Source organism: Benincasa hispida, chromosome 6 (assembly GCF_027475165.1).
Source record: "Benincasa hispida cultivar pf3 chromosome 6, pf3_genome.v1.1, whole genome shotgun sequence".
Lineage (NCBI taxonomy): Eukaryota > Viridiplantae > Streptophyta > Magnoliopsida > Cucurbitales > Cucurbitaceae > Benincasa > Benincasa hispida.
Window position 1 is genome coordinate 6366750 of NC_143483.1, and position 72089 is coordinate 6438838.

At 34.2% G+C, this 72089-nt stretch overlaps 5 protein-coding genes across 6 annotated transcripts; all 5 read right to left on the bottom strand.

The window, feature by feature from the left end:
- Positions 1–10509: 10509 nt before the first annotated feature.
- FBH1 (basic helix-loop-helix (bHLH) DNA-binding superfamily protein) lies at positions 10510–15592 on the bottom strand. The gene is made up of 5 exons (XM_039035338.2): positions 14780–15592; positions 14569–14697; positions 14143–14208; positions 11195–11263; positions 10510–10968 (listed from the first exon to the last, which is right to left on the bottom strand). The coding sequence occupies exons 1-5, from the start codon at positions 15188–15190 to the stop codon at positions 10921–10923; spliced, it is 723 nt and encodes a 240-aa protein (XP_038891266.1). The 5' UTR covers positions 15191–15592; the 3' UTR covers positions 10510–10920.
- Positions 15593–38716: 23124 nt separating this feature from the next.
- LOC120080417 (protein NRT1/ PTR FAMILY 5.10-like) lies at positions 38717–42447 on the bottom strand. The gene is made up of 3 exons (XM_039035075.2): positions 41962–42447; positions 40095–40645; positions 38717–39593 (listed from the first exon to the last, which is right to left on the bottom strand). The coding sequence occupies exons 1-3, from the start codon at positions 42445–42447 to the stop codon at positions 38768–38770; spliced, it is 1863 nt and encodes a 620-aa protein (XP_038891003.1). The 3' UTR covers positions 38717–38767.
- Positions 41843–44884, bottom strand: LOC120080418 (protein NRT1/ PTR FAMILY 5.10-like). Its single transcript, XM_039035076.2, has 4 exons — positions 44503–44884; positions 44204–44421; positions 43522–44069; positions 41843–43369 (listed from the first exon to the last, which is right to left on the bottom strand). The coding sequence occupies exons 1-4, from the start codon at positions 44633–44635 to the stop codon at positions 42559–42561; spliced, it is 1710 nt and encodes a 569-aa protein (XP_038891004.1). The 5' UTR covers positions 44636–44884; the 3' UTR covers positions 41843–42558.
- Positions 44885–45235: 351 nt separating this feature from the next.
- On the bottom strand, positions 45236–47671 carry LOC120080419 (protein NRT1/ PTR FAMILY 5.10-like). 2 transcript variants are annotated; one of them, XM_039035077.2, is made up of 4 exons: positions 47383–47671; positions 47085–47302; positions 46474–46988; positions 45236–46254 (listed from the first exon to the last, which is right to left on the bottom strand). In XM_039035077.2, exons 1-4 carry the CDS (start codon positions 47495–47497, stop codon positions 45450–45452), a joined length of 1653 nt encoding a protein of 550 aa, XP_038891005.1. In that variant the 5' UTR covers positions 47498–47671; the 3' UTR covers positions 45236–45449. The 2 variants fall into 2 exon arrangements, with proteins under 2 accessions (XP_038891005.1, XP_090170844.1); XM_090314718.1 differs by having other exon boundaries at positions 47403–47554.
- A 4484-nt stretch (positions 47672–52155) lies between these two features.
- On the bottom strand, positions 52156–54660 carry LOC150035381 (uncharacterized). Its single transcript, XM_090314296.1, has 2 exons — positions 53816–54660; positions 52156–52936 (listed from the first exon to the last, which is right to left on the bottom strand). Exons 1-2 carry the CDS (start codon positions 54658–54660, stop codon positions 52156–52158), a joined length of 1626 nt encoding a protein of 541 aa, XP_090170422.1.
- Positions 54661–72089: the final 17429 nt, after the last annotated feature.

Below are 72089 nucleotides of genomic sequence, written 5' to 3' on the forward strand. Positions count from 1 at the left end.
ATTTGGAATTATCTACTTTCCACTGCTCATGGAAATCCTCGGATTCAATTTCCTTCAGATAAGTCATACTCAATGGTGATAAATACACTCCATATTTGAGACATTATGCTCTTGTATTGTTTGACTCTTGATTGAAGCATTCATTCATATCATCTGTGTTTGTGAAGCATGCTAGTATCATATTAGAGTTGTTTTGTTATGTGTTGTCAGTTTCTACTCCATCTGGAGATGTTGTTCATATGACACAGAGGTTAAAGCATGTCAGCTTGTAATAGTAGAGCATATGTTAGATGTGACTTTGTTAGTCTTGGATAGGATAGATTTCCCTGTTATTTTAAGGAAGGGATTGGTTGGCTGCCAACCATGCCATCATAGATTGTTTCCATAAGGAAGTTGTCTTTAGCCTGCTTACAAGAGCTAACTTTAAGTTTAGAGGAGCTAAGACTGAGGCTTCGTCTAGAGTAGTCTCGACTTAGGAAGATGGTTGGCCAGTGTGGTTAGAACCTTTTTGCTAGTGTATTTGATACTAGAGACCCATAGATCACCTTGTCATCCGAGCCAATTACGAGGGAGCACCCAAATGCTTTTTTAGAGGATCTCCCAAGCTTACCACCATGCAGAGAGATAGATTTCACTATTGAGTTGGAATCAGGCACCACCTTGATCTCTAAAGCTCCCTATAGAATGGTTTCAGTAGAATTGAAAGAGCTTAAGACCCAATTGCAAGAGCTGCTTGACAAAGGTTTCACATGTTCGAGTGTGTCACCTAGGGATGCGCTAGTCTTGTTCGTGAAGAAAAAGGATGGTCATCTATGCATAGACTACAAAGAGTTGAATAAGGTAACTATCAAGAACAAGTATCTGTTCCCCAGAATTGATGACTTGTTTGATCAGTTACAGGGAGCTACAGTGTTCTCAAAGATTGACCTCCAGTCAGGTTATCGCCAATTACCAATTGAAAAGATACACCTATTGAGAAAGTGATCGCGTCCTAATTATAATTTTACATAACATACAGAAAATATAAAAGACAGAAACAAGATATACATGATCTATTAAGCATATTGTAGACATTAAATAGGAAAAAGAGAATCAAAAGTCACATACCCTTGAAGACTAATCTCTTCTCAATTCCTCTCTAGAACTCAAACACAACGAACACTTTGATCGTAAGAACGCAACAATCAATCGAACAACACCACGCGGAAACCTCATATTCTTGAGGTAGAGAATTGATGAGAGTTGTGGGCTTCAAGATTAATTTGGAAAAATAATTTGAAGAAAATAATTTGAGAGAACAAGGCAATATCACACACCTCCAAAATATACACACTTTAGGTGTATTTATAAGTGGGCAAGAGAAAGATGAAAGAACAAATTCATTCATCCTCCATATGCCAATTAATGAGAGAATATATTCTCTCATTTAATCAACAATATTTAATATGGATCAAATTCATATTAAATATTGAATCATATTCAAATAATTATTCTTCTCTCAAATAAAACTTTATATTATAATATATCATATACATTATATTATATCTCATAATTATATTGTATATATTCAATTCCCTTTATTAATTTGAACAATTCAAAATAATCTAAATTAATTCAATTCTCACTTATCCCAAATGAGCTAATGAGGGGACCTTGTGGACCTATAGTTTGAAGCTTCAATGGTATTTGATTAATTAATCAAACTCTTTGATTAAATTAATCAACTTCCATTAACTGTCGGTCACTTCAATAAAGACTGACAGCTACACTCTAAGCACTACAGGTATATTTCTGTGTCCATTAGATATAACCAATCAACAATGCATCGACCCTTTACAAATTGTTCGTAAGTATAGCTAGGTCAAAATTACCATTTTGTCCCTTGAGTTACATCTAACTCCTTAAGTACCAGCGATCCCTCTAATGAACAATAAGTTATAGTTTAACTATAACTAAACCTCTTTCAGACTAGGAAGGGTGTGGCGCCACATTTTTCAAGCCCCGAAATTAGCTCCTAAGAGAGCAATTTCTTTACTTACTCTAATAAAAAAAGAAAGAGTGAATTCTTTCATGTGTAGTTATGTTTCCAGCTCCCCTAATCAGACAAATCCCCAAAATGGTAGGCATGTTGAGTCGGCGATACTAGCTACTCTCACCCGTACAAATCAAATGAACGTCTTTATAGGCAGGATTTCACAACTCACTAAGGATTCAGATCAAGACATCTATGGTCATCCTGGCGAAATGTAAGTCTCATTTCGTGGTTCGATTTTATACAAACTTTTTGTATAGAATAACCCTGCTCACATATCTTCACATGAATGATTAGAATCATATCATTTGTAACAATTTACAATAATTATAATAACTACAAAGCAAGTTGTATTCGTAGTGTCAACAAGATAAGGTACCCAGCCTTATCCATGTACTACAGATTGTTTAAGTTATCACTTAAACATGATGCACCTGTATGTCTATACATACATGTCTAAGTTTTAGAAAATAACTTTGGATCTTAGTTTAATGGATTATTGCATAAGTTTCATAAAACTAATCGACCATTGATTCAACTAACACATATCTACGAGGCTTCAAGGTATACATCCCAACAATCTCCCACTTGCCTTAAAGTCGGGGAAATATAAGCCAGTGAGACATGTATCCTAGGGCATACTCTATATCCTACATGTTCTCCTACTTGCCCTAGTACACTAGAGACATGTCTCTTAGTCCTAGACAATCTAGGAGATTCTCTCACACTTTAGCCTAGAGAACTCTTTTATATAATATAAACAGTTATGTCAATAAAAACCATCTGGTCATCAACAAGATCTTTTTCTCAGTCCTACAACTTGGAGCCTACCTATGTCCTCAAACTCAGGCCTTGTACTGCATTATCTCATAAAGTGAAGAGACCAAGTTATTTCTAAAACGATTTTCAAATATCAAAAGGCATACTTAAGATATGCAAAATATTGCTTCACAAGTGAGACATTGTTTTATCAACCAATATACACCTACTAGGATAAAGCACAAATTTCTCTAAATCCAATATAAAATAGTATATTTCGTAAAAGATCAAATCTTGAACTATGTATACCAAGGTTTCATTATACATAAGTTTTAATTGTCATAACTCAATGGTCACGCCATCGACTTTACCGACTTAACTAACCAATTGTATATTAAATGTTAATGAAGTATCATGTAAAATGTTGATCCTCTCAACATTTGAGGTGTCTTAGGAAACTGTTTTCTTAGACAAATCAATTTCATTGTAAAATGGTATATTATCATTCCATCTGAAGTATTTGCATCGAACAGTAAACAACTTCTTTGTAAACGTAAGATGCAGGAGACCAATTTAACATCAGGTCCTAAACATCTGTATGTAGTCTTTAAATATACAAAAACACTTCAAATCAACTATTTGAAATTGATTGAACAGTCAAAACTTCATATTGATTTCTAATTCATCCATAATGAGCAAAAATCAATATAAAAAATAGATAAACATTCACATTCATTTTCTTGTCTATACAAGAACATGATCATCATTCAAAGTCACTGGTTATGATACTATATCAAACCCTTATTTTCAAAGAACCCAATTGTGAAATACACAATATTTGTAAACATTTATTCAGTTCAATCTGAGAAATTTTTTCTTGAAATAACGTAGATGCATTGAAATCCTTTTCATAAAAGAAGTTATTCATTCTTACACATCTCATATGCAACAATGAATAAAAAAAATGCATAAATACTCTGTTATAGGAACTAGTTAGAAAATTGACTCATAATTCGTTTTCACCAACAGTTCTACTGTTGGTTTTTACCTGACGCTAAGAGTCTTACTTTCAAGATCTCTATCTCCAAATAGGAATGACAACGAAGTCAGGATGGGACGGGGATGCACTCCCCATCCCTATCTCCATGGGGATTTTTAATCCCCATCCCCACCCCATTCCCCGTTTTGGGAGTCAGGGTCAAGGTCGGGGAATCCCTATTCGGGGATTCGGGTCCCGCGAGAAAAAATTCTCACTTTTTATTTTATTATTGTATATTTTATATTATTTTATATTATTTAAAATTAATTAAATTTAATATTTATATTAAAATTGTAAATTTTATATAGGAAATTAGTATTATTGTTACATATAGTTATTTAAATTAAATATTACATGTTTTTTATTATAAATTAATAAAAATTAAATGTATTATATTATATTTTTAAAATTTTTTAAAAAAAACTGAAACATAGTTGAGCTACTATTTCAGTAATATATAATTTTATTATTATTATTATTATGGGTCAACCGATCAAATCAAAGGTCCCCGACCCCAGGGAATTTTACCATCCCTATCTCCAAGTACTATACCTTCAAGCCTCCTTTTTGTAAATCCATTCATTTCCTTTGAGGTTGTCCTCATCAATGGTATTCTACACAAAATAATAATAATAAAGAAATAAATAAATAACTGAGATTAAGTACACTACTTTATCACAAATTTGTGACTTTAACAAAATTTCTCTTTGTTAACTTCTTTTAATTCTTGTTGTCCAACATGACAACTTTGACTTCCAATATGTTACAATTAAAGTAGAGTCATTGCATAGCGCTCCCACTACTAAAGGGTTTACAAGTTTTCATCTTATCATTTTATATGACAATAAGACTTCAAATAAGTCTTTGTAAAGGTTGAGTTATCTCATAACTCTCCCACTACAATGAAGACTTGTCTGTTTGACAACTAAAAATTGACATTCAAATGAAAATAAATGATTAACAACACTGGTTAGTTATTATGTGATTTTACTTAAAACTAATTCCTCTAACACAACCCAATCCTTTTATAGGTATGCAACCTTTAACTTTTAAAATGAATTAGTATTTGTCACATAAATACATCCTATTACTTTGGAATGTATAAAAGCCATTTATAAACTCCCCATGGACTACTTACAACTAGGCGTATTTTTTAACATTTATTTCATTAAGGGTTTGTTTTGACACAAGTGTCTCAAATTACCCAAAGAAAAACCAAAATTTCATAAACCAATTTTACAACACTTCCATAATCCAGCAATGTTTTATAAAAATTTTGGAGAAATAACATTCAAATGATGTAATCTCTATTGTATTTCCTTCGTGGAGTCATGCATCAATATAATTCTAAAAGATTAGGACTTTGTTTAACAAAATACTTAAAATGTACAAAGTTTAACAAGGTCATGTTTCTCCTATTGTAGCAAATTTTCATCCAAATTGTACCTAACATTCAAAATGGAGATGTCATCCCATCTCTATTATTTTGGCTTAGTACAACAAATAAAACTTGTACTAATCATTATGATCAGATCATAATGTTACAATACAATTGCCTAAATGACTTAATTTCTTTTGAACATTTCAAAGAAAACAAGACTTAAGTTGTATTAGAATAAGATACATTTATTCATAAATACTCATCAATCACAATAATTACTTATATAAAGTTATGCTTTTGATCACAACACCATCTAGGTCAAAGCAAATCTAGCATTGGCTAGGTAACCTTATGTAATAAGGTTTTAATGACATACTTGCATGAGAAGCAATGCTTTGACAAATAATTATAGTTTAACTCTAACTATTAGAGAATTATTTGTAACTGTCATTTAAAATCCAAACACATCCTATTCAAGAGAATAAAAGTTGTCTTTTATTCTAGATTCATTAATTCTTACACTCTCTTGGTTTAGTACGTAAATGTATTAACCTTTTAACACACATAAATGTATTTTTATTTAAAGTTGAACATATTTTCAAAACAATTTTTATTTAAAACATGTCTAATTACTAAAACTATTCATATACTTTGAAATATTTGGTAATCAATTTTGGAGAAATTTAATTTCTTATATGGTGATAAAAATACCATATTCAGCATAAATAAACAACATAGTAATTTAATGCACAAAAATGTATTTATTTAAAACTGAACATTTTTTTTTCTCAAAACAACTTTTGAAAACATGTCTTATTATTAACACAATTCATTTGCAATAAAAAATTTAGTAATAAAGCTTGGAGAAATGGAATTTCTTTTATGATGATAAAAGCATCATATTCAGCATAAATAAATAACATTTTAATGTCTCCTACTACTTTAATTGATATGCGTTCCTCACTGCCAACTAGTTGACTTATTCCACTAAATTGAGTATTTTCCAAGATTTACAATCTAATTTTAATGGAAAAAAAAAATTTGATAGTGAATCATTATTTAGCAATCAAAGTGTGAATCTGTACTCTCCACCAAGAATTCAGTAAATTAAATTTACTTATTCTTATTTTTCTTCTCTTTGAGGTATTTCTAAAATTCCTCATCATCTTGACATCCTAAACTAATTGGGAAACATCTTCCTAATTAGTTCTAGTCATAATAATTTTCTTGGATGTCAAAAAATGCTTTATTTTGTAGGTCATTTAGCTTCCCATGACTCTAACATACAATATGTTTTGTTATGACTTTATCTTATTTTTCAAATACATCATATGTAATCTATATAATAAAAGCAAACTATCACTGGAAAGATTATTCATGAGCACTTCATGAATTGACAACAACTTTTTTTAGAACGTCTCCCAAATTGAAAGAAAATTACACTGTCTCTATTTGTTGATGACACATTTCAAAGTAACAGATTTATCAAAACTTTGACTTATATCGATAATAAAAAAAAATTAAAACTCTTGAGAGAATATGACATAACTTTAAAATATATGAAACTTGTTAATTGACTATATACAAACTATTATCCATTCTAATTCAGCATAGAAATTAAAAGATGAGCCCATTAGGTTTAATATGAATCTCATTCATATTAATTCAAAACTTCTATTGTTAGGATATTCTAGTTAGCTAGAATAAAAGTCATCGTAGGGCAGTCAGTTACTTCTTCATTAGATTGAGACATTCTCAACCAAATATTGCACCAAAATAACTCTTACTCCTATAATATTATGTTGTCATATTTTGGTCAAGACATCTTTAATTTTCTTAACAATTTCTTATAAGTGTAACTATTCATTTTAGACTCTAGAGTTCTACCCCAATAAGCCAATTGTAGTAAAAAATTGATTGAGACAAAAACTAAAGCAATCCTATCTATTTCTGGAGTTTGAGTAAAATTTCATAAAAACACCATCCATAGGGAGACACAAGCAAAGGTGTCTCGAGACCCAGCATGAAAGTTGATGCAAATCAATGAAGGAGACGGTGGGATGCGTTGACACACTTCCCTCTCCCACTTACTATAAATACTCTCTCCATTCACCTTTGGTATTACCTATGCAAACACCATCCATAGGGAGACACAAGTAAATGTGTCTCTAGGCCGAATATAGGTCTCATAATGTGAACTATTTAGAGAGAAATGTAGAAAGGAAATTGAAGTATCATATACATCATTGTCCTCCCACTGAGTGTTTTACAAATGAGGGTTCATAACTTAGGTAAATAACGACTAATAATTTTACTAAATCTATGTTAACTTTGCCCAAAGTAACATCTATGTTGGACAGTTTAACAATGTTAATTTATGTTCATTAAATTCTGCAGTAAACATGAATCACTTATTGCATGCTTGTAACAAATCTATCTAATTCATCTTCCAGGTCATTTTTCAGGTAGGGATGTTAAGTTTCCATCAATTTAAATACCCCAGCCTAGACTGAACAGTGCAAAAATCTACTCAAGTTGAGTGAGAGTGAATATAATTTCACTACGTTGTTTATAGGAATGATCCAATCACTTGTAAACATTAAAAGGGGTCGTCGGATATAGAACAATGGTTTCCACAGATGACCTCCAATTAATCTTGTGCCCTATATTGAATCGAAAAGGCAAGACAGTAGGTTGTTGATGCCAAAAACTTGATGTAACGCATGTTCAAAAATCAAGTGTAATGTAGTGAAACAACTTAAGAGAATGAGAATCGTCCTTAAAGATCAAAATTTACAAACTTGTCTAACTATTTTAGGATTGTGTCAATTTTATTTAAGGGGTGAAAATTAGATGAGTGATTTGATTTTAAAATTAAAAGAAAACTTAGTAAGCAAAGATTTGAACTTTTGGAGAAAAAGCATCATAGGGTGTTGATTTCATTATTACCTTCATTAAGCCATGCAAAGGTTCTATGGAATCTTGTGTTATTTAGATGTTTAAGTCTAGAAACTAAACTTCGGATTATTATCTTTCAACAATAATCTTTCTTCTACAAATTTGAGTGAATACTAATATCTTGAAACTAAATTAAGAAGCAAGACATTAAGCAAAATCATGAACAACTTTCATTATTCACATAATTATTTTCATGAGAGATTAACAATGATTCAATGGTATAGATTCAGTTAACATACAATCTATCTAATTGAACATTCAACCTAATATGTATGGATGGCCAACTAACATACACTTAAGCATAACAACATTGAAAATATTCAATTCTACAATATCCACAGAAGTACTATGCATAAATAAAAATTCATGAATAGGTTCATCAACAACCTAGAACAAACGAGTCTAGCCATTCATAGTTGTCAAGTACACACTCTCATATAATTTGACTAACATAAGCAATAAAGAAAGTGAAAATAACAATAAAAAACTACTGTCAGTGATTCCTCGTCATTGCACACCATCAATCAAGCCTTGATTTGCACTTCCGGATCACAAACGACCTCCAACGAATTTTCCTCCCACTTTCAATTCTTTTCTACAGCAAAATGCACTTTAGAGCTCCCAAATTTCATGTCTAAGTCGATTGGAGAACCCTCATACTTATAGAAAAAGTTTTCCTAAAATAGCAGGTTTTTCAAAATAGGAAAGTTGGTGGCACAATGCCAGTGCAGCACTGCATAGGGGTGCATTCTGTGAAGGGCACTGCAACGTTGTTTTTGGGCAAAATGTTTCTTTTCTTTCCTCTTTATGAGTTTGGTTCAGTTTTTGACTTCTTTGAACAAATTTATTCTCTTTTATCTCTTTTTAACTTAAAGTCTCGTTCTCTTGCTCAATTCCTAACCATTACTAGCAAACATCAAATCTAACAAAATATGATAAAAAGAACTTTAAATTAACGGCAAAAAAAGCACTTTTCAAGTACATTTTAGTTATCCCTAATTAGATAATGAGTAGTAACGCATAGAGCTAATGCATTAGGATAGGTGCAACATACGGCAGCAAAGAGTCAAGCCTTGCCTTGTCTAAATATAACTTTCCTAAAGCATCTACTATACTTTTCCATTTTTGCATTCATTAATTCATGTTTTCAACAAAAAATACATTTCATGGAGGATTTTAAAGTTAGGACGAAAGTAAACTCATGTTTTTCAACAAAAACACATTTCAAAATTTCTTTTCTCCTGCAACTCTTCAACCACTTTTGAAAGTCTTAAACGGGCACCATTGACCATTCCAAAAGCAATCCTTTCTCAATTTTGTTCTTTTTTTTTTTCCTAATTCTATAGGAGATTGTTTGTGAGATAAAAGCCTAGAGATTCAAGTTGATAAACCCTAGATAAAGAGTCTATAGCACATAAAAAACCAAGAAAATTCCACAATGGTTAATTGAAAGCACATAGTAAGAATCATGGTTTTTCAATTTTACAATGGAGGATGTTAAAATTTGATGAAAATGAACCCATTTTTTCCAAACAAGAAAAAAGAAAGAAAAGAAAAGGAAAAAAAAAAATCAGAATATTGTTTTCTCTTGCTACTCTTCAACCACTTTTCAAAGGTGTAAGCATGGGTCATTTTCTATCGGTTTTATTCACCTTTCAATGGTGCTCCCTTCTCGTTGAATGTAGTTGGTGTTTGACGTGGGTCGAGTGGTGTATTAGAAATCTAGTGTGATCCATCATCTCTTTCTCAAAACAGATGATGTTATAAGATAGTCCTCAAACTAACAATCAAACCTGCTTCGACCACCAACATGTTGCCTTTCAACGGTCAACGCGGCACTTTTGGAAATGCTAGGTACTCCGACCCCTGACTATACTGATTGTCATTCAGTTTATGAATCTAAGAAACTAGATGAAAAAAGGTACTAAAAAGAAAGAAAGAAGAAAGGGAAGGAAGGAAGAGAAGAGGAAAAGAAAAAAGAACGAAGAGAGATGAATAGAGAAGATGAAACATGAGAGATAATTAGCAAATTGCAAAACAATCCTTGAAATATGTTGATAGTTGCAATTATACCTACAAACTTTCAATTGTAAAAGTTACCCTCATATTTTTACAAGGGTTAAAATTGGACCACCAAACGTATGATAATAGTAGAAATTTGACCCCATAGCATAAATTTAAACCTTAAACTTGAATCTTTGTTTAGTTGATACGGTATGTACTTTCATTCAATAATTGCTTGTAATCATGGAATGAAAATGAAAACTTAATTAATTTGTTAAAAATAAATAAATAAATAAAAGGGAACAGGGGAAAATTAAAAAAAAAATGGTCCTGCAATTTCGATTCCAAAGCTTTCTCCTGATAATATTGGATGGATGTTGGAAATACAATTGCACAGGACAAGTATCTTAAACTAGAGACCTAATGTTCTAATGTACTATTCAACAAGTTTTTTTTCCCCCAAAAAAACCCAAAAAGGAAATTTAATTATAAAATTAAAAAAAAAAAAAAAAAAAAGGAGCAGTCCCCCAACATTTTGTTACACCTGCTTATTGCGTACGAATGCAATATATATGAATGCATGCATTACAAGGTTGATATTTTCTTTAGAACCAAAGAGAATACAATATATTATAGCCAAAACACTTACTTTTTTACTACCTTTCAAGTCCCCAGAAACCTACTAATTTACACTAATCGTGGAAGGGCGATTTCTGCAGGCTGGAGTAGTGTTCTTCCTTCAACCTGTTATTCCTTGACCATGCATTTGCACCTGCGCTGATGCTCCGTGAGTTCCTGTCAGGTTTCAGGACAATTCAGTTTGTCTAAATTTCGAGGTATTTGAGTTGCAACTTTACAGTTATAACTGAAGCAAAGTGATACAACTCTGTTACAGATTAGGTATTCTAATCGATGCCATTTGAACTTTGAAGTAATAGCTGAAGAAATGATTCTTGAGACTCCAAGTTTTCATATTAACCTTGTATACGAATCTAAGACAGCATCTAGTTCAGCTGAATACCTGAATTTGCTTTTGAAGGAATTTGACATACTCTACTGCTTCTTCTAACATATCTGCGGTGTTTGTTTGCTGCAAGAAGAATGAAAACGACAGGTCAATAAATATATTTAGGCTTCAGCTAACAAATATAGATGACAGTAACTAGTTTCACAAATTCCATAAATCTGAACTTGGTTTCGAGTTTAAAGTTAATAGACATGAATCTTTTGTCCATATCAAAACAATGTTTATATAATCTCACAAGGGTTAGAAAACAGTAAGAAAGATTTGGAATATATAAGGATAATATGTATAGTATGAAAACCACGTGGGTTCAAGCCTGAAATAAACGACCATTGCAGAAATATGAAAGATATGTCATCCTAATCATATAGTAATTTTGGAAAAATGCATCCTTGGTCCTGAAGTTTGAGCCTTACTCCCTCTAGTTCAAAAAATGATTTAAAATGATCTCTGCCCTCATTTCACCATCAGTGGACAAACGGAATTAAGATGTGTGGATCAAGACTTTGCTTTCCCAAATTGCCAACTCCCTTCTCTCCTTCTTTCATCCTCCATTCTCTTCCCTTCTGGTCATTAGGGCCGCTCTACTCCGACCACCGTTACCCACTATGCCTACCACCATCGTCATCCGTGGACGTGTGCCTTCATCATTGTCTCTTCCCCACCACATTTTTGGTTGTTCTCAGCCGATGTCCTTCACGCTTATATTCCAGCAGATTTAGAAAGAGTCTCTCCATCCAAAAGTCCAAATAGCACTAAACCCAAACCAAGTTATTGATTCCAACTCATTTCTCCGTTTACATGCTAAAAGAAAACCCATGTTCACAGCAATTATTATTATTATTATTATTATTTTGGGTAATAAAGTTTGGATAGAATCAGAGTGGGTAATGAAGAAATGATGGGCTTATTATATGCATTTACTTAAGACACCTTTCGAGTAGCACACATGGATTTCGCTCAGCAATAGACTTCGTGGTTTCTTTCTCAACTCCTCTTTCAGTTAACTCAACCCTTCGTTTTTGCTCTACAAGTTGGTGGCAGATACCAGTTTGTTCTTTTAGTTGAATTGAAGCTCCAGTCTGCTTCCAATTTCGTCTCTGCAGCTTGCTTACCTAATTTTCAGCTCAATTGGAGAAGGAAACATGTTGAAATGGACGCTTCCAAGCTCTGCACCATTAGATTAATCATTATATTTTACATTGGACCTCAAATTTCCATTGGAGGAGCAACGGGAGCATAATTACAAGTTGTTTGGAAATGTGAAGTTCATTGCTAAGGCCAGTCTTGTTACCTTTTTTGGCAACTTCTGTTTTGGGTACGTGGGAAGGGAAGCAAGGATATCAGTAATTGGGGACAAACAACGCAGACAACGATAAAGGTGCACAAATGAGGAAGGTAGTTGGAGATGGGCAACAATGAAAACGGAAGAGAGAAAGCAAAAGGGAGGAGAGAGAGGAGGATGGAAAAGAGATATGCCACATAAGTCTCTCACCAAGTCAGTAAAGCACAATCACCCACTTAGCAAGACACATAATTTTTTAGTTAGTCAACTAACAGTCATCCCAAGCACTGTTTGGAACTATTTTCTAAACTTAAGGACTAATATGTTCCTTTGAAACATCATGGAAGAGACAGAAGGTTTATTTTTCCATAAAAATATTCAGAAGCTCTCATCTCAAAATCAACCATCTAAGATAAGTCACCAAAATGCATTGAAGTTGTTCCAGGATTCTAACAAACAAATGCACACACTCAGTGTAAGTAATCCCAGCCTCGCCCTCACACGTCCAATCTTAAGTTGCTCTTCTCATTTACCTAATCTTCAATGGACTAATTGGCATAATGCATGTAGCTGAGGTCTAGATCGTTTGGTTGGTATTAAGAAGCTGGAGAATCTCAAAGGTACATCTTCATTCGCTGCCCCTTCTCTGCCTGGACTGAAGTCTTTAGTGCCTTTGGTTGGAATGTCATTCCACCTTTTAGAGCCTATGGATTGACTTGAATTGCTATTAACAGAACATATTTTTAAATCTACAAAGAATATTCTTTGGCTACACATCATCAGAGTAGTTATATGGAAGATATGAAACGAAAAGAACCTGGGATTTTCCAAGACAAGGAAAGTTGTCAACAAGAAACCTTTGGAACAGCTGTCTTTATGGTTCTTTACTGGCGTAAAAATATACTTCCTTTCAACAATGACAGCTTAAATTCTCTCCTTTTCAATTGGAGAAGTGTTTTGTAAACTCTTTGGATAGTATCTCTCTTTTGTGTCATTTCATTTATTTAGTAAAATTGTTTACTATCCAAAAATTAGATGAATATTTATTTTCTACATATTAATAAACCAACACTCCCATAACAACTGATACATGAAAAGATCAAAAATGAAATAAATTAGCATGCATGCCACATCCATTTAAAACTAACTCCAGTAAAATTTGGAAAATCTTATCAGTTCAATTATTTGTAAGATGGCTTTGTTGGTTAGAAGATGTAAAATGCATTTTTGTAATTGTAGTCTACCATCCTTCGTGACAAACTGTAGGTCTGTAGGTGGTTTTTGTAATTACTCACTTATAGGTTTTTGTTCTTTTTGTTCTGGTAACCTATTTCATCAATCAATAAAATGGTTTCTATGCCCTATCGGAAAAAAAGAAAGTATTATTTGAAATTAGATGATTAAAAATAATGTCAATGAAAGAGATCGAACTTCAGATTCAACCACACAATCTTCTCCCCATTACTCAAGTAATTGCGTACATGTTCGACTTCATTAATCATAAAGTAAAGTTCCAGCCAAAAGTAGAAGCCAAAAATGGAATTCAAGGAAGGAAGTGCAAGAAGAAGCACATGGCAGAACAAATCACAGTTATTCTCGATATATATGACAAAAGATAGATCTAAACTCATCCAAAATGATCAATCATGACATAGTTTACCTTATCCATGTTGGGGACAACCTCCTGAAGCTTCCTTATTCTGTCACTAATTCTAGTCCTACGGACCTACCATCAAGAAAACAAAAAAGAAAAAAAGATAAGTAATGGGCATACCTCTTGTTGTGTGTGTTTTGTTGACCAGACATAGTGATTAGAGATATAGCTTGGCAACAAATAACAGAAAGGGAAGGAGGAGAGGGGGTAAGGTTATTAGATAAAATAACAGCAGAAAAGTCACCAAATTGGATAGGGATAGAATGTCGGAATACATTTGAAATCGAAGTTTGAGAGCACAGATGATGAATGGTGAATAGAGGGAACGAATCCATCTCAAAAAGTCACCATAAATTATGGAGAAGTGAGATTGGTTATTGAAAATAAGTCAACAAAAAGAGTGAAGGAAGATATAAGCAAAAAAGAACTAACCCTCTCAGCAATGCTCCGAGGATGCGTGGCACAGCCACGCTTGGCTCTCACCCGGCAGGGCACAGAGTCCTCCAATAATTTCTCCATTTCCATGTCTATCAAACTCGAAACTCCACTTCCTTCCCTTTTCTGCCAAAAATTTCATTTAAATCAAAAGAAAACTAGTGTGAGTGGGAATCGCAAAACAGAGCTTTCCAAATAAAATGATTACCAGTTGAGGTGAAAATTTGGGGGAGAAGTTTTGGGCGTCGACTTCTCTAGCTCGTTTGGAGGTGGGAGAGACGTCGAGAGTGGGAGAGGAATTGAGAGCATAGGCAGTGTAAAATCCTTCCCCAATTCCAGAGGCGGCGAGAAACTCGGCGGGAGAGCTATTCTGCCTGTGGAAGGCGGGGGAGGGATTGGGGTCGAACAAGGGTTGATCTGCGGGGGAGTCGAGGTCAGAGGAGTTGGCGGCGAGAAGCTGAGTCAAGCAGTGACTGGGCTTGAGGGGGTCCTCCTCGTCGTCCTCTAAAAGAGCTTCCAACCAGGCGGCAGGGGCAGAGCGGAACCGTGCAAGGCCGGCGCCGCCGCCGCCGCCGGAGCTACGACTACCAGTAGCACCAGCACCAGTTGTCGATTGCATCTGCTTGGGAGTGAGTGGCGCAGGAGATTTCTGCTGTGTTTTTTATAATATTTTTGTTGGTTTATTTGTTGGAAGTGAAAGGAAAGGGAAAAGAAAAGGAAAAGGAAAAGGAAAACTCCGCCCGAATTCTATCTTTGGAAATGCGAAGGGTCAGTCAGTCACTCACAACAACAGCGTAGGGGACGAGGGACCAGATTGTTCCTCTGGGCTCTTTTGGACTTTGGAGAATGAAAGCCAAAGGAAACCCAATCAATCCCATTATCCTCTGCTCCTCAGGTGTACGGTAAACCTCTTTTTCCATCCACTCCACTCTCCAATCATCTCATCCCCTTACTTACCCACCCTCATCAACGCTGATCCCAGCATTCCGTTTGAGTGACGTCTTCACGGGAACTCCGCCTCAACAACAGCTCCATCAATTATTTTTTTTATATGTAAAATTATATGCAAAAAGGATACCTTATTCATTATTTTTCTGGATTTGCTCAAACTGCCTTGATTCAATAAACGCCTCCCCAACGCGATCCATAGCACGTCATTCTTCACTTTTCCTATAATAAAAGCCTTAAAATATATGGAAATCATAAACAAGAGCATCATCCATTCCATCTTCCATCGGAAGCTAAATAAGCATACTTAACTTTAGAGTTTTTATGATTGAGTCACCAAAAAAGAAGGTACACCTTGTTGTATAGGTAGTGACTTTCAATTCTTTGTAGCATTTCTTAACCATACTTTCATGTCCTCAAGATTCCTCTCATTCAAATGTGATCTCGGATCATTCATATTGCCTTCTAAACTCGGGGCGTTACATCTTCATAGCTATCATAGTCACACCATTGGCATCATAAACTATAGGCCCAATACTCACTATACCATCAAGGACAGTTACATCAAAATTCACCTTGAAAGATTCCTAGGAGGGGGTGACAATATGCTAATGACATAAACAACAATATTGATTCTAGTAGACTTGTGGATGATGGTCATACAATGTTCAATACATATCCAGCGCCTACTTTATGGGATCCAAAGATGATGAAAAGTGGTGGCCAAAACACGAGAAAAATTACGTCTATGTCAGACTATTAAAGCAATAAGAGAGAAGATCTTGATGTCAAGGTTGTAAAATCTCGCAAGACCTACAAAAGAGATAAACAACATCAGAATAGTATATATCGAAGAGCTGAAAGCTAGAGGCTAATGTGACCAAACATATTTACTTCCCTTATAATACCACAAAACATTTATAACCTAATCCAATATGAAACTCAAACTCTCAATAAATATATTTTTAGTTCATTTCAATTATATTATTCGAATAAAGAAATTATTTTAAATGGTAAAATTGTTAGAAATATTTTCAAATATAGCAAAAAAGAAATTTTTTCAATGGGTTGAGAGAACTTTTTGTCATTTGCTATATATGTATATAACTTGGCCCATTTTGTAACGATCCGAGTTTTCTAAATCTCTAACTAGAGTCATATAATAACCTGATTTTAGGAGGGGACATGAATGAACCGAGATCATATCCAATTGAAAGAGATCCTGAGGACATGAAAGCATGGTTAAGAAAGGTTTAAATGAATAGAAAGTTACTACCTTATACCAATATGGTGCACCTTCCTTGTCGGTAGCTCAATCATAGAAACTCCAAAGTTAATGTGTTTAGCTTGGAGCAATCTATGTTGGGCATCCTCTTGGGAATTTGTGTTGTTTTGTGGGATAATAGTCTTCACTCTTAGAAGTAAAGCCAGGTCAAAAGGGATGCAGGGGAATGTCGGGGTCATCAAGTGTCGAATCCTAGTTTGAATGTCTCTCGGCCCTAACTCATTAAGGGTAAAACAAGAATCAATTGATTTTAGATTAATTTGAATCGTTCAAATTAAATAAGAGAAATAATTATATAAGATATGATTAATATAATGTATCTAATATAATATGAATGAGATTCATATTAAAACTAATAGTTAAAATTAATATGAATAAGTTTCATATTAAAATCTATAGATTATGTGGGAGGATGTGTTTTGAATATGAATCAAATGAAATTAAATATATGATATTTAATCAATACCACTCTATCTCTCATGTAAACAAAAGAAGAAGGGAGATTGATGTATGATTGGAGTTCATTCCAAGTAAAAATTAACATAAAGAAAAATAATTTTTCTCTACAATTTCCATTTTCCTCCTAAGAGATTTCTCTCTCACGAAATTCACGAAGAAAAAATTCTTCAAGAGTTAGTATTTCTTATCCTTTCTTCTCCCAAAAAGCATGTTGTAAGGTCTATCATGAATTTATTTTTGCTTCTCTTTTATTATTATTATTATTATTATTATTATTATTCAAAATTGTTTGTCATTGACACAACGTTTACACGCTTCCACGAGAATTCAATTCCTTCAATTAGTATCAGAGTCAGGTTGTGTCTTTCATTTTCAATTATGAAACAAATATCAAAGAAAATGTGGGTGTAATTTCTGCATTATGAATGTTGGGATTGTGAAATAGATGTTTTCAAAATTGGCACCATAGTTTATTGTTTTGATGATATCAAAATGTAAAGGTCTGATGTTTTTAGGCATTTAATTTTTCTATCAAATCTGTAAGTCTATGTCCTTGAGTGTTCCAAGAGTTGTTGAGTAAGAAGATAAAAAACAGAGCAAATCAGATGAAGTTCGAAGCAAAGAACAACATTCTGTACTAGAGCGTAATGCACAGTGTAGCTACGCTGTGCTTTACGCTGTGATACAGAAGGCCTAACGTAGCTATGCTAGGCAACAATATTGAGACGTTGATGCCTAGCATAGCAACGTTATATGCAGTGTAGCATTACACTGGGAGCAAAAGCTAGTGTAGCTACAACTCCCTAAAGCGTTGCTACATTCCGAACTAGATGTGTGCGTTTGAGGTTGGCTTCCAGATCGTGCGTTTGAGCCTGGTGGTGAGTAGTTGTTGCAGCTTTCTCCTTTTTTATATTAATTAAATTAATATAATTTGATTAATTTTTTTCTTATAGGTGCCAATATTCGGTCTATTTTTGTTGTTTATTTAATTAATGCATGCGTTGTATAGTTAAATAATGTATGTTACACATGATAGGATCAGATCCTGCAGTAGAAGTGTGGTTAACGCCTTGTATCCCCCAAATCGATTTTTACATGAATAAAAGCAGTAAACTAAAATAGAATACTAGAACAAACATGTAAATAGCATGTTGTAGGGAAAGGATAAACTATTCTTACCTTTGTAGATTCCCAAGCTCCTAGAACGATCCTCTCAGCGTTCCAACGAACAACTCTTCCAACGATCTTCAACACAAACATTTCCTCGAACAATCCTGAACACAACCACGAGAGTAATCTTGTTATTCTTGAAGATTCCGATAGAAGGATAGATGGTATCCAACTATTGGAAGAGGGTGATGAGGAAAACTTTTTGGGAGAGCAAAGATGATTTCTTTTGTGGCTTAGGGAAAAAATTGCACAATGAATGCTTGCAATTCTGTTGTATTCTGTTTGTTCCAAAAAGGGCCATAAGGAAAACTTTACATAGAGAAGGGTCAACCCTTTTTCCTAGTCTTTTTCCATTTTCCTCTGTGCATAATTAATTAAATAACATTTATTTAATTAATTAGCATATTAATTAAATAACTATTTATACATTAAATCACATTAAACGCATATATATTTAATTATCATAAACATCATATGCATATGTGCAACATCTCTCTATTTATTCATTTTTTGTGAATCTAATTCACTTGAATTAATTATTTGAATCTTATTCAAATGTTTCTTTCCAATTTAATTTGAACTATAGATCATATTCATAATCAATTACACATTAATCATATTACTATAAAATTTTCTCAATTTGATTTGAACAATTCAAATTATCTCTCTTTAATATCCTTTAGTGAGCTACAATGGGACCTAGTGGATCTGTAGATCAGAAGCTCCAACGATATGAGATTAATTGGCTAAACTCATTAACCAAGTTAATCAATATTCGTTACCTGTGGGTACACTCTACTAAAGACCCACAACTACACTATTCTCACTACAAATATATTTTTTTCACGGATATAGACCAATAACAGCAAGTTAGTCCTTTACGAGTGTTCGTAACTCCAACTGGATCAAATTACCGTTTTAACCTTGGGTTACCTCTGACTCCTTAAGTTTCAGTTCTCCTATTACGAATAACCTGTTTATGGTCCAAGCAATAAATAGAAGCCATTATCAGGCCAATGAGGGGATAAGGCTATTTGTTCAAGTTCTAGAGACACCACTTAAGAGAACACTCATCTATTTATATTGACCCATTCTTGAATGAGGTCCCAACTTCTTAGGATTCGTCACTAACACATGTGCAGGACAACCCCAAATTCTAAAGTAACATAAATTTGGTTAACGCCCTTTCCATAACTCAAAAGGTGTTTCAGAAACACTCTTCAAGGGATCATTGTTCAAGATGTGAACTGCAGTCTCTACTGCATGCCCTCAAGACAAGTAAGAAAATTGAACATAACTCATCATAGAACGAACCATATATAATAAGGTTTTATTTTTCCTTTATGATATATCGTTTTGCTTAGGTGTATCAGATGCTTAAAGTTGGGATTGAATTTCATGTTCTATCAAATATTCCTTGAATTCTAAATCCATGTACTATCCACCCCAATCAGATCGAAGTGGTTTAATGGTTTTACCTAATAGGTTTTCGACTTTAGTTTGAACTTTTCAAATGCTTCATACTTATGTTCTATTAGGTATAAGTAACCATACCTCGAATAATCATCTATAAAAGAGATGAAATATTGTCGGGTTTTATGTCCTAAAACTCGTGGTTTATAAACAATAAACTTATTTTGTAAATCGATAAAGTTATTATTGAATATATGAATTGCTTATTTCGTTTTAGAAATAAATTCAATAAAATAAAAGATCCATGACTATTACATGAGTACTTGAACTTTATGTGGAGACATAAGAGTAGATCAGGTTCGAGTAAATAGTCAAAATAATCTATAGTATACGAATAGGTTGGGTGCCTTATTCTGGTAACACTAGTGGATGTGGCTTATTCTGTAGTTGTTACTAGTTGTTGTAAAGTGCTACAAACGAAGTGATCCTGATTCGTTGTGTTGGGATTGATGTCCTAATTCTCTTAGAGTCTCGTAATTAAGAGTTATTTTATTTGCATTTACTCATATCCAATGAACAAAGATCCGTGGTTATTGTATGTAAACTTAAGCATGTATATGAGATATACAAGTAGATCATGTCTTAATTAATAACCTAAAAAGTCTGTAGTATAAGGATAAAGGAGGGATACTTTATCCTTGTGACACTATGGATACGACCCACTTTGTAGAGGTTTACAAGTGTTGTGAACTACTATAGATGGTCTATTCCTGACTGTTCATGTGGAGACATGCAAATGGGGGTGTTCTATACAAAGAGCTTGTATAAGACCGGTGGAGGAACTCTTATACAAGAGTACCTCTGAGTGGAAGCAGATCGTTCCAAACTCATTATGACAGAATTATGCATTTACATTCTAACATAATAGATATGCAATATTCAACAAATTACCGACATGCTTTGAAAACTAAATAACAAAAGAACGAAATACATACCAGTTGAAGAATTCTTCTTCACCAAAATCTTGCTCTTAAACAAGAAATGCTCCTCTCGCCCTCACTGAGAATATCCACTTCAGTCATTCACCAAAACCCGATCGTCTACCCACGAACGGCCTCCAGACGAACACAGAAACAGGAAGAACACCACCGCTTAAAACCCTCAGTATTCTAGGTGTGAAAATCCATGAGGTGTGGGCTCTATTGGATTTGGTAGAGGGAAGGAGGAAGAGAAGATCGTATACCACGATCAAGCAAGTGGGAGAAGGTTGATGTCTATCGTATAGACGATGCTTGATCGTTTAGGAAGCGGTACACGATCGTTTAGTAAATAGGCCATGATCATACAGACGATCGTTTAATAAACGCTCGGGCACGCGATCGCTTAGGAAAGAGCTAGACGATCGTTTAGCAAATTCTATGCGATCATTTAGAAAGAAGCGCGCGTGTATAAAATCGTGTAGAAACGTTGAGCTATCGTGTAGTCTCTCGGTTTGCTATGCGAAAGGCTATATACACCTCGTGAGCGAATTATCGATCTATTGCAAAATGAAAACGATTTTTATTTTATTCTTCAGTTATGAAAATTGAATGAAATCTCCCATTATCACACGGTTATGGAGAAAATGCCGGCATATTTATCCTATAATTCTCAAATTAAAAAATAAAAAATATAATCATATTATATTCATTAACTTATGGTTTAATATCACATTATATGCAATACATATGAACCATAGTTTTTTCTCCTCCACTAGATATAAATCATATTTATATCATTTTCCTTCAAATAATGTATCTCATACATAAAGTCAATCATATCATATATAATTAACCAGTTCAATCATATCATATATAATCAAACTCTCTATTGTCAATTTGAACACTTAAAACTAACCCAAAAACTGATTCTCAACTTGAATCCATTGAGCTACCAAGAAGACCTTATGGACCTATGGCTCGAAGCTTCAATGGTACGTGAATCGCTGACTAAACTCTTTAGCCACAAGATCCACCATCCGTTAACTACTAGGCATTCCACTAAAAATCAACAGCTACATTCTTCTTACCACAAATATATTTCTATGTCTATCGGATATAACCATTCAACAGTACGATAACCCTTCACAGATGCTCGTAAGTACAGCTAGACCAATTTACCGTTTTGCCCCTACAGTTACAACTAACTTCTTAAGTACCACTGATCCCTCTAATGAATAATACAACATAGTCCTACTATGTGTTACACCTCTCGGGCCATGAGAAGGCGTGTGGCACCACATCGTTCAAGCCATGGGATCAGCCCTTAAGGGAGCAATCTATCTACTTACCCATGCTTCAGGGAAAGAGTGAATTCCATCTTGTGTAGCTGAGTTCCCAGCTCCCAAATCAGAAAAATTCCCAAAGTGGTAGGTTTGAGTCAATGATCTGGCCACTCGCACCCATGCAAATGAAAGGACCGCCCTCAAAGGCAGGAGTCCCCAACTCACTTAGGATTGAGGTCATGTTACCTATGGTCATCATAGTGAAGTGAAGTCTCTATCATGAATGAATGTATATAACGAGACTAAAACACTTCGTGGTCCGGTCTTATACAAACTTTTTTGTATAGGATACCTCCGCTCGCATGTCTCCATATGAATGATCAAGATCAGACCATCTGTAGCAAGACACAAAACTTGTAACTATTCTACAAAGTGGGCCGCATCTGTAGCATTACCAAGAGTTCCATCCTATATCCATATACTACAGACCATTTTGGTTATCACTTAAGACGTGATCCACTTGTATGTCTCTATATACATGCTTAAGTTCTTAAGTTATAATCGACAACCAAGGATTTAGTTTATTGGTTTGTGCTAAAGAAAATAAAACGTCCAATGTTCATAAACAATAAGTGAAGAAAATATCATATATTATACATCACAAGCGTTTGTTCAAAACTGTGTTTACAAACTACAGGACACAAGAGTTTAGGGCATGATCCCAACAATCAAACCATGAGATGATTCGTCTCTTTATATAATGTCGTTGATAATTGAGACTTACATCTCACTAAAATGACCATAGGTGACATGACCTTAATCCTGAGTGTTTTGGGAACTCCTGCTTTTGAGGGCGGTTCTTTGATTAGTATGGGTGAGAGTGGTCAGATTGCCAACTCAACGAGCCTATCTTTTTAGGGATTTTTCTAATTAGAGAGCTGGGAACTCAGTTACACAAGATGGAATTCACTCCGTCCCCGAAGCAGGGGTAAGTAGATAGATTACTCCCTTAAGGGCTAATTTTCGGTCTTGAACATAGTGGTCACATCCTCTCTTTGGAAGAGAGGACCTAGTCATTGTAGGACTATGACTTATTGTTCATTAGAGAAATCAGTGGTACTTGAGAAGTTAGATGTAACTACAGGGGCAAAACATTAAATTGGCCCAGCTGTAGTTATGAGCGATCTGTGAAAAGCTATCGCACTATTGATTGGTTGATATGGACACAAAAATATATCTGTAGTGAGAAGAGTGCAACTGTCGGTCTTTAGTGGAGTTCTCGACAGTTAACAGATGGTGGATCTCGTGACTAAAGAGTTTAATCAGTTGTTCACGTACCATTGGAGCTTCAAGCTACAGGTTCATAAGGTCCCCTTGGTAGCTCAATTGATTCAAGTTGAGAATCAGTTCTTAAGGTTAGTTTGAAGTGTTCAAATTGGCAAGAAGAAATTCAATTATATATGATATAATTGATGTGATGTATGAGATACATCAAGTGGAGGAATTAATGTAAATATGATTTACATTAAGAACTATAAAAATAGAAAAAGAACTATGGTTTGTATGTTTCATGAGATGAAATATTAAAACTATAGGTTATAAATATAATATGATAAGTTGGTTATCATATTTATTTATAATATATTAATTATGTGATCATTAATTCTTTTTCTATAATAACCAATTGAATGGGAGGTTATTGGTGGTTTTATGGTAACCATGTGATAAAAGGAAAAAAGTTTTCCAAATTTTAGAAGTTACTTCATTCGAAAAGAACTCACGGATAAGCTATCAAATGAAAGAGTTAAAATAAGCAATAGTTGTGTAGAGACTAAACGATTGCTTAGTTTTGACTATACGATAGTCATTCAGCTTATCGTAGCTATACGATCGAGTGGCTTTGTCTATACGACAAGCTGTCGTTTACTAAACAATCAGGCACATCGTCTATACGATAGACAACATCTTATCTCCCACTTGCTCGATCGTCTACTCAATCGTGGTTCTCCAGTCTCTTCCTCAAGCCAAGATCAAACAGAGTCCAAAACTTCTGGATTCTCACATCGAGAATACTAAGATAACCATTGTTATGATGTCCTCACTCAGTTCGTAGATCGAGTTAGACTTGATTGGGTTCGAGGAACTGGTAGTCATTCATTGCGTTCGAGTGTGCTGTTCTTAAACACTTGTAAATTGATCGAGGGATTCATGAAGAATGGTTCTTCAAAGGTATGCATCCTCTATCCCTTGTATCATCATTTAGCATCCTGTAATTTCTTGTTGTGTATGACCTGTTAGTTTTCGTTTAGACTGTAATTGATTGTGTTCACTCGAATGGAATTTGGAACGATCTCTTCCGCTGCTCATGAAAATCCTCATGCTTGATTTTCTTCACGTTGATATATTGACATGAGGAGTGGCGGCGTCCTATGCAATGAGTTTGCATAAGATCAGACCAAGAATTAAGTCACTTTTACTTTATAACGTTGTTTACTGTTTAAGACTGACTATTTCAAAGCGATGACCTAGGTAACTCGACCTTAATCTTGAGCTAACTATGAACTCCTGTTTATTCGGGATTATCCTTAGATTTTCATGGGTGAGGGTTAGCTCAACAACAGCGGCTCAATAAACCTCCCATTTCAGGAGTAAGATCAGGTAGATAGCTGGGGATATAGGGTGCAAGATAGAATTCGCTCCTACCCACTGTTAGGGATAATAGAGAGGTTATTCCCTTAAGTAATGACTCATTGAGTCTTGAACAAGGAGACCCCACCCTCACATTGGCTCGAAAGGGATTCGATTTAGTGACTAGATCACAAATTAATTGTTCATTAGAGGATCAGTGGGATTTAAGGAGCAAGATGTAATTTCGGGGGTAAAACAACTTTTGACCCAACCGTTATTATGAATAACTTGTGAAAGGTTAACTTACTATTCATGGTTATATCGAGTGGACATAATATATCTATAATGAGGGGAGTGCAACTATTGAGTTTTAGTAGAATGACCCGGTAATTAAAAAATGGTGGTTAATTAGGTTAAAGAGTTTAGCCGGTTAATTGCGGATCGTTGGAGCCCGTGATCTGTAGGTCCATGAGGTCCCCCTACTAGCTCATATCGGACAAAACCTTTGAACAGTGTGATGAACAAATTTAAAGTGTTCAAATTCGATATTTGGAACAAAGCGGTAAATATATATGATATATTTAACCTAATATTTAAATGTGAATTAAGCATAAAGAGAGAGAAAATAGGAGATATTTAAATAAGATTTAAATATCAAGATTATGAATAGGAATTCATATAAATAGGGATTAATGTTGGATTTAGTATTTAATTAATTATTTAATATTAATTTAATTTTAAAATTGATTATTAGAATGAATTTTGAAATTAAATGGAATTGGTCAAAATTGTATTAAAAGTCAAATTGTTAACTAGGTAAAAAATACAAAGAAAGGCAAATTGTTGATTTTTTATTTTTGAAAGTCAAAAAGTCAAATTTATTGATTTTGGACTTTGAGAGTCAAACTTTGACCAAGTTAGTGGAAAGATCCAACATTTGTGAGTGGGAAATTTCAACTATTAAATTGTTAAGTGTTGTCTTCATTTGAAGACACTTGTCTCACTAAATCCCACTTTGAGTTAATGGATTTTTTAGTGTCAAATTCTCATCAAACTCAAAGTTGCATATTTTTTATGTAATGGTCTTTGAAAGAGAGTGTTTATTGAATTTCAAAAACTCTTACCCATGGTGGAATTGGATGAGATATGTGATAATCTCTTAGGGAGTGTTTGACAATCAAGGAGAGTTGGGTTGAGTTGGTATTTTTAACCAACTCAATGTTTGACAATCAACTTTAAATGTTGGTGGGGTTGAGTTGGTTATTTTACCAACTCACCCAAACTCTCCTCAATTATCTCTCCCTCTAATGTTTTTAATAGTTCTACCCGGTCGCCGTTGGCCATTACTACTACCACATTCCAGTGATATACTCCGATGACCACCTTCGGGTGGCCAACTCTAAGCTCCAACAACCACCTTCAACGACACTCTGGCAACCAATTCCAACAACTACCTTGATACAAAAAAAACTCCGACTTCCACATTCGCATGACCAACTTTGATGAAGAACTTCGGGCTCCACCAACCACCTCCGAGGACAACTTTAGCGACTAACTCCAACAATTACCTTCGCACAAGCAACTTCGACAACATACTCTGTGTACTACCTTCATGTGCCTAATTTTGACGACCACCGATAAAAATAAAACGGTGGGTTTAATTACCCACCATTTTATCACTCCCACTCTCACCCGTTATCCCATGTGTTTTCATTACTCTCCCAATTCCTCAATTACTTTGTCGTTTCTCTCTCTCATGCTCTCTTCACATTTACTCTATTTCTCTGTCTGGCTAGTATGGTTTTTATTTTCCCTTTTATTTCTCAAATTCTCATTTCTCTTTTTTTATTTCCTTTCTTTGGTTGTTCTTTTAAATCTAATTATTCTTCTTCTATTTCATTTTTTCTTAGATCTAAAAAATATTACATACAACGTCCTATTATTGTTTCACTAAACAAAAATTTATGTTTTTAAACAACTCATCCCTTGATGTTTTCAAATATTATATAATTCTAATGAAATAGTGGCTCAATTTTTTTTTAAAGATGGTTTGTACACTGATGCAACATAATAGTAGAAAAAATAGACATCAATATTTCTAAAATCATTTCACCAGTTTTAGAAAAAAGTAAATTCATATTCCACAAATTGATCAAAAAAGACTATCTAATTGTTGGTTTTATGATTTAAATTGTAAGATTTTAGTTTTTTTTAAGATTAATATTTAATTGTCATCCCTTCTATCTAGAACAATGTCAATAGTTTCATTTAAGGGCACTAATCCTTTCAGTTTTTTTTTTTTTTTTTTAATTTTTATGATAATTAATGACTAATTTGGGTTTTTGAATGGAATAACCACTTCTATTTGAGTGTTTAAAAAATTGAATTCAAAATTTTGTGTTCTGTATATGAAAACTTTGTAGAGAATTTCTTATGTTTTGAGAATGAAAAAGAATTGGAAGTTTTTTTTGTTTGTATCTTATAAAAGTTAGAAAAATATATGTATAGTTGAAAATTAAAATCAACAATAGCAAAAAAAAAAAAACACAAAAACACAAAAAACAAAATCAATTTCATTTACAAAAACAACATCAAATACTCCAACTTAACTCTGCATCCAAACACAGACAATAATTATCAACTCAATTCATCTCTGCATACCAAACACAGACAATGTAACTCTCCAGATAATTTAACTCTCCAAATAATAATTACCAACTCAACTCAATTCTACGATATGCTTTTATCGCGTGTTAAACATCCCCTTAACAATTTTCTCTTTAAGACTGAACCTTTTTTCTCTCCAAATTAGTCACTCATCGGATCCCACCATCATGTTTTTTTTAAAGAAATCGGAAGCAAGATTTCCATGAGCAGCGGAAGAAAGATTATTCCAAATCACAATCACGAATGAACAATGCATTTACAGTCGACTTCAAACAAATGGTTATAAAATTAAAATGCAGAAATTACAGCATGAAAAATACAAATGTACAAAGAGCAAACTATACGAACATGCGTAGATGCGTCTCCACGTTCTGATGTGCACGGCCACTCGAACAACAACAACCTCGAACACTCGATCTACACGAACACTTCACGCTTGTCCTCAACGATCTCCTTGGTCACGAACTCCTCTGCAACACGAACGGCCTCCACAGCACCATGAACGGCCTCCAGAAAACCTTGATGGTGTCGAGTTGAGTCTGACACCACCAACAAGGTGACCTTGGTATTCTCAGTGTGAAAATCCAGAGTGTGGGCTATGTTCAGACTTGATATAAGGTAGACGAAGGAGGAAACACCGATAGCGTACACGATTGGGCAAGTGGGAGATGGCGGAGACCTATCGTATAAGTCGATGCCCAATCATTTAGATAAAGCTAAGCGATCGTTTAGCAAAAGCTATGCGATCGTTTAGTTCATCGTTTAGCTCGGTCTATCGCCTACAGACTCTACATGATCGTTTACTTTGGGCAAGCGATCGTCTAGCAAAACTATGCGATCATTTAGTCAATACTGTACGATCGTTTAGCTCGCCACTGCACGATCGTTTAGCTCGTCCAGCCGTCGTTTAGTAAATCTGTATTTACTTGAAGATTACGTGAGTTTCTTTTGCGCCGAGAGAAAAAACTCAAAAACTTTTTCAATCTTTTGTAAAAAACTTCTTTTCAATCGTTTGTAAATCATCTTCAAAATAGGAAAACCATTTTCCTTTTAAACTCACAGTTACCATTAATCCAATAACCACCAACTCATTTGGTTATTAAAGACAAAGAATTAATTATCTAATAACTAATATTATTATAAATATAAATGATAACCAACTTATCATACTATATTTATAACCTATAGTTTTAATATTTCATCTCATGAAACATATAAACCATAGTTATTCTTCAATTTCATGGTACTTAATGTAAATCTCATTTACATCAACTATCTACTAGATATATCTCATACATCATACCGCTTATATCATATATAATCAAAATATCTCTTGTCAATTTGAACATTTCAAATCAACACTGAGAATTGATCCTCAACTGAATCCATCGAGCTACCAAGGGGACCTCATAGACCTGTAGCTCGAAGCTCCAACGGTACGTGAATAACTGACTAAACTCTTTAGTCATGGGATCCACCATCCGTTAACTGCCAGACACTCTACTAAAGACTGACAGCTGAACTCTCCTTACCACAAATATATTATGTGTTCATCTTAACCAATCAGCAGTGCGACAACCCTTCATAGATCGTTCGTAAGTATAGCTGGGCCAATAACCGTTATGCCCCTGTAGTTACATCTGTCTCTTTAAGTACCACTGATCCCTCTAATGAGCATAAGTCATAGTTATACTATGATTGAGTCTTATCTTCCAAAGAGAAGCTGTGGCCAATATGTTCAAGCCTCGGAATCAGCCCTTAAGGGAGCAATCTCTCTACTTATTCCTACTTCGGGAAATGAGTGAATTCCATATTATGGATTGAGTTCTTAGCTCCCAGATCAGACAAGTCCACAAAAAGTTAGGCATGTTGAGTTGGCAATCTGGCCATTCTCACTTATACTAATTAAAGGACCGCCCTTAAAGGCAGGAGTTCCCAAAACACTCAGGATTGTGGTCGTGTCACCTATGATCGTTTAGGTGAGATGTAAGTCTCTAGTATCAACGACGTTATATACAGAGTCTAATCATCTCGTGGTCCAGGTCTTATACAAATTCTTTGTATAGGACACCCCCGTTTGCACGTCTCCACATGAATGGTTAAGATCTACCATCTGTAGTAGTTTACAACACTTGCAAACCTCTACAAAGCGGGTCGTATCCGTAGTGTTACAAGAATCAGGTATCCCAACTTAATCCTTATACTACAAACCTATTTAGGTTATCACTTAAGGCATGATCCACTTGTATATCACATATACATGCTTAAGTTCACATAAGATAACCAATGAGCTTTGTTTATTGGATATGAGTAAATGCCAGAATTAAATAACACTTATTTTATTCATTAAACAATGTGTATCTTTACAAAACAACAAGATTCCGGGAGAATTAGGACACCAATCCTAACAATCTCCCACTTGTCCTAATGACTCAGGAGACTAATGTACAATACAATATAAAATTGTACAATATACAATAAACTAGGGCATATCCCAGTATGAGTTCTAAGGCTAGAGTATAGTTAGGAAGACTCTTGTTGTGGTCTATGAATTGTTCGTGAGGAAATTTGGAGCTAATTTGGAGAATATTCAAAGTCTACAAAGGTTGTATTCTTTTCTCCATTTTATTTGTTTCATTTGCATGCTTATCTTTGTAATTAACCTAATTAGAGAACTTTAGATCCGTTTTTCTTCCGTTGCGCATGTGTTCGTTCTATCAATTATGTGTACCATTCTCTAGCCTTTACATTCATTAGACTGTAAATATCCAAATGTATGAGCTCTAAGGGCTCTTTGGCTCTATAACCTTTTCCACTAAAAGGTCTTTTAGTCAATTTTACCTTCGAGACAAGATTCACATAGAGGTAATAAATCATCTCCTAACTTGCTTAGAAGTTCATTCTTTACCAATCTCCTGATCCTATCGAGATTTATATGGGCTAATCTCAAATGCCAAAGGTATGCATCATTGTTACTTGGAGAAATTATTTGCCTTTTAGTTTAAGTATTAGCAATTTTAAACATCTTATGATTTAAAAGGGCTTTTGATTCAGTTGGTCTTAACACATATAAGTTGTCTTCTAGTTTAGCTGAGCAAATAATCACATCATTTTTCATAATGAACGTTTCATTTTAATTAAAAGAAACTGAGTATGATTGTTCAATTAAACAAGAAATAGAAACAAAATTCCTCTTCATCTTGGGAACAATGTATAAGTTTTTTAAAATAAAAAATCTATATCCAAAAGATAACTTAGTAGCTCCCACTACACGAGCTAAAATGGTGTCTCCCGTTCAAACCTTGAGCGTTATTTCACCCTCTTCTAGCTGTTGAAAGGAACTAATTCCCTACAAAGAAGAACAAACATGATTAGTGGCTCATGAATCAAGTATCTAAACATCATGGTCATTTGCCACTAAACAAGTTTCCAGGACTAGTAAATCATATTTACATTATAGTAAGAGCATTTGCCCTTGCCTTTGCCAGCAGCAGGAGCCTTCTCTTTTTCTCTTTTCTTTTTCTTAATCTTCTTAGAACTAGAGCTTGAAGGAACAAACTTATTCCAAAGGATGAACCCTTATGGAACTTTTTAGAATGAGTAACATTTGTCTCTTCTTCTACTGGTCCCTTATCTTTCATAAGAGACTGAAAAATTTGTAACTCATTCAGAAGGGTAATCAGATTGTACTGTATTTTGTTCATTATCGCATTGATGCGAAACTGAAGAAAACTCTTCGGAAAAGATTCCAAAATAAAGGACACCTAACTCTGCTCGTCTATAACCGCACTGTTCATTTCGGCAACATCAAAATGGACCATCAGATCGACAACATATTCTCCCACTAATTGACTATCTTTCATGCGGACATTATAAATGTAATTGAGGGCCTCATGTCAGATCTGAGCGAACAGTTGTCCAACTCTACTAAAAAGTATTTATTTTCAACACTTTTTGAACTCTTATCTTGTAGAGCTTTTCTTTTTTTATCATCATTTTGTGTGGCTCTTTTGAAATTAGAATGATTAAAATGACCACCACGAAAATAACAATTATTTCTTCCCCTACCATGGTCATGACCTTGACTCAACCACGACTTCGACCATGATTATTATTAAAATCCACAATATTCACTTTAGGGAATTATGTCGTTCTGGTTAGTCCAGATTCATGATTTTTCATCAATAATTCGTTATTTTGTTCGTCCACGAGAAGACATGAAATTAATTCAGAATACTGTTTAAAACCTCTCTCTCAATATTGCAGCTGCAAGAGCATATTCGAGACATGAATTGTAGAAAATTTCTTCTCCAACATATCAACATCAATAATTTTCTCTCCGTATAATAACAGTTTTGTACTGATTTTAAATAATGCGGAGTTGTAATCACTTACTGATTTGAAATCCTATAGCCTCAAGTGCATCTACTCATAATGTGCTTTAGGAAGAATAACTATTTTTTTTATGATCATACATTTCTTTCAAAATTTTCCACAAGATACAGGGATCTTTTATTGTAAGATACTCCATTTTCAATCCCTCGTGGAGATGATGACGGCGAAAAATCATGGTTTTTGCTTTATCTGGATGTCATATTTCCTTCTTTAATAGTCTCCCCAAGATTCATAGCATCCAGGTGGATTTCGGCATCAAGTATCCATGTCAAATAATTATTGCTGTTAATATCAAGGGCAACAAATTTTAATTTTGTGAGATTTGTCATGACAACACTATCATAAAATATTTTATTTATGTTAGAAATTTAATAGATATTGAATATGCAAAATAACATTAAATTTATTAATTATAACGAAGAGGAAAAACCCGACATACCTTTAGATCCTACCTTTAGCGGAGAAAACGACAAGAGCTCGTGTTGGTAACATGTTGTGAAATTGAGGAGCACAACGGGAATACGGATATGGAGAAAATATAATATAATAAAAATTAATATAATATAAAATATAAAAAAAACTAAAATTATAAAATTGGATAATAGAAAATTTAATGAAATTTGTAGTGGATTTCTTACCAACGAGTATGTGATTTTAAGATCTACCAAATGCCACTATTTATAGGTAAACTGGAAAGTAGGATATGGACTTATATGGACACCAAACATGAATAATTACAAGGCACATGGACAACATGATGGGTGACACATGACTTTTGGGACACTAAACAATGAACATCTATTTATTATTATAATATTTATAATAAAACCCAAATAATATGCATAATTTGACCTCAATACATCCAAAGTTAAATTTCAAATTTATTAAACAAAAATAAAAGTACTATAATCACTAATGAGCACAACTCAACTAGCACAATATTTGTATTATTAACCTGAAATTAGAGGTTCAATTTTTTCACCCCTACATTGTTAGAAAATAATAATAAAAGTACTATAATCGACTCGTAAATACTCAAATTCAACGATAATAATTATAAAAAAAATTAACAATAAAATATCTAAATAAATTTTTTTGAAAAATTACACAAAAACCCTCTGTAGACCATATATTTCCTAAATGTACTTAAAATTTGGATTACTTCATTAAAAGATCTTAGAATTTTGGACCAATTTAACATTTTCACCATTATTTTCAAAATTTCAAGATATTTAATTCTTTTCTTATTAACATCTTTCAAATTTTGACTATGTTTTTGTCATTTATTAGTTCAGTTGATATTCATTTAACATAAGATATTTCAAATTAATGTTTTATTCATTCTAGAAGATTTAATTTATTTTCTGTCATATTCCTAGTTGAAAATCGACCACCTCTCCATTGAAATCTCAAGTGTATGTGTAGATTATACTTGTAATATATAGGACAATATAAAATACATCACATATATCATGGTTTATTTTGTGGTGTATTTATAAATATATTGGAAAATGTGAATATACATCATATATATTGTTTAGTATATAAGACGAGATATTGTGTAAGTTTTCTTATTCATTCACTTATCAAATATATACCATGATTTATTTTTAGAAAATTCAAATATATATAAAAAATATTGTGATGTATATATCAATTATACCTTATTTTTTCCTTCGAACCTTCTTGTCGATTCTTGTTTTTGATTATGAGAGACAACTTTTGAATTTTTTAAGAAAATTTTCTTACTTGTAGACCGCTTTGGGATGTTCATAACCATGAGAAACTTCTCTTACATGAAAATTTTCATACTTGTAGGCCGCTTTGGGATGTTCATAACCACGAGAAATTTCTCTTACATGTGTCTTTTGATATTAATATTAAAAAAAAAGAAAAAAGAATGGATTGAAAAAGAAAATTGAGTAAGCTTTTATGTAAAATAATAGTACATTAGATTATCCATATAAAAAATAGGAAAGTTTATTATTTATGTTATATGTATAGAAAATCGTTAAATAATATTTTATATTTGATAAATACAACGTTGTATATGCTTGATTTTTCATATTAGTGAATTTAACTTTCCTGAACATGCTATCTCTCAAACATAAGTGATGTATCATCGAATTAGATTATCAATCTCAGTACATCGTCCATTTAATTTGTTTTTAGTACTTTATCTATCATTAATGTGATTGTGAAAACTATCCAAGGAACAATCGTGTTCAATGTGACGAATAAGAGAAAAAAGAAAATGTAATGAGCAAAGGTGGTGCATTACAGTTGCGATGAAAGGGCGCGTGGAAAAGTTGAGGATTGAATCGCTTTTTTGTTAAGATCGTGTACTTTTTTGTCTTTCTAAGAAAATAGCAATGTTTATAATGTTTGAGGTAAAATTAAGGGGAAAAGGAAGAGGCATAGCATAACTACACCCATCCACACATTCATGGCCACAACAAGCTTTTGCCTTTAATTTGGGTCTCCACTTTCATTCCCTTTTTCTGCTTCCCATCCCATCCAAAAATATTCTTTTTCATTATTTTCCTTTTCTCTCTCTCTTTCTTTTTCTACCTTCTTTTAAATATCAAATTTACACTCAAAATTGTCCCATCTAATTACATAGATTTGGCGTTTGTTAAAGCCCCAACAATCAGGTTGAGAGCCACTAATCATAAGAAAAATAACATTTTTTCTCTAAGAAGCACAGACACAGATACGAATATATGATACAGATACGATACGATACGATGATATGTTAATTTTGAAAAATCTAAGATATGAATATGTTGAAGATACGTTATATATATATATATAATGTCAAATTAATTGCTATAATACTTATTTTAAGTTAGATTAAAAAAGAGAGTGAAAACTTGAAAAAAAAATCCAGTAATGTCGAGTGATTATTGAGCGACTAGAGTAAACGATAGAAAATGAGTAGAAGATGAAGATTGAAAATGAAGTTGAGGATGAAGTGGGTGTGAATCATGATTTAAATAGTAAGAGAGAATGAAATAATGGAGATTTAATTATGTTTCAGGTTTTTTTAATTTTTTATGTTTTATCATTTTAAATTTATTTTGTTTTGGATTGCTCAAAGTGGACTTTTATGTTTGGAAGTGATTTAAAAATGGTTGAAATCACTTTTGTCATTTTCAAAATCAACGTGAAATATGTTTAATTATTCAAAACTAATTTTGATAATATGAAAATTGCATTCAAAAGTGTAAAATTGAAAACTAAATTAATTTTGAGTAATTAAAAATGTGTTTTCGAGTGATTTTAAAAAAGAAAAAAGTGATTTTTGATGATTCTAAAATCACTCCTAAACATGCACTAAAATAAAATGGGTTGTGGATTGGGCTTTTTAAATAGTTGGGCTTAAATTTGAAAAAAAAAATTGACCCACGTATCCTCTTCTGGAAGCATCTGAAAATTAAAAAAAAAAAAAATCAAATACTTCAAATCACGTATCAAACGCGTATCTACCACGTATCTGGACGTATCCGTATCGTATCCATATCTGATACCGATTATCTGCACAATTAGAAGTATCTGTGCTTCCTAACTTCTTCTAATCCTTTACAAAATGGTACTTCATGGTTCTAGTAGAGTGAAATTAGTATTTTGTTTGTAAGGTCAACTCCTACTTCTTCATCCCCTAATTTTTTAATGGATAGCCTTTCAAAAAATCCTTCGTGAGATAACAAGAAATTGATTACCAGGTTGTCTTTTTTAGTACAATTGGAGCTAGAGAGATTTGAATCATAGACTTGGTGGTTTCTAATACACTCAAGTCAATTGAGCCATACTCAGTTTGACATTATTTAATCTCTTAATCAACATTATGAAAGAAAACACATCCAATAAGGAGAAGTGCATGCTTAACAACCTTCCATTATACTTGATGCTTGTGATAACGATTTGTGTAGAAAGTTTGATCTAAAAAAGGAACAAGGTATAAGAATAAAAAATATACTAGTATTTACTTAAATTCAAGACTATGTCAGTTCTTCTACGATTGTAGATTCTACTTTAATGGATATATTACAAATAGCTCTCTCACACCAACACTACAAAAATTATTAAATCACATATCAAGAAACGGTACCATAGTAATATTCTCTAACCACGAACAGAACGTTCAAAACCACAAGGAAATCATGACGCTATAAAAAATAGTGTTGAGACTTAAGACTAGTTATGTGCGTTTGCTTCTTCAACTGAGGTGAATAAACAATAGTATTTGAATGCTACATCGTTGTCTTAACACCTCATACATATTTTGTATCAAGAGTCTTTTTTCACTTTCAAACGATACACTAATCAACATCTCAACGCTATCATTTTAGCTTCATGGGCTAGTTTGACTCCATAAACCATGTTTTACAAAGAATTTGTTATCTAATTAAAATATCAAATAAGGTACACATAGCTAACTATTTCTATTGATTGATACGTCTCTATTCAATTTCATATACGTTTTTCATCACTATAGTTGTTTGAAAATCTTATTTCTTAAAAAAATAGTTTTATTAAATATATTATCATTTGTCAACCTCTCTTGAACTAGAACTACAAAACTAAAAATATTAGACCAAATTGCAAAAACCAACCTTGAAATATGGTAGTAGTACAGTTACATTCTCAACGTTATGTAAATGTTGCAATCGAACCCTCAAACTTATATAGTAACAGAATTTGGACCTCCAATCATTTACAGATAAAAATTAAACTCTCAAATTTATACCATCCTAAAAATTGAACCTCCGCAACCTATAGAAATTTGATAAACATTTAACTTTAAACAATAAATTTCCAATTAATTACATAATTGTCAGTGTATTATTGTGATTCCTTTCTTTCGTCACTATCCAGTTCTTCTCGATAAAAATTTATTTTTATAAAAATAGATTAAAATATGTCTAAAAAAGTTATTCTAAATAGTTATTAAACACTCCTCGCTCATATTTTCTGATCTTGTTGAATTGGAGAAAGCTTGAAGTGTGATTAAATACAATGTGATTGGTTATATGATTTGTCGTCTCTCAGATCGATTATATGATTTGGCACAACTCTGGCGATTTGTAAATGCATTAGTACTTGGAAACCGAAGTTGAAATTGAATGCTGATAATGGGAAGAATCACAATCAATTTTAACAAGTTTATAACTAATTAAAAGTTTAATTTTTCAAATTAAATGTTCAAGGAATCTTATGTACACAAGTTTAGGGTCTAATTTTAATAAGTTCCCATTTTTATGGCCAAATTTCTACCACTATATAAGTTTAAGGGTCAATTTAAAAGGACTAGTACTTTTTAAGTAAATTTTGCAATTTACCTTAAATATTTGATCTTGCGTATCTTGCATATTATCCAGCTCACGTATGTCAGTTCAAAGATAGTTTAAAATAATTTTATTTTAATATAAATTTAAGAAAATAAAATTTTGGTAAACTTACTTTTCATCAATATTGTTGTTCAAATAATTAGTTTGAAAAATGATAATACTTTTTTTCCCTAGAAAATCCTATCTACCCAAATACTTGCTTAGATCTTTGAGAAATGAACCGTCTTCTACATTTCAATTTCTTGTTTTTCTATTTATTTTTAATAAATATTTTAAAAAATCAAACATAATTTTTAATTTCAAAAACGAAAAATAAAAAACGGAATGGTTGAAAAATGGTTAGCCAACGTTTATGTAATATTTAAACATTTGCCCATATAACAGTTCCTGCTTGAAGTATAATGTTTTAGCAAACTCAATTACACTTGTTTCAGGATGTGTATAAATAAGAAAGGATGTTTGTATAGTAACTTGTAATTTCTTTAATTTGTTTAAGCCAAAGTTAACCCCCAAAAGGAAAAAAAAAAAAGAAAAAAAAAAGAAAAAGAAAAAAACATGAAAAAGCTAAGACAAAAAGTGTAGGAGAAAGTTTCACAAAAATGATTAAAATTTATTTTTTGTCTCATTTTTCAGTAAAAAAATATAGAAACGAAGTAACCATTTTATTTATGGATTTTTATTTTTAAAAATTAAGTTGATTTCCTCTCCATTTCTTACCATGATTTATATTTTTCTTAAATACCATGATTGAATTTTTAACCAAATTCCGAAAACAAAAACAAATTTCAAAAGCTACTATTTTTAGTTTCTAAAATTTGAATTGTTTTCTAAACCATTGGTAAAAAATAGATAATAAAAGAAGAAATTTGGAGTGAAAATAATGTCTATAAAAGCTTAATTTTTAAAAACAAAAAGTCAAGACTCCATCCGATATTTGAGAGTTAAAAAAAAGTAGCCTTCAAAAAATTGTTTTTGTTTTTAGAATTTTTTGAATTCTATTTATCAACGAATAAATAAGCTCTTTTTACTTAGCCCTGCCAACCTCGAGTTCAACAACTATTGGGTAAAGCCTAAACCTTACACCCTAGGCGTAGGGGAGATCGGAGCAACAGGGAATGCCTAGACGTTTATAATCCAAACCGAGAGTCCGTATAAAGTATAGAAAATAACATGGGTGTTTTGTATTGTATCGAACCCCCCACCCTTGATCATACCTCGATTCCTCTCCCTATCAGCCGAGCTGCCCGGTGGTGTGGTACGAAGTGGGTTTAGTACGCCCGGCCAAGAATGAGGGAGATTCAAAATCAAATAAGAAAGGAAAATATACTCTTTAGCGTACTCTCTTTTGATGGGGAGCAGAGTAAGTTATGAATGGACACTACTTTTACTTCAAAAAACCAAATTAAAATTTGAGAGTTAAAAAAAAGTAGCTTTCAAAAAATTATTTTTGTTTTTAGAATTTTTACTAAGAATTCAATCATTATACTTGCAAATCATGGTAAGAAATATGAATGATATAGTCTTAATTTTAAAAAACAAAATAATTATAAAATTGGACTCAAATAATTACCAAACGGAATTGAAGGATTCAAATTTCTCACCTTTCCATTGAGAGGATTATACTGTTGATCTTTCTATGTTGTATTTATATAGATACGAGTTAGCAAAATACATGAATGCAAGTAATCCCACCTCACCAATGCCAGCAAGAAGCCAATAAAAGTAGTCAAGATGCGCGCTATTTATGTTGTTAGCAAACCAGCCAGACCTTCCATGTCCACCAGTTGCATCTTCAATGGCGGATACAAGAACACCGCTGAGCAAGTTCCCCACCCCGAAGATGCTCAGATACAGTGCAAGTCCCACACTCCTGAGCTCGGTCGAAACTTGGTCGTAGAAGAACTCCTGCAAACCTACCATTGTGAAAACGCTCGAAACTCCTAGGAGGAGGAGCTGAGGAGTTAGCCACCAGATGGCGATAGGAATTGTAGCATTAGGGTCATGAGTTAAGCCGTGTTCTTGAGCGACTGATAATCTTTTGAGTTCAACAAGAGCGGCGACCACCATTGAAAGAGTGGATATGAACATCCCAACTCCAATTCTTTGGAGCATTGAGATTCCAGAGGGTTTGAGGGTTAATATTCTAGCTGTCGGAACTAGGAGTCGGTCATAGATTGGAACGAAGAGCACAACCGCAATGCAGGCAAAGCATTGGATTGTAGCAGCGGGTATTTGGAAGTTTGGTGTGATTGATCTGTCCATGGTGGAACCTTGCTTGACAAAGAAGGTAGAGCATTGTGATAAAACGATGGCATATGCCAAGCTTGCTATCCAAATGGGAATCAGCCTTAGGATACCTTTTGCTTCCTCAACCTCCGCTATGTTACACGTTTTTCCATCTTTATCGGAGTCCATTGGAGCAACCAAGGCCTTGTTAAGGAACCTGTCAACTTAAAAACTCGTCGAGTTTCCATACACACGCTTACCTTCTAAATACACCACATTAAAACTATTGTAAAAAATGACATAAAATTTTTACTATGGACCTGATGTTTTGAGGATCTCACATTAGAAAAATCTAGAAATCTCACCATCTTTATAAGATATATTGATTTACATTGTAGAATTGACAAATATAGAATCGTTCCATATTCTACATAATTGACTAAGGACACCATGCATCAACCCTATGTTAGCATGTTATGTGTTAACTTTGTTTTTGGAAATGGTTTAAGATGTATTTGATAACCACACATCTTTTAGAATTTAAATAAAATTATAAAAATAGATTATAAAACAAGCACGTACTTCACACAAAAATATTTATGAAACAAAGCCCAAGTTTATCAAATAAAAGGTGAAAACAGTGCTTAATCAACATTAATATATATATGAAACAAATTTTAAAAAAAAACATAAAAAAGGGAAATCTCAATTAGCTTACCTCAATTGTCCAGCTCTTTGATAAAGCATTGCATCTTGACCTTCCTCCAAAATAACAACGTCCGAAGATGTCGTTCTCCAATTTCGGGCCGCATTGACGAAAACCCGACCAATTCTCATGAATGGTTTCTCCTTATTGTTGGCCACCGTTAAGAAACGGTAAGTTCGAGTCCCAAGCAAGAACACGACGAGAGCAGCTACCGAGGAGATGCAGGGGATGCCAAAGCCGAGACCCCAACCGAGGTTGTCTTGAATGTAGCTTAAAATAATGAGAGCAATGAAGGATCCAAGAGTAGTGGCAAAGTACCACCAGTTGAAGAAAGAGCATTTGGCTATGTATTCTTGAGGATGTTCCCCATCAAATTGATCACAACCAAATGCCTGAACACAAGGCTTGTGTCCACCTTGTGCAAATGCCACCAAGTACAAAGCGCTGAAGAACAACACGACCTCAAGAACAGGTCGAGATGAACCTCCCGTGGCGGCCGAAGCTGATCCCTGGAAACTGTTTGGTGAAGCAAGCATAGCTGAGAGTGTCAGCAGTGCGAGTCCCTGCATTTTAGTTCATTCATTATTTATATTTAAAAAAACTAAAAAATAAAAAATAAAAACTTAACGATTTTTTAAAAATTAATTTAATTTCTTAACTTTAACAACTTAGTCTAACTTAGTGCTTGTACTTTACTATTTGTAAAGACGAACTCTGTATTGGGAAAATTAAAAACTATAAAACTAAATCGTGATAAAAATTAACAATTAGTTTTGATAAGATTTTCTTTATAATAGGGACTAAAATTTTGTTTTGGATAGAAACTAATGGTGTTTTGTTTAAAAAATATCCTTAAATTAAAGAAAAATTCAAAATATCTTATAGGCTCATTGCAAAAAGGAGTTGCATTAGTACCCTTGAAAAAGTGTTAGATATGTTATGACCATTTATGAAGTTTTATTTTTCATTTTGTTAGGAGAAAATTGATATAAAAAGTAGACCAATGAAAGTAAAACGACAGTATCTATATGAAAAAATAATTTCTATATATTTCGTTTTAAAATTGATTCTTTTTGAAACTTTTCAAATTCAAAAAACTTCAAACAAACTTCAAACAAATTGGCTAAATAAATTGATTACTCGCAGTAAAAGCATTTTAAAACCCGCTTAGATTATATATTTTGTTTTAAAATGGATTCTTTTCAAATTTAAGAAAATTTGAAACAAATTGATACTCACAGGAGAAGCATTTACTTTTACTTTTGAGAGTACCCGAGTATTTTCTAAATAAAAAATTATAAATTTAAATCTAAAACAAAAGGTATTTTTATTTTCTTTAAAAAAAAAAGTTTAAGGTATTTTTGAAGTTTTTAAAAGTTCTTAAGTGTATATTTTGACTCAAAGTACTATTATCAACAAAAAGTCCAAAAACTGATTTTTTTTTTTTTTTTTAAATTTATTTAACTTAGGAACCCAAAAGTTTTTTTAAACCTAACTGAAACAATTTATAAATTAACATTTAATCTCTAACTTGCCCGATTATGTGTGATTATGTGTAAGTAAGGTTGTACCTAATTATTGTCTTCTCTGACCTATTATTTTCTTTTATTATGCTTCTCAAACATTTATTATATTGTTTTCATCTATTCCATAGTCTAGTTCCCATTTAGTTCATTTGTATGGGAATGTTGCCGTTCAATTTAGTTTGTTTGAAAACTTCCACAAACCTTACATATAATTAATTTTATAATTGATGGAAATAAGCATAGAAGAGAGATTTGTTATAAGTTATTAATTAGAGTGTTGTTATGAAGGAAGGAAGAATGGTAGTTTGAAATCATATGATGAAGTTTAAAAGAAAAATAAAAAGAAGGAAAACCAGGATGTAAAGAGCGGAGGCGAGGAGAATTGTAAGGTAGCGTCCGAGGAAGGAATCGGCGAAAGAGGCGGCAAGCAGTGGGAGCAAAGACGCGGTTCCCATCCAGAGATTTACATTCTGGGCGGCGGTGGCCATGGACTGCCCCATCTCCACTGTCAAGTAGGTTACTAGATTTGTGCTTATCCCGAAGAATGCCAACCGCTCCGCAATTTCAACCCCAATTATCATCCCCGCCGCCCTCCACCCCCCGGACTCTGATCGCTGGCTCGGACGCCCTCGGTGGTCGACAGAGCCCTGCACGGCCTCGTTTAATATCAGCGGCCTTCCGGAATCATCCATATCATCCATAATGGGAAATGAAATGCAGAGATCAGATAGCACTTGAATTTGAATAAATGTATATATTATGCGGCAGAGGCAGAGGCAGAGGCAGAGGCAGAGGGACACTTGGGTGAAACCCTCGTCTCCACCAAACTCTTCTTTCATTTCCCATGCTTTCTACTTGTCTCACTGCATGTCCTGTTGAGTCAGCTTAAAATTTAACCCCAAAAAGATTAATAATAATAATAATAATAATATATATGATTGTAAGTTGAGTCAGCTGTTGTTATAAACGTGGGATTTGGCAACAAAAAGGAAGGCAATGAAGCCAAGAACACTAAGGGCAGCCAATAGGAGGTAAAAGTAATCAAGATGTGCATTGTTAAGATTGTTGGAAAACCAGCTGCGATGCCCATTGGCTTTAGTTGCTGTATCAATGACTGATATCAAAAGGCTGCTTAAGATGTTTCCCATACCAAGTATACTGATAAAAATGGCAGGTCCAACACTTTTCAAATCCTTTGGAACTTGATCATAGCACAGCTCTTGAAGCCCAACTACTGTAAAAACATCAGCCAAACCGTTCAACACATATTGAGGAACCAACCACCAGAACCTCATTGGAATTGTCATGTCAGGTCTATCAATCAGACCATGCTCGAGTGCGGTTCCCAAACGTTTTTTCTCGACCAGAGAAGCCACCGCCATAGAGATAGTAGATATGACCATCCCAGTTCCTATTCTTTGCAATGTTGTTATGCCAGATGGATTTCCTGTAACTGTTTTGGCAATGGGAACAAACAAAAGATCATAGACCACGATAAAGATAACGATTGTGAAAGAAATAAGTGCTTCGAGTGAAGCGGCAGGAATGATGAAACTCGACATAATTGATCTGTCCAATGTAGCTGCTTGTTTGGTGAAGAAGGTGGCATCTTGTGAGAACGCAATGGTAAACACAACAACTGTAACCCATATTATAAGAATTCTGAGAATTGCCTTTGCTTCTTCAAGCTCACTGATGCTAGAAGCCATTGCATTTTGGTTTGAATCAATGGGAACAATAATGCAAGCTTTGTTGAGAAACCTGCCACACCAAACATGAAAACTATGCATCCACAGTTTTGTCTAAGAAAAACAATGATTGACAAAAATGAAGGTTTAACTGTCATGATTCAAGCCATCATAGAACTTTCAATCTCATTTTCACTGGTAAAAACGATGTAGTAACATTCTTACTTGAATTGTTGAGAATTAGACAAATCTTTGGCAGTTTGCTCGTTTTGAAAGGTGATTGTTGAGGCAGAAGCTCTCCAATTCCTAATAGAAGCCACAAACACTCGACCAATTCTCAAAAATGGGCTCTTATCCGACTGCTTCAGGCTATTAAATCGGTAAGTGTTGGTCCCAAGTAGAAAAAGAACGAAACCAGTGAGCATTGAAACACAAGGAATTCCGAATCCCACAGTCCAACTAAGATTCTCCTGCGCATATGATATAGTCGGAATGGCCACCACGATTCCAAAGCAAGCACCAAAATACCACCAGTTGAAGAAGGAGCTCTTGAATTTGGCCTCTTGGGGATTTTGGGGATCAAACTGATCGGCTCCAAAAGCCTGCACGCAGGGCCTGTGGCCACCCTGTGCTATCCCAATTAGACTCAGAGAGACGAAGAATAAAATGAGATGAAGCTTGGGAGCGGAACAGGTCGTGAATTTGTTAGGGATTGCGCAGATGGAGGAGTTTGCAGTAGGAAGCAGCGTAGACAGGACCAACAACCCCAGTCCCTGTTCGAAACTCCCGAGTTAAGGGAAGGAGGGGATCAGAACAGAATTGAACATATCGAATCAGAAGCCAAAGAAGACTATTTAATTAGCAAAATCAAAGAGAAAATGGATGATCAGGGAGAGAGAGTAGAGACCAAAAGGTACGAAATAGATGCAAAAACAATAGTACGGTATCGACCGAAGAAGGAATCAGCAAGAAATGCTCCAAAGAGAGTGAGGAGCATGGAGGTGCCAGACCAGAAATTGACAATCTCGGCCGCAGCAACGACGGAAATGCGAAGCGGGCCTGTCAAGTAGGTTATGAGGTTGGCGCCGATTCCATAAAAAGCAAATCTCTCAGCAACCTCCATCCCTAACATGATTAACGGGGAGAATCAAGAATGAATTGATGAAGGAGGTGGTAGAGAGGAAATATTAGACAGATTTGGCTCACCTATGATGAAAGATGCGGAGCTCCAAGTGGCGGAGGAGGATCTCAGGAGTGGTTGACATTTATAATCAACGGCGCCGTCAACCATGTCCGTAAGCAGCGGAGTTGTGTGGTCCGTCGAGTCGATGAGGTCCATAGTTGGAACAGCAGCAAACACCGTAACGCTGCCAATTCACAAGGACATGAAAGCTCTAAGAAAGCCGTCCGACTTCCAAGTTGATTTAAATGAGAGAGAAATGATGAGATTTCTGTAGGGATGATCCTTTTCCAAAGTTTCTTTATGATTGATGACCCAGATTCTACTTCTACTTCATGTTATATTATTGCTTTTTTCATCATATCTATGTAGCACTAATGTATCCCAATTATCCAAACACAATAAACTAGTTTAGAATTCATACAAGTCATCGATAATAAAAGCACTTTGAAAATGATAAACTCGAGAAATAGTGGATACTAACCATAACACTTATCCACAGTTTTGTCTATCTTGCTTCGACAAAATTATTGAGTTAGCTTCCTTGTGTATGTGTGAATGTGGCCTCTTTCACTTATTATCTGAATCTAACATGTTGTTGCTCACAGATATGGTGATTTTGAGAATTTTCTTGTTAGAAATTTCCCTTCTTCCCATGAAGAGGGCGTGATGAATGGATAATGGTTCTAAGAGATTCAGGCTACAAACCATTCAAAGATGATCTAAGCATCAACTGAAATAGAACCATCTGCAAGTAAATGGACAATAAATTTTCTTGATAGTAAATATTAAATAAGGTAGCTTACTGCAATCAGGAATGGGAGACCAAGGACAACCAAACCACATGAGTAAAAACATAGAAAGTCAGACCAAACCCTTAGAACAGTATCCATAGAAGCTAAAATCTATAGCCTCTAGTGTAAATACTATATTACAAGGTAGAATAGATGAAAATTGTTGGAGTCGTACTTCTTCACCTACTATGTACATGAGATTTGGAAACAAATAGGAAAGCAACAAACGCTACAACACTGAGCCCAGACAATAGCAAATAAAAGTAGTCAAGATGCGCCTTGTTCAGATTGTTGGAAAACCAACTATTCTGCTCACTACCTCCAGTTACTTCATCAATAACAGAAACTAAAAGACTGCTTAAAATGCTTCCCATGCCCAAGACGCTAGTATAAAAGGCAAGCCCCATGCTTTTCAAATCTGTTGGAACTTGATCGTAGAAAAACTCTTGGAGACCAACCAATGTAAAAACTTCAGCCAAACCAAACAAGGTATATTGAGGAACTAGCCACCAAAAGCTTATTGGAATTGTTATGTCAGGCTTATCAACCAGACCGTGTTTGTCTGCAATTCTTAATCTTTTCCTCTCAACCATGGTTGCAACCAACATTGAAATGGCAGACACAACCAGCCCAGTTCCTATACGCTGCAGTGTCGTGATGCCGGATTGTATTCCTGTAAAAGCTCTGGCTATAGGAACAAATAGAAGATCATAGATGGTAACAAAGATAACGATCGAAAGTGGAACAAATGCATCGAGTGCAGCAGCAGGAATGATAAAGCCTGATAAAATTGATCTATCCATTGTAGCCCCTTGCTTGGTGAAGAATGTAGAATCCTGTGAAAACACAATAGCAAATACAAGCACCGTAATCCATATTGGAAAAATTCTAAGAACTGCCTTTGCTTCTTCAACCTCGCTGACACTGCACATCATTCCACATTTGTTGGAATCCTTCGGCACAATGCAAGCTTTGTTAAGAAATCTGCCATATTTGAGAATGCAACAATTGTTAACATAATTGCACACCACCCACTTCATTTAATGGTGAACCCATGTTAGCATTTCAATAACTGTAATGACAATAGGAGAAAATAGAACCATGATCTAAAGTTCAAAGAATTAAATCAATATGATAGAGTAAATTGTAGTTACTCTAAACCCCATTTTGATATGGGGCAAGGATTTATCATAATATTGTTACCTGAACTGCCCAGCATTCTGTTGTGATAAATCTCGACCATTTCCTTCTTCATCAAAGATGACTGTTGAAGAAGCTCTCCAATTCCTAATTGCAGACACAAAAACCCGACCGATTCTCAGAAATGGGGTCTTATCATAGGTTTTGATGGTATAACGATATGTGTTGGTCCCAAGTAGAAACAAAAAGGATGCAATGATCATCATAATACAAGGAATTCCAAATCCCAAACTCCAACTAAGGTTCTCCTCTGTATATGTTACCAACAGAATGGCTACAAAGGTACCAGCGCACACACCAAAAAACCACCAATTGAAGAAGGAGCTTTTGGATTTGGCCTCTTGGGGATCTAGGGCATCGAATTGATCGGCTCCAAAAGCCTGTACACAAGGCTTGTGCCCACCTTGGCCTATCCCTATAAGATACAGGGAGACGAAGAACAAGAGAAGCTGAAACTGGGAATTTTGGGGAGAGGTGGTTGTAGGAAGCATGGCAGAGAAAGAGAGTAATGATAGTCCCTGTTAGGAATTTTCAAGAGGATTAGGAATAGGATCATCTTCAAATTGTGATGGAAAAAGGAATATGAAAAAAGGGAGAGAGAGAGAGAGAGAGACCAAGACGTAAATTGCAGAAGAAAAAAGAATGGTGCGATATCGTCCGAAGAAGGAATCGGCGAGAAAGGCTCCGAGGAGAGTGAGTAGCATGGAGATGCCTGACCAGATGTTAACAGTCTCGGCGGCGGTGGCCACAGACTGGCCGAGTGGGCCGGTCAGGTAAGTTATGAGATTGGAGCCGATTCCGTAGTAAGCAAATCTCTCCGCCACCTCCACTCCTAAATCAAATGGAGAAAATATATATGTGGGAAGTTGAGTTTCGGTGGGTAAACGTAATTGTATAAACTAATATACGAACCTATCATGAAAGAGGCGGACCTCCAACCACCGGAGCTGAATCGGAGGACTGGCTGACCTTTGAAATCCACGGCGCCCTCTACAGTCTGCCTGAGAAGTGGAGTTCCCGGCTCCATTTTTACTTTAACACTCCAAGAAGAAATGGAATTGGATCTCAAAGATGAGAGTCAGCCAGCTAAGGATATTTACATTCAACCATATGTAAGTTCTCCGATTTGACATCTCGTCGGCCTCATCAACGGTCCCATGCCCAAAGGCCAACCCACGTAGCCCAAACTCCATTTTCATTTATCTATCCATTTGCAATTTAAGGTGCATTAATAATTGAACCGCATTGTTTAAAAAAAAAAAAAAAAAAAATTAGGGATAATACTTATCTTTATGCATTCTATCAAATTTTTCAATCATAATTTGTCATGTGGTAATTTTTTTCCTTTTTTTTAAAATATTAATACTTTTTATGCGAGTGATGAGAAATGTATTAATAATTTTGGGTGCACACTTATGTGGCGTTTTATATGAACGTTGTTTCTTGATCTTGAATTTCATCTATTAATTACATTTGGAAATGTAATATGACAATTTTCTAAATCTTAAACCGTGTCTACTTGAAAGTTGTAGAATATTCCTCATTTAAGGATTGTATTGAATTAAATATTTGTTACAAACAAAGTTTTAGATGGTAAACCTCTATTTAGACCTTTCTAAACTCATTATAAAGGTCATAAATTAGTTTATACCTTTTAGACTACTCTTTTGTAGTTTGAAGTTAATGTGAAGAGTTCGAGCTAAGTCTTCAAGCCATTTGAAGGGATACTGGAACTGTTTTAGGAGCACACTAAGTAAGTGGAATTCTACTTGAGGAGTTTGTTTGTTGTGTACTAAACTATTAGTATGCTAATGTTCTTAATTATACTATATTTATTGTTTATGACTAAATATTTGATATTCATGAGTGGTGTTATGGACATACATGAGCATTTGTGATGTTGTTTCAATATGGTAATAACTTGCATGGTGATGAGTTATTAAGCGGTCTTGTTTATAAATATGTTACTTGTTGAGAATGTTTAGATATGCATATAATTTATACTGAGAATGTTCTAGATGTGCATAAAATATTGTTTAACGTTTTGTTGCAAGGACTCATGCATTCAGTGAGGCTGAGAGAATTGAGGAAAGGTCATCTATAACTTCCATTTGTATAGGATTAATAATTGTTTTTGACATGTTCGGTAACATAATAGTTTTTTTATGAACGTTTCTACTAGAAAATGAAAATTTTGGGCAAAATGAGAGAATTGAGGAAAGATCATCCACTTGTTCCGCACGAACAATTTTGATTGTTTTATGTAGGTTGCCCCTTGATTATTCTCTTTTGATAATGGGTTGATTTGCCCTTGTTTCTTATGCTTTAATTATTGGATTTGTGAAATATATTTATGATTATACTTCAGGTTTATTTGATTACCACCGTTCTTTATTTTAAATTTTTTATAACCAAATTTTGTATTATTTTCATGTAAGCTTGATAGCTTTATTGTTTATTATAAAATGATTTGTTTAGTTGCTATGAACTGTTCATGATAGTTTGGCCGTTAAATCCTAAAAGAGTTTGGTCAAGTTTTCAATACTTTTTATCTATGAAGCACACATATATGGCTACACGATATGGATACGGTCGAATACAGCGATTCGTCAATTTCTAAAAACTAAGATAGAGATACGTCTAAGGATGCGCCATTTATATATATATATATATATATATATATTTCTAAAAAAAACGAGGATACTGATACGTTAAAGATATACTTTTTTCCTTTAAAAAATCTAGGATATAGATAAATTTAGCATACAAGTTAGTAACAATAGCACAAAATAGAATACAAACACTGAAATACAATACAAAAAAAGCAATACCTAAGATGTTGAAGTACAATAGTTAATAAAATGTAATAGAAAAGTGATTCATATTGCAAAGAAGAAGAAGATTAGATGGAGAAGTATGAAGATAAACGAAGAACTTATTATTGAAGATATCCAAATGGTTTATATTTTAGTGAACTTTGTGGGGACTCATTGAAGATTAGATGATTCTAGTCTAGGGTTTGGTCCGTTATTTATTTTTTTTTTCTTTTAGTTTTGGACTCGAGTAGTGAGCTTTTTAAATAGGTTGCCTAATTTTAGATTGAGAAAGATTAGATGAATTATTTGTTTTTTTTCTTTAAAAAAAAAGTACGCATAAAAATAGATACGTCAAATCGCGTGTTAGATACGTATCTGGGAAGTATCTGGAAGTATCGATATTCGATATGTGTCTGATACTGATTCTTTGCCTCATATGAAGTATCTGTGCTTCATAGCTTTTTATGTGATTTTTATGTTCAGTTTTCAATGCTAAAAGTTCATTAGCTTTGTGGTTTTCAAGTGTGACTTAAATTTGTTTTCAAAAAAAAAAAGAAAAAAAAAAAGAGTGAACTAAGTTTAGAGGTATTGATTAAAGTTTAATTTGGAGTTTATAATGCAATTTTGAACCTATTTAGGTGATTGCCACTGCTACAAAAACTGCATTATTTGACGCTTACAACTTTTAATTGCTTGACATTTTTGTTAAAAAAAAGCCAAGTAATATATAGGTTTTTTTTTTTTTTTTTTTAAAAAAAAAGGTCAAGAATATCGAAAAAAAAATGAGGTTTTGGGTTTTTTCAGATATTTTTCACATGGACACGATACTTGATATTTAAGAAATCTCGAGCTTAAGCTCTTTTATCAGTTTTAAAATATCAAGTAATAAGAAAAGAGCTTTAAAACCCTAAATTAAAAGTTTTTTTTTTTTTTTTTAATTTGTCTCTTTACAAAGAGCTCTCTCTTTACCTTGGAGCTTAACATGGTTGAGATTCCCAGTGTATTTGATGGGGAACGGAAAATCATAGTCCAAATCCATATTCATTACAAGTTCAATGAATCAGAATCACATGTTCAAGTATTTGGGTAAGATGGAGTCGTGGAGTGTCTGATATCTACAATTTCATCTGCCTTTTTCACCAATGACACCTCCTGACTTGTGCGATTTTGATTGAATTTGTTTTAAAAATTGTCAGGCAACAAAATATTCCACCCCGAGAGATATATTTTAAGCATGCCTTTATATAGGCTTACAAACATAACCACAGGAATGCCAATGGTTTAAAGCTATAAATGTCATCAAATGCTCATAACTCACATAACTTCTATAACTCAAAAATCACTATTGGTTACAAAAAACTAAAAGTCACAAAACCCAAAAGTCACACTAAATGCTACAAATAAAGTTTAATAATGACAAACTTTTCAACACTCCCCTTAAACTTGATTTGTTATACCAAGTAAACTCCTCATTTTGATAAAAGTCTTCAACTTAAGGGCTTTGTGAAAATGTCCGCCGCTTGGTCTTGTGACTTGATATATTTGAGTTCCACTTCTTTCTTCGTAATGCAATCCCGAATGTAGTGAATCGGGTATCAATGTGCTTGCTCCTACCATGAAATACCAGATTTTTGGCTAAGGCAATGACCGATTTGTTGTCAACAAAAATCTCCATTGAACCTTCCATTTGAAACTTCAACTCCTTCACTGAGTTTGTTAGCCAAATTACATGACATACACATGAAGTTGTTGCGACGTACTCTGCCTCGCATGTTAATAATGTGAATATGGGTTGTTTTTTGACATCCATGTGAACGCCGTTTCACCAATAAAAAACACAAACCCGTAGTGCTCTTTCAATCATCCAAATCACTACTCCAATCACTATCACAATAACCAACAATATCAAAATTGCTAGAAGAGACATAGAAAAGACCATACCCAATCGTCCCTTTGATGTAGCGAAATATCATTTTTGTCATTTTGCAATGTGTTGTTGTCGGTTCCTCCATAAATCGACTAATAATTCCAACCGAATAAAAAATATCCGGTCTTGTACATGTCAAGTATCTCAAACTTTCAACCAAGCTTTTAAAATATGTAGAATTTACCTTCTCTCCTCCATCTTGCTTAGTGATTTTGACTCCACATTCCATCGGGGTTCCAAATGGATTAGCATCATTCATATTGAACTTCTTGAGCACTTTTTTAACATAGCCCTCTTGGGATATAAAAATCCCATCTTCACCTTGTTTGACCTCAATCCCAAGATAGTAACTCATGAGACCAATGTCCGTTATTTCAAAGTCCTTTGCCATCTCTCTTTTGAACTCATCAAACATGCTAGGATTGTTTTCGGTAAATACTAAATCATCAACATATAAACAAATGATTAGTATGCTTTCACCTTGCATTTTGATGTAGAGGGAACGCTCATAAGGACACTTCATATACTTCTTCTCTTGAAAGTACTTGTCAATCTTCGAATTCCATGCTCTTGGTGCTTGCTTTAAACCATAAAGTGCCTTATTCAATCAAAGCACTTTATCTTCTTTACCCTTGACTTCATAACCCAATGGTTGTTCCACATAGACTTCTTCCTCAAGAATTCCATTCAAGAATGCCGATTTGACATCCATTTAATGTATCTTCCAATGATTATGGGCTGCCAAAGAAATAATCAAACGAATAGTTTCAAGGAGAACAACAAGGGCAAATACCTCATCATAGTTGATGCCATGTCGTTGGCTATACCCTTTCACCACTAGTCTTGCCTTGTGCCTCTCAACATCGCCATTGACTTTTCTCTTTGTCTTGTATACCCCTTCACTCCGATTGGTTTGTGCCCCTTTGGAAACTTGGTCAATTCCTATGTGTCATTTTTCTCTATTGCTTGAATTTCTTCATCCATTGCATCCTTCCATTTCTTGCTTGCAATGGCTTCTTGGAAACTAATAGGCTCATAATCACCAAAAAGAAAATAGAGAATTATCTCATTTTGATTTTCATTTACCTCATTAAGTTCCCGTAGACTTCGAGTTCCTCTTGGGCCAATTTCATTCTCCGAATCGCTGGATGAACCATCAGATGATGATCGATCGGTCGAATGAGATGGCACTGGAATGGGCAAACCTTCACCCATTTCATCCCTGGTCGGCTCATTTTCATCGTCTTCATCAAAATATGGAAGGAAATCATACTCATCCTCTTGTATATTCCAATCCCAAGAGGCTTCCTCATAAAAAAAAACATCACAACTAATCATTACCTTCCCATTCAAAGAATTGTAAAGACAATAACTCTTTGAACTTGCATCATAGCCGATGAAGATAAGTTTTTCACTTCGATCATTGAACTTGGTCCTTTTTTCTTCTGACACATGAGCATATGCAATACTCCCAAACACCTTGAAGTGACCAGTCCTGGGCTTTCTTTCGTTCCATACTTCTTGAGGCGTCTTGTCAAGCACACTTTTGGTTGGTGCTTGATTTGTCAAATAAACCGCACAAGCTATGGCCTCCGCCCAAAATTCCCTCAACATCTTCTTTGTCTTTAGCATGCTTCTTGCCATGTTCAAGATTATCCATTCTTCCTCTCCACCACGCCATTTTGTTGCGGTGTCCTTGGGACTGTTAACGGACGTCAGATGCCTTTTTCATCACAAAATTATTTGAACTCATTTGATGTGAATTCACCACCTCGATCGGTTCTCATGGCCTTGATTGTAAGGTTGCTTCCATTCTCCACACGTGCCTTAAATCTCTTGAAGATTTCACATACTTCTGATTTTTCCTTCAAAAAGTACACCCATGTTTTTCTAGAAAAATCATCAATAAAGAGAAGGAAATATTTACTTTTACCATGAGACTCTGGTTTGATCATTCCACACACATCGGCATGTAAAGGCTTCTTTACTCTTGTCATAGACTCCTACGGAAAACTATTTCGATGATGTTTTCCAAGCAAACATCCTTCACACACTTGGTTTGGCTTGTGAATGTGTGGTAAACCTCGCACCATTTTCTTCTTCAACAAATCTTCTAGACTTCCAAAATTGAGGTACCCGAACCGTAGTGCCATAGCCAAGAGAGATCTTCATAACACGTCTTCAAGCATTTTGGAACATCATTACATATATTTAAAGGAAACATTAACAATAAGTCTCTCATGATTATCCCTCAAATATAAACAATTGTTTTTCATTTGAACTTCAAAACCTTTCTCTAATAATTGTCCTATTCAATATATTATTTTTTACATTGGGAATGTAATAAACATTTGTGATATATTGATTTTCTCCCTTTTTTAACCGAATGAGAATTTTACCTATTCTTTTGATGACGGCCAAAGAATTGTCTCCAAAGGCAATATTACCTTTCTCCATCTCGTTCAACTCCACAAAAATCTCGCATTTTCCACACATGTGATTCGAGGCTCCCGTGTCAAGATACCACATACTATCTTGACTCTCTTCTTCTCACTTTGAAACCATAAATAAGGTTCCATTATTCTCTGCATAATTGGATTACCTTTGATGGGCTTTTGATGTGCTAGCGGTTGAATGGTCCTGATGCTTTCGATCAATCGACTCTGTTTGAGATGAGTAACACTCATTCACATAATGTCCATATTTGTTACAATTATAACATTTTACCTGAGATTTATCTCTCCCAGACCTTCCACCACGTCTTCCATGACCTCGACCTCCTCTTCCTCTTGAGGATTCAGACGAGTTTTGAGAAACATCGGTGTTGGCTTCACCTCTTCCACCATGGCCTCGACCACCACGACCTCTTCCATGTCCATGACTATTCTCCTCCTTGATTTTGAGTTGGAGAAGTTGTTCAACGGTCTCTGTTTGCTCCATCCTTCTTTTCTTTTTCTCCTTATAGGCTTGTAACGAGCCTATAAATTGTTCAATTGTCATGTTCTCGATATCTTGTGTCTCCTCGATCGTCATGGCGATAATCTCGAACTTTGTATTTAGGCTTCGTAGAACCTTCTCCATGACATGAACATCGGTGATTTCTTCACCATTCCGTCTCAATTGGTTGACGACAGCCATTACTTTTGTGTGATATTCCACTATCACCTCCGTCTCCTTCATTTGTAAAGATTCAAACTCACCACGTAAGGTTTGCAACTGTACCTTTTTCACACGATCGGCTCCTCTATGAGTTGATTGGAGCTTGTCCCATGCCACCTTTGACGTCTCCGCATTGGTGATGGTCTCAAACGTATCTTCGTCCACCGATTGATACAAGATATAAAGGGCCTTCTTATCCTTCTTTCTTGTCTTCTTTAACACATCTCTTTGTGCTTGATTGGCTCCAACTTCTGCCTCTTGGAAACCGTTCTCCACGATCTCCCACATGTCTTGTGCTCCTAGTAACGCTTTTATCTTGATGCTCCAATTGTCATAGTTGAGCTTGATAGCATTGGTAGTTGAAGTGAACCTATCCCACCGTTGGCCATTTTTCTCTCAATATTTTCTACTAGCTCTGATACCACTATGTTAGAAAAAAACGTGGAGGAAAAATATGAAGAATGAGAGATATATTTTCTATTCAACTAAGCATGCCTTTATATAGGTTTACAAACATAACCATAGGAATTTCAATGGTTTAAAGTTATAAATGTCATCAAATGTTCATAACTCACATAACTCCTATAACTCAAAAATCACTATTGGTTAAAAAAAACTAAAAGTCACAAAACCCAAAAGTCACACTAAATGCCACAAATAAAGTTTAATAATGACAAACTTTTCAACACTTGCATCAAGTGCAAATGTTTGTTCTTCATTGGCAATCCCCAAAACTTGGTCATAGCTATTCAGAGTGAAGTTCCTTTTAGCCAAGTTATGGTTGGAATACTCCCAGCCATGTTGCTTGGTGTTGTTGTAAATGCTTTGATAATTCTTATCCTACATTTGGAATTATTACCTGTCCAAAAGGATGAAGAAGATCCCCAAAAATGTAATATTGTTGTTCTTGCTCTCGGCATACTCTTCCTTTCAAACTTAGCGTTAAATCTACATACTGTTCTCATATTTTAGAATACGTACACGATTTTTACTATGATTTTAATCTTATATTTTTTAAATTTATACTTATTTCCTCTATTTCTTTTACCATCATTTAAATGCTTAGCCAATTAGAGAGTATGTATGTATAAGAACTCAAGAGTAGTGGTATGTTATAATTTTCATTTGTTTTTGCTACTACTAAAATTATTGTAGCACAGGTGTCTGTTTTTTTAGAGAGATGGAGGGTCACTCATTATCTATTTCCACCATTAAACATTTCTTATTTTGAGTGCATATTTTTTTTTTCTTTTTGAAAGGTATTGTAATTAAAGTGTGGGATGGGGGAATCGGACCTCAGACCTCGAGGTCGACAGTATAAGCACTATGCCAGTTAAGCTACACTCTTGTTGGTATTTGAGTGCAGATTTCGGGGGATACCATCAAGGTCGCTATCAATTCAACGGTTGGTTGAGGTTATAAATATTGCAAAGGAGTTACACTTTAAGATATCGCATTAAGGTCACTATTAATTTTTCGTATTTGTAGAGTTGCTAGAGACAAGCTCAACAACCAGTCTTACCATCCCATCAATGGGCCTAGGCACTAGAAACAAACCTTTAACTGAATGAAGGTTTTATCCAGCTTATTACTGTCAAGTATAATCTTCTTTCATATTTCTACTTCCAATAACCTTTATCCATTAACTTTCCCATTCGTTTTCATTATTCTGCTGTCAACTCAGTCTCAAAAAGTCATCCTTGAATCTTTAATAACCAATCTAAAATTTAGATTGTATAATAGCTTTTTTTCCCCCTTTTTAATAGTAAACAGACATCAAAGAGGTTAAGATATACTAAAAAAATAAATGTGAGATTCTGGTATTCCATGAAGCTTAGGGGAATAATGATTTTATATCATGTTCATATTGACTCTCGAAAGTGTTTATTATTGGGTTTTATGCCTTAAAACTCGTAGATAGTAAATGTTATTAATTGACTGTCATCATTAAAGAGTTATGGATGTTAATTCAATAAATATTATTGTTTGTATTGTTATCTATTTTGTCTTAATAACCCTAAATCCAATAAACTAACATCCAATATTGTCTTATGAGTCTTGAACTGTATGTAAAGACATACAGAGATCAATATTCAAGGTACATCCTAATGAATCTATAGTATAGGGATAAAGTTGGGTACCTTATCCTAGTAACACTATGGATACAACCCACTTTATATTTAATACAAACTTAATGATCCAACGTGTTCGTGTAGGTGACACACGAGTGTGGGTATCCTATGCAATGAGCTTGCATAAGACTGACAGCAAAATAGTAACAACTAGATGTAACCCCGTTGACTAGTCAGGTTTCTATTTCAATAGGATGACCTAGGCGACTTAGTCTTAGTCTTGAGTATATTATGAACTTCTGTTCATGAAGGATTGTCCTTTGATTTGTATGGATGAGAGTGGCCAGTTCGCCGACCCAATATGCCTACCATTTTGGGGGCAAGACCGAGTGAGGGCTAGAAATATAATAATACAATATGGAATTCACTCTTTCCCTTCTTGAGGGTAAGTAGATGAGTGTTCCCTTATGTGGTGTCTCCGATACTTGAACAAAAAGTCTTACCCTCTCATTGGTTCGAGAGGGTTTCGGTTTATTGGATGGACCATAAACATGTTGTTTATTAGAGGAGCACTAGTACTTAAAAAGTCAGAGGTAACCTAAGGGTAAAATGGTAAATTCACCCAGTTGAAGTTATGAGTACTTGTGAAGAACTAACTTGCTGGTATTGATCTATAACTATGGACACAAAAATATATCTGTAATTAGAAGAGTGTAATTGTGGGTCTTTAGTGGAGTGTACCCACAGTTAACGAATATCGATTAATTTGGTTAATGAGCTTAACCAATTAATCTCATATTGTTGGAGCTTTTAATCTACAAGTCCACCAGGTTCCCTCTTTAACTCACTAGAGGATATTTAAAAGGGATAATTTGAATTGTTCAAATTAATTTGAGGAAACTACACATTAATGTGATTAATATATAATTAATTATGGATATGATCTATAGTCAAATTGGAAAGTAATATTTGAATAAGATTCAAATTAATTAATTCAAGTGAATTAGATTCACAAAAAATTAATTAATAGAGGGGTGTTGCACATATACATGCGATGTATATGATAATTAAATATATAAATTAAATTGGGTTTAAGTAAATGGTTATTTAATTATTGTGCAAATTAAAATTAAATAAGTTTTATTTAATTGGACTAATTAATTAAATAAAAGTTATTTAATTAATTATAGAAAAGAAAAATATATTAGAAAAGAGGTTTGACCCTTTTCTATATAAAGACCTTCCTATGACCCTTTGCAAACATGCATTCTCATACAATTTATTGCAGAGAAACTCTAACAATACACAACACCCTAGTATTATTGTGCAAAATTTTTTATGAGCCTCTCTACTCTCCAAAACCCTATTATCCTCTCTCTATCCCAATAGTTGGATACCACTTATCATCTATTGGAATCCTAAGAGAATAACGATGTTACTCTCGTGGTAGTGTTCGAGATCACTCGAGGAGTTGTTCGTGATCATGACCATTTGAAGATTCGTTCGTTGGAACCTTGGAGAGGCTTGTTCGTGACAGTAAGGAATCTACGAAGGTAAAAATCTTTGTAATCTTTTCCTGATAATTTACATGTTTATACATTCTGTTTAGTATAATGATTTTGTTTATCGTAAAATCAAATTGTGGGATGCAAGACGTTTTAACAAAATGCTTGCGCTGCAGGATTCGATCCCTTCAATTGGTATCGAGTATGGAGAGCGATGCGGCGCGCACGAGACATTTGAAGCCGCTTTTAACCTAATTTGTGCTTTTGTATTTTTATTTTTATTTATTAATTAATTAAATTAATATAATAGTTATATTAATTTATTTAATTAATTTTTTTTAGGTGTGAAAATCGACCCAATTTTTACTGTTTAATTTAATTATGCGTTGAATGTATGTTTTAAATAATTTTTTTGAATTCATATTACATATTGTATGTCATATAGATTCAAAAATATCCACCTTAGGATAAACATGTACATGTATCATGATTAAATATAAAGGGTTATATTTTATTGATGCATAATTAGCATGCTCATCCATCACAATATAAGAGTTATATTAGTGATGTATGATTAACCTAGGCATGTCCATGCATCATATTATATATTAAAATTGCTCTAATAAATCGTGGAATGATGTATGTGAATGCTTGAAGTTTTTATTGATTTAATAATTAATTAATTTATAAAGAGTTATAATATTAATGAGATTGATTAAAATCTATAATGTAGATTGCATGCAAACATAGGTTCAATTAATTTTAAATTGTTTAAAATTGACCTATGGTATTTCTAATGAGATTAGGAATAGGTTAATTTTTTTTTAAATTTGTTTTAGTAGGATTAAAATGAATTTGAATAAAAGATTAAATTTATAAAATAATTGTCCATAAGGGACCTTTGTCTAAGGAAGATTCTATCTAGGAGTGGGCATTTAAGCTAAAGAAAATGGAACACCTTCACCTGGGAACCAACCTGGAAGGTGAATTGGGAGAATATTTTATAAGCATACAATAAATGATTGATTTTATTAAAAGAGTTTAATAAATGAAATTAAACATTATTAAAATATTCAATATAAATATTATATTGAGAAAATTTAAAGGAATTAGATAAATTCATTAGTCGGGTTTTAACTAAGTATCATTTGCGGTGTATATTTTAAACATGGTTCCCTCGAAAAGTATTTATGAAATACCTTACGAGCTCTAGAGAGGTTGTAAAGGAAATTTATATCACTTCAGGATTTGGGGTTGTCCAACACATGTGTTGGTGCAAAATCCTAAAAAGTTGGAACACCATTCAAAAGTGTGTCTATTTGTAGGCTACCCAAAAGAGACAAGAGGTGGTTTCTTTTATGATCCTCAGGAAGATAAGGTATTTGTATCGAAAAATGAAACCTTCCTGAAGGACGACTATGTAAAGAATCATCAACCTCGCAGTAAGCTAGTAATAAAAGAAATTTCCAGAGAACGACAAATGTATCAACAAGAGTTATTGATAGAACAAGTCTGTCAACAAGAGTTGATGAAACTGAGACTTCACATCCTTCTCAAGAGTTGAGAATGCTTCGTCGTAGTGGGAGGGTTGTACAATAGCCTGACCGGTACATGGGTTTAACTGAAACTCAAGTCATCATACCAGATAATGGTTTAGAGGATCCATTGTCTTTTAACCAAGCAATGAATGATGTGAATAAAGGTCAATGGATTCAAGCCATGGACCTTGAAATGGAATCTATGTATTTCAATTCTGTCTGGAATCTTGTAGATCAACCTGAAGGGGTAAAACCCATTGGTTGCAAATGGATCTACAAGAAAAAACGAGACCAAGCTGGTAAGGTACAGACCTATAAAACTAGACTTGTGGCATAAGGGTTTATCCAAAGAGATTGGGTAGATTATGAAGAAACATTCTCTCCAGTTGCCATGATAAAGTCTATTAGAATATTCTTGTCCATAGCCACATTTTATGATTATGAAATATGGAAAATGGACGTCAAGAAAACTTTTCTAAATGGCTATCTTGAAGAGAGTATCTATATGTCTCAACTAGAAGGGTTTATACAGCAAAGTCAAGAGCAAAAAATTTGCAAGCTTAATCGATCCATTTATGGATTAAAATAAGCTTCTAGATCCTTGAATATGAGATTTGATGCTGTGATCAAATCTTTTGACTTTGAACAAAATGTTGAAGAACCCTTTGTATACAAGAAAATCGTTAACAAAACTATCGCTTTTCTGGTGTTGTATGTTGATGATATTCTACTCATTGGGAATGAGGTAGAATATCTAACTGACGTTAAGAGATGGTTGGCTTCACAATTCCAAATGAAATATTTGGGAGAAGCAAAGTATGTTCTTGGAATCCAAATAGTTCGGAATTGCAAGAATAGAACATTAACATTATCTCAAGCATCTTATATAGACAAGATGTTGTCTAGGTATAAAATGCAAAATTCCAAGAAAGGATTTTTACCTTTTAGGCATAGAATTCACCTATCTAAGGAACAAAGTCCTAAGACACCTCAAGAGGTTGAGGAGATGAATCGAATTCCATATGCATCAGCAATAGGGAGTTTATAGGGAGTTTAATGTATGCAATGTTATGTACTCGTCCCAATATATGCTATGTCGTAGGAATTGTCAGTAGATTTTAGTCCAATCCTGGTCATGATCACTGGACTGCTGTTAAAAACATTCTCAAGTATCTTCGGAGAACGAGAGATTATATGCTTGTTTATCGTGCTAAGGATCTGATCCTTACTAGATACACTAATTCTGACTTTCACACCGATATTGATTTAAAGAAATCAACTTGGGGTCAGTATTCACTCTAAACGGAGTAGCAGTTGTGTGGAGAAGCATCAAGCAGAGTTGTATTGTTGACTCCACGATGGAAGCTGAGTATGTAGCTGCAAGTGAAGCAACAAAAGAAGCAGTATGGCTTAGAAAGTTTCTGACAGATCTGAAAGTAGTTACAAATATGCACCTGCCTGTCACTCTCTATTGTGACAACAGTGGAGAAGTTGCAAATTCAAAGGAACCACGAAGCCATAAAAAAGAAAAGCATATCAAACGAAAGTATCATCTCATTAGGGAGATTGTACACCGAGGAGACGTCATCGTCACCCAGATTGCTTCGCAAGACAATTTAGCCAATCCATTTACAAAGGCCCTCTCGGCTAAAGTGTTCGAGGGTCACCTAGTAGGATTAGGTCTACGAGTTTTGTATCACTAGGGCAATTGAGAGAATTTATGGGTATTGTAATGCCCTAGTTTATTGTATTTGTACATTTTATTCTCTCCATGTAAACTCAACATTGTATATATTTTTATATATTGATCCACTAAAGTTTTAGTCCAAGTGGGAGTATTTTTGGGTTTTATGTCCTAAAACTCGCAGTTTGTAAAATGACAAAGATTTTCTATAATCAATAAACCTATTATTGATTTCATAAATTTTATGAAAGTTTAAATCCAATAAACTAAGACCCATGACTATTGCATGAGTACTTGAACTTTATGTGGAGTCATAAGAGTGGATTAGGTTCGAGTAAATAGTCAAAATGATCTATAGTACATGAATAAAGTTGGGTACCTTATTCTAGTAACACCATTAGATGTGGCCTACTCTGTAGTTGTTACAAAGAGTTGTAAAGTGCTACATACGATGTGATCCTAATTCGTACATGTTATGACATGAGGAGTGGTGGCATCCTATGCAATGAGTGTGACTATTCACTCTTACTTTATAACGTTGTTTACTATATAAGTCTGACTATTTCACCTAGATGACCTAGGTAACTCGATCTTAATCCTGAGCTAACTATGAACTCCTGTTTATTTGGGATTGCCCTTAGATTTTCATAGGTGAGGGTTGACACAACAGCGCCAGCTCAATAAGACTCCAATTTCAGGGGTAAGACCGAATAGATAGCTGGGGACATAGGGTGCAAGACAAAGTTCACGTCTACCCGATTTGGGATAGGAGAAAGGTTATTCTCTCAAGTACAGAATCTAGGTCTTGAACAAGAAGTCCTACTCTCTCATTGGGTTGAGAGAGATTGGTTTAGTGATTGGATCACAAACTAGTTGTTCATTAGAAGATCAGTAGGAACTTGAAGAATAAGACGTAATCTTGGGGTAAAACAGATATTTGACCTAGCCGTTATTACGAATAACCTTTGAAGGGCCGACTTGCTTATTATGGTTAAATCATGTGGACATACTATATCTAGGGAGTGCGACTATGGGCTTTTGTGGAATGTCCCATTAGTTAACGAATGGGGATTAATCTGGTCTAATGAGTTTAGCAAATTAATCTCGAATCATTAGAGCCCATGATCTGTAGGTCCGCGAGGTCACCCTACTAGCTCGTAACGGACTAGCTCTAGAATAACATGATAAGTTAATTTGAAACGTTCAAATTAGAATTAAGGGAATTGGTAATTATATGAGATATAATTACGTGTTTAATTTGAGAATTTAACGGAATAGGAGAATTTATATTTAAATATGATTTAAATATATAAAGATGGATAAGTATAACAATTAATTTTATATATGATATTAAATTAATTAAGTTTTATTTAAAAATTAATTTATGAAATTAATTTTATTTTTTCAATTTTTAAAATTAAAATAGATTTTGTAAAAATCAAGTTTTGATTTTTGGTAAAATTGAAAAATTAGAAAAACAAAGCACAAAATGGAAAAACTATGTTTTCCACTATCCATCTTTTTACTTGCTCAAAGAAAAGTTATCATCTTTTTCTTGTCTTACTCCAAGCATGAGCTGCAACTCATGCAACTCTCTCCCTTGCATGTTGATCTGCAATATAATGAAAAGTTTGGAGTAAAATTCGGGCATGCAATCAACAGAGAATTTAAAAGAAAATTCGGGTTGAAAAAAGGGTTCTTCAACAAGATTGCTGCTGTGAGCTTTTCTCCTTCATCCCTTGATTCAAGATTGTTTTTGTTGGGGTTGGTATCCTAATTCTTTCGGAGTCTCATTATTTTGTAAAGATACACATTGTTTAATGAATAAAATAAGTGTTATTTAATTCTGACATTTACTCATATCCAATAAACAAAGCTCCTTAGTTATCTTATGTGAACTTAAGCATGTATATGTGATATACAAGTAGATCATGCCTTAAGTGATAACCTAAATACGTCTGAAGTATAAGGATTAAGGTGGGATACTTGATCCTGGTGACACTATGGATACGAATCGCTTTATAGAGGTTTGCAAGTGTTGTAAACTACTACAGATGGTAGATCCTGACCATTCATGTGGAGACATGCGAGCGGGGGTGTCCTATACAAAAAGTTTGTATAAGACCTAGACCACGAGATGACTAGACTCTGTATATAATGCCGGTTATACTAAAGACTTACATCTCACCTAAACGACCATAGGTGACACGACCTCAATCCTAAGTGTTTTGGGAACTCCTACCTTTTAGAGTGATCATTTGATTAGTATGGGTGAGAGTGGCCAAATTGCCAACACAACATGCCTACATTTTCGAAAACTTGTCTGATCTGGGAGCTGGGAACTCAATCCATAAGATGGAATTCACTATTTTCCCGAAGCAAGGATAAGTAAAGAGATTGTTCCCTTAAGGGCTGATTCTAGGGCTTGAACATAGTGGCCACAACTTCTGTTTGGAAGAGAAGACTTAGTCATAGTAGGATTATGATTTATGTTCATTAGAGGGATCAGTGGTACTTAAGGAGACAGATGTAACTACCATAACGGTTATTGGCCCAACTGTACTTACGAGCGATCTATGAAGGGTTGTCACACTGCTAATTGGTTAAGATGAACACATAATATATATGTGGTAAGGAGAGTTCAACTATCGGTCTTTAGTGGAGTGTCTGACAGTTAACAAATGGTGGATCCTGTGACTAAAGAGTTTAGTCAGTTATTCACGTACCATTGCAGCTTCAAGCTACAAGTCTATAAGGTCCCCTTGGTAGCTCAATGGATTCAGTTGAGGATCCGTTCTTGGTGTTGATTTAAAATATTCAAATTGACAAGAGGTATTTTGACTATATATGATATAATCGGTATGATGTATAAGATACATCTAGTGGAGGATTGATGTAAATGAGTTTTACATTAAGCACCATGGAATAGTGAAAGAACTATGGTTTATATGTTTCATGAGATGAAATATCAAAACTATAGGTTATAAATATAGTATGATAAGTTGGTTATCATTTATATTTATAATAATATTAATTATTGGATCATTAATTCTTTTTCTTTAATAACCAATTGAGTGGGTGGTTATTGGATTTTCATGATAACCGTGAGATAAAAGAAAAATGGTTTTTCTAATTTTAGAAAAATTTTACAAACTATAGAAAAGTTTTTCATAAAAGTTTTTTTGAGATTTCTCTCGGCAAAAAAAAGGATCTCGCGGAGTTGTCAAGTAAATATAGATATACTAAACGAAAGCTTGGGCTAGCTAAACGATCGTGCAGTGGCGAGCTAAACGATAGTACAATATTTACCAAACGATCGTATAGCTTTTGCTAGACATTCATTTGCCCTAAGTAAATGATTGTGTAGTGCTTGTAGGCGACAGACCGAGCTAAACGCTGAGCTAAATGATCGTATAGCTTTTGCTAGACGATCACATAGTTCTAGCTAAACGATTGGGCATCGACCTATACGATAGGTCTCCGCCATCTCCCACTTGCCCAATCATGTACACGATTGGTGTTTCTTCCTTTGTCTGCATCATACCAAGTCCGAACATATTCCACCCTCTGAATTCTCACACCGATAATACCAAGGTAGCCTTGTTGGTGGTGTCTTACTCAACTCAACAATGTCGAGGTGTTGTGGAGGCTGTTCGTGTTGTTGCTGAGGAGTTCGTGACCAGAGCGATCGCTGAGGACGAGCATAAAGTGTTCGTGCTATTTGCGATCGTGTAGATCAGGCGTTCGAGGTTGTGGTTGTTCGAGCGGTCGTGCGAAAAGGAGCGTGGAGACGCATCTTCAAATGTTTGTAAAATATTCTCTTTGTTCATTTGAGTTTCATGCTGTAATTTCTGTAAGAATTATATAACCGCATGTTTCTGTAGACAACTATAATATGTGATGTTCATTCATGATTGTGATTTGGAATAAACTTATTTCCGCTGCTCATGCAAATCTTGAATCTGTTTTCCTTCAGTTTTGAGTCCCACAACTTAATCTAGAGTACATAGAGAATAGTAAGGAAGATCTTGAGGTGTCTGCAACAAGATGTGGAGAAGATTGTAGCTGGAGAACAAGCTTTGAAGAAGTTCTACAAGAGGTATGTCTTAAAACTCACTTGTTTTTTGCAAGAGCATGCCTTATATTTTACCAAAATTAATGAATTAGAGTGCTTTAATGATCCTTGTGCTTTTGTTGTTGCTGATACAATCCTACAATTGGTATTAAAGCATCATGTAAGCATTCAATTTGGTTTAATTTTGGTTTGGTGGGTGTTTTATATGAGAAATATGAAATTGATGCACTGATATGGTTTTCTGAGTTTTGGCTTTTTAATTCTCTTCAATTTCTCATTTAAATTTATAATTGACTCTTGTTTGATGAACTTTTAAGTGTTAGCAAGAGTCTGTAATTTATTTGGAGTCATTAGAGTTGAAATTAAGATGTAATTAAAGAAACAATGAAGGAGGCCGAGCTGACGTTCCAGTTTTTAGCTTCTGCTTAAAATCTTTGTTGAGGTTCAGTTGTTAAGCAATCGTCTAGTTCCAGGCGTTGCACAATGTGAAGAAAAGTTAGATGATCGTATAGCAATGGGCACTGGTCATTGTGATGTTGAACGCTAAACGATCGTGTACCTGCGCGAGCTAAACGATGCGTTCAATTTTCTATATGATAGCACTAAGCGATCGTTTAGCTTTTAGCGTGGGAACTAAACGGTACATTGAATTTGCTATACGATGGCACTACACGATCGTGTAGCTGCTGCGCGCGCTAAGTGATGCGATGAAGTGCTACATGATAGCACTGAGCAATCGTTTAGATACAGAGCTAAGTGATCGTATAGACGAAGAGCTAAGTGACGCGATGATTTTCTATATGATAGAACTAAGCGATCGTTTAATTCTACCCGAGAGCTAAACGATTGCTCTATGCGATAGAAAGATGACACTAAGCGATCGTGTATTTCTATACGATAGAGCTAAGCGATCGTTTAGCTATGACTGACACTAAGCGATCATGTATTTCTTCTGAATACAAGGCAATGGTGTTAGATAATTGCCTTCAACACTACACGATCGGCCTTAGCAAGACTTTGAGGTTAGACTGAGAATAGTCGGTTCGACCGATTTTCTCAAGTTCCAATCCGGTTCAGCCTCAAAGTGTTTTTGGTTGGTCCGGTTCAGACTTTGTTGGTCTAGTTCAGACTCATCCAATCCAGTTCAAGATGCTTGGGTTTTGTTTGGAGCGGTTCGAGCGGTTCAAAGACGGTTTTTGAAGCTGTTTTTAATAGTTAGGCTTATGTTTGCTTGTTTATGCAAAAACTAAAACCATATCAATCTTTGTTTAATTATTTATGCATTTGATATATGTTATAATTAAATAAATTTTGTATGTGCATACAGTATACCATTTAGATTTAAAATCCTATCATAGGAAGCATGTTACATGCATTGAAACTATGATATAATATATAGTATGCATGTTAGGGTTTCTTGTATTTAATATAAGTGTTATATTAAATATTGAATGCCTTTATGTATGTTATAGATGTTTAGCATGTCTAAAGTTTTATAAGTTGTTATAAAATTGGGTTAGACATATAAAATCCATAAACAACAGTTGCATACTCACGTAGGTTGACCACCTGTTTTAATAGTTAAAACTTATAAAACCTGGGTTACAAACTCAACCGGTATATAATCCTGTCTAAGGCTGGGGGTACTTAAGTTGACGGTTTACGGGACACCTCCTACCTGGGGATTATGGCCGAATTATTGAGCGATGGTAACTAGTTTTATGAGCAAACGTGAGTGATGATAGGTAATAAAAATGGTTTATCACCTAGGCATCGTAGATTAAAATCCAATTATAAGAGTTATACTTGGATAAACCACATAGAATTAGGGTTGTTTTATTAGCCGAAAAGAACCTAAGTATAAATCTACCCAATAGAACACTTTAGTGGCAATTTAATAACTTCTATATGATAGAGTTATTAGAAAACTTCAGTGGGAGATTAATAACATATACGATACGTTATTTTTAGCTCTCACGTCTCTAAGAGTTCACAATCCAGATTTAAGCGGTACTTCGTCTCACCCTGGGATTGACCTCCCTATGGAAAGTATTTTTTTAGTATAAATCTAATTTTTGGTGTATAAAGGAAGTTGTTCATACATAAATCAATTATTCAATATATAGATTTCAACTGCTACGTCTCCACATAGTTTACATAGTGAGATTCATATGACGCTTCGTGTCACCCTGGGAGTGACCTCCCTACGGAAAGTGTTTTGTATGATTCAATATCAAGGTAAACAAAGGAAGTAGTTCATATTAAGTGGGTGAAGGATATCTGTCAATATATCCTACGGTCTCCTCCATTAGTTTGAACCGTGAGATTTCTATGTTGCGCCTGATGGTTAGCTTTAAGCGGCCCTTTGCTAGTCGTTTAGCGACGGCTATCCCTATAGATGGTTGTAACATAGTATTTAGAACAACTCAGGCTTCAGTAAAATGAATAGGGTCTTATAGTTCCGTCTTAGATATTGTCTTCTATTTCGAAGGCAAATTCATACCGTCCTATAGAATCTGAAAAATGGCGGGTCACACTTACAAGAATTACTAAATTGTTAGTAAAGATCTTGACCGAAAACGATAACTAAACGACTATAGAAATAAGAATTATTCCGAAGACAGTAGGAATAAGAGTTATTCTAGGGATAGTGTTTCGTCAATTTTTTTGCTTTAGTGAAGGAGTATCTAAATACCCCTCGATAGCACATATTCTAACTCACTAAAGTATCGTTGCAAAAAAATAATGGTTATGGGTACATTATTACTTTTTGTTAAAAATTGATTTTGAATATAGTTACAATTTTCTCATTAGAATTTATTTGAATTTTATCAGCATGTCGAATTCCTCTAGAATACTCGCTTTTGATTTAAATAACAGTAAAATCAAATCAACAAACAAATTACTAGCGGTTGATTACACCAAAAGAGTTTTAATAGAGGATTGTCCTCTATCTCCCAACTCATCGGAGATTATGAATTATGTAGATGAGAGTGCAGAATTCGAACAACAAGATAAATATGATTTACTTGTTATCGAAGCATGTTTAGTGAAAAATGATAAAATCTAGATAATTGATTCAAGTGTCGTAATCATTTTTGTAATATCTCACAGGAAACAAGTTCCTGGAGACAGTTGACAGAAGGTGAAACAATCTTTAAGGTAGGGACCGGGGAGATTATTTCAGCTAAAGTTGTGGGAGATATGAAGTTATTTATAGGAGATAAGTACATTTATTTGAAAAATGTATATTATATTCCTTCTATGAAAAAGAATCTAATATCTATCTCTTGTTTGCTAGAACAAAATTATAAAGTTTATTTCGAAAATGATGAAGTGTTAATCAATATAGGAAATAAACAGATTTTCTCTGCAAAATTAGAAAATAACTTGTATATGTTAAAACAACTGAGATCAAAGCTGTTTTGAACATATAGATGTTTAAAACTGCTAGGACTCATAAGAAAAAGAAGATTTCTTCAAATGCCTATCTTTGGCACTTAAGACTGCGTCACATAAATCTTAACAAGATTGAGAGATTGGTTAAGAAGAGTTATCTAAATAAGTTGGAAAACAGTTCATTACCACCATGTGAGTCCTGTCTCAAGGGTAAAATGACAAAAAGATCTTTTTCTCGAAAAGGTCTTAAAGCCAAAGAACCCCTAGAGCTGATTCACTCAGACCTTTGTGGGCCTCTAAATATTAAAGTAAAAGGAGGGTATGAATATTTCATTAGTTCATTAGTTTTATAGATGATTATTCCATGTATGGGCATGTTTACCTAATGCACCAAAAGTCTAAAATTTTTTAAACGTTCAAAAAGTAAAAGGTTGAGGTTGAAATACAATTAGGTAAAAATATTAAAACACATCGATCGGATCGAGGTGGTGAGTATATGGACTTGGAATTCCAGAATTATTTGATAAAACCTTGAATTCAGTCTAAAGTCACAGCCCCTGGCACACCTCAGCAAAATGGTGTGGCAGAAAGGAGAAAATAACCTTGTTGGACATGGTTCGTTCCATGATGAGTTATGCTCAGTTACCAAATTCTTTTTTGGGACATGCAGTTGAGACTGTGGTGTATATTTTGAACATGGTTCCCTCGAAAGTGTTTCTGAAACACCTTACGAGCTCTGTAGAGGATGTAAAGGAAATTTATATCACTTCAGGATTTGGGGTTGTCCAACACATGTGTTGGTGTAAAATCCTAAAAAGTTGGAACGACGTTCAAAAGTGTACCTATTTTTAGGCTACCCAAAAGAGATAAGAGGTGGTAGTAAGCTAGTATATAAAGAAAGATACTATATAAAGAATCATCAACCTCGCAGTAAGCTAGTAATAGAAGAATGTCCAGAGAAACAACAAACGTATCAACAAGAGTTGTTGATAGAGCACGTCCATCAATAAGAGTTATTGATGAAACTGAGACTTCACATCCTTCTTAAGAGTTGAGAATTCCTCGCCGTAGTGGGAGGGTTGTGCAACAGCCTGATTGGTACATGGGTTTAACTGAAACTCAAGTCCTCATACCAGATGATGGTTTAGAGGATTCGTTGTCTTTCAACCAAGCAATGAATTATGTGAATAAAGACCAATGGATTAAAGTCATGGACCTTGAAATGGAATCTATGTATTTTAATTATGTCTGGGATCTTGTAGATCAACCTGAAGGGGTAAAACCCATCGGTTGCAAATGGATCTACAAAAGAAAACGAGACCAAGCTGGTAAGGTACAAACCTACAAAGTTGGACTTGTGGCAAAAGGGTTTACCCAAAAAGAGGGGGTAGATTATGAAGAAACCTTCTCTCCAGTTGCCATGATAAAGTATATTAGAATACTCTTGTCCATAGCCACATTTTATGATTAAGAAATATGGAAAATGAATGTAAAGAAAGCTTTTCTGAATGGTTATCTTGAAGAGAGTATTTATATGTCTCAACCAGAAGGGTTTATACAGCAGGGTTAAGAGAAAAAAATTTGCAAGCTTAATCGATCCATTTATGGATTAAAACAAGCTTCTAGATCCTGAAATATGAGATTTGACACTAAGATCAAATCTTATGGCTTTGAAGAAAATGTTGACGAACCCTATGTATACAAGAAACTTGTGAACAAAACTGTCGCTTTTTTTATGTTGTATGTTGATGATATTCTACTCATTGGGAATGGGGTAGAATATCTAGCTAACGTTAAGAGATGGCTGGCTTCACAATTTCAAATGAAAGATTTGGGAGAATCACGTTATTTTCTTGGAATCCAAAAGTTCAGAATCACAAGAATAGAACATTAGCATTATCTCAAGCATCTTATATAGACAATATGTTGTCTAGGCATAAAATACAAAATTCCAATAAAGGATTTTTATCTTTCAGGCATGGAATTCACTTGTCTAAGGAACAGAGTCCTAAGACACCTTAAAAGGTTGAGGAGATGAATCAAATTCCATATGTATCAATAGTAGGGATTTTAATGTATTCAATGTTGTATACTCGTCTCTATATATGCTATGCCGTAGGAATTGTCAACAGATTTCAGTCCAATCCTGGACATAATCATTGGATTACTGTTAAAAACATTCTCAAGTATCTTCAGAGAACGAGAGATTATATGCTCGTGTATGGTGCTAAGGATCTGACCCTTACTGGATACACTGATTATGACATTTAGACCGATATTTATTCGAGAAAATCAACTTCGGGGTCAGTATTCACTCTAAACAGAGGAACAGTTGTATGAAGAAGCATCAAGCAGAGTTGTATTACTGACTCCACGATGGAAGCTGAGTATGTAGCTACAAGTGAAACAACAAAAGAAGTAGTATAGCTCAAAAAGTTCTTGACAGATCTGGAAGTAGTTCCTAATATGCACCTGCCTGTCACTCTCTATTGTGACAACAGTGGAGCAGTTGCAAATTCAAAGGAACTACGAAGCCATAAAAGAAGAGAGTATATCGAGCGGAAGTGCCATCTCATCAGGGAGATTGTACACAGAGGAGACGTAATCGTCACCTAGATTGCTTCCCAAAACAACTTAGCTAATTTAGTTCAACAAAAGTAATATAATTATTCGTTCCTCCACAAGCTATATTCAACTTACAAAGATAAACAAAATTGGTAACTATAATAAGTATATGATTCTAAAACCTTAAAATTAACCCTAAATAGTTGTCTTTTTTAGCTTAAATACTTCATGAAGTCTCATCGTCAGTTTCACCACATCTAGCTTTTTTCCAATGAAGTCGTCAACATCACCACACCCAACTTGAACTCAAGTGTCTTCTTACTTCCGTCCTGAATGTTTTCAAACTAAAAGGAAAGACTAATAAATCCAAAATTCATTTGACAAAATGCATAAATATAAACACAAAATTACACATAAATGATTCAATATAAACTAAACAAATTAATGATACTCATTTCTTGAAAGTAATCCAAGGACGGTGTCTGCTCTATTTCACATTATGGTCTCCATCGTTTGTGCTCGTACTGCTTCTTGGCAGGTTGATCTTCTTGGTCCTATATAATACATTTACGAATGTTTTCCTCTTTTTGTTCTTGTCGTTGTTCTTTGTTTTTCTATTGGCCCCAGGTTATGGGGTTTTGTTTCCATTTCTTTGTTTTTCTCCCAGGTGGATGGTGTTGTTTACTTTTGTTTCGGTAGAGTCCTATTTTGCTTGTGCTTTGTTGCTTTAATACCCTGATCTCGGGATGTGGGATCCCATTTGTTGTTGTATAATAATATTACCTATTCTAAAAAAAAAATTAATGATACTTATGAACTTAATAGAAAACACAACAAATTAGAATTTGGCAAAATATATAACAACAAACTATAAATAAA

Coding starts and splice junctions, on each gene's coding strand:
- FBH1 (XM_039035338.2), bottom strand. CDS start 15,190: ATGCAATCGACAACTGGTGCTGGTGCTACTGGTAGTCGTAGCTCCGGC. Junction 14,698..14,779: donor CCAAATTTTCACCTCAACTG/GTAATCATTTTA, acceptor AATTTTTGGCAG/AAAAGGGAAGGAAGTGGAGT. Junction 14,209..14,568: donor CTCGGAGCATTGCTGAGAGG/GTTAGTTCTTTT, acceptor TCTTGATGGTAG/GTCCGTAGGACTAGAATTAG.
- LOC120080417 (XM_039035075.2), bottom strand. CDS start 42,447: ATGAAAGAAGAGTTTGGTGGAGACGAGGGTTTCACCCAAGTGTCCCTC. Junction 40,646..41,961: donor CCTCCGCTCTTTACATCCTG/GTTTTCCTTCTT, acceptor ACTAAAATGCAG/GGACTCGCACTGCTGACACT. Junction 39,594..40,094: donor CAAAGAGCTGGACAATTGAG/GTAAGCTAATTG, acceptor TTAAGTTGACAG/GTTCCTTAACAAGGCCTTGG.
- LOC120080418 (XM_039035076.2), bottom strand. CDS start 44,635: ATGGACCTCATCGACTCGACGGACCACACAACTCCGCTGCTTACGGAC. Junction 44,422..44,502: donor CTCCGCATCTTTCATCATAG/GTGAGCCAAATC, acceptor TAATCATGTTAG/GGATGGAGGTTGCTGAGAGA. Junction 44,070..44,203: donor CATCTATTTCGTACCTTTTG/GTCTCTACTCTC, acceptor AGTTTCGAACAG/GGACTGGGGTTGTTGGTCCT.
- LOC120080419 (XM_039035077.2), bottom strand. CDS start 47,497: ATGGAGCCGGGAACTCCACTTCTCAGGCAGACTGTAGAGGGCGCCGTG. Junction 47,303..47,382: donor GTCCGCCTCTTTCATGATAG/GTTCGTATATTA, acceptor CATTTGATTTAG/GAGTGGAGGTGGCGGAGAGA. Junction 46,255..46,473: donor CAGAATGCTGGGCAGTTCAG/GTAACAATATTA, acceptor CAAATATGGCAG/ATTTCTTAACAAAGCTTGCA.
- LOC150035381 (XM_090314296.1), bottom strand. CDS start 54,660: ATGTGGGAGATCGTGGAGAACGGTTTCCAAGAGGCAGAAGTTGGAGCC. Junction 52,937..53,815: donor ACATCAAAAGCCCATCAAAG/GTAATCCAATTA, acceptor GTGATGAAAAAG/GCATCTGACGTCCGTTAACA.